A 68,017-nucleotide genomic window follows, 5' to 3' on the forward strand; every position below is an offset into this window, starting at 1 on the left:
TGCATCTCTTCCCTCGACTATCAAAAATGGACCTTTGCAAAAGGCATGGTGCACCCTGGAGCGATCACCTCTATTCTGTGCTGTTTCCTGCTGTGTCTCAGATTGAAATGTTCGGGCTAACTTGCTGGGAGATCTGTGGCTTAGAGAGCAAGACAAAAAAAAAAAGCATAAATGAATACAAACATTGCCAGCACTCGTTTCTTTTTATATCCTTTGACTTGCAGTGAGATTTATGTGCACTTTTCATTCCTCATAATCACACTTGTTTACTTTAACTAACAGTAAGTGGATAAATTAGTAGAGCGTCCAATCCTGCTGCTGACAGTCTGCACATGATGGATAATGTCTGTTATTAATACTGAGCACTTAGTGCAGACAGGGAGGAAATAAAAGGGTGTTCCTTTAAGAGGGGGAAGTAATATCTGCCAGTCTTTTTTATATATTTGATATAAGTTGTTTCCAAATTTGTCCTCGCTTTTCTTGTCACGACTGATTCAGACAGATCCAAAGGTCCAAACTTCATCCCTCCGCTGATAACTCTGTTGTGCATGCACAAACACAACCTGAAATCACCTCCACTAAAGCACACCCACAGCAAACAAATGCAGAACGCACACTCACCTACCACTTTATCACAATGAATGCATAAAGCAGCTCTCCAATCAAAAGCAAGTGTGACCCAGCAGTCATAAGGTGTGGCTATTAAAGTGGTCGATAAGGGTTTACTGAATGATAAGGCACACAAATGCTGAAAGTTATTAAACTAACACACTCAGTAGATACTGGGACATATTTTAGTAAAGAACTGAAGTGGCACAGCTGAAGAGAAACCAGTCACTAAAAGATGTGTGACTTTCATAAAGCAGGTTGTCTGCCTGGGTTCACTTTGCAGGCCTCTCCCTGAAAATAAAGAGAATGAGCCATAATGACACGTGCTCAGCAGCGCCTCTCAGTGGTCACTCAGGTGTACTGGATCTATTCTCAAATCTACGACGATAAAACTTCCGGCTGTGTAAAACATTCTTTAACTCTTTACAATTCGTTCCTTCAAGTTCATGGAAAACTCATCTTCAACTTGGAAAAATAATTGTAAACTTTGTCTTCGGTGGCTTTTTAAAAGCATTAGAGGAAATATATGCTTCACCTGCTGGAGGAAAAAAGGTAAAGCATTCAAATTTACACAACTATTATTTAGGGAAAATACCCTGAATGTGACTTTTTGGGAGGAATGTGTTCAAAAATTGATATATGCTGCAGCTTGCCAGTAGTAGGCTTAGGTGGACAGGGCATGCCATGTAAACTTTCTCTCCAATAAAAAAAAAAAAAAAAAAGAATTGTATTTCATCTATTTTCCAAACATCCGCGACACTAACTGAAGATTTTCTACAGGACATTTCTCCATATCCATCCTGATCAAAGATCTGATAGGTTCGTTTCCAGAGATGATGGATTAGCTGCTCATCTCCCTTTTACAAATGGGTTTAGTTAGCCAGGCACAACAGAAGAGTAATCTGCTGTAATTATCATTAATGAGTCGTAATTAAAGAGCGCGAGGACGTCGCGGGGGAACGTGAGCTGCGTCAGAGCAGAAGCGCGTCTGCAGCCGCCTCCATCAGCCCGGCGGTGCTGCGTTCAGGGGCTACTGGAAATATTAATATCTATGTTTCAACATCATCTAAGTTCTACACCGGGTATGTACTTTCATATTGATATTATTACTGATCTGGGGTATGATTTACTGTTCAAATACAATGTAATGCTAAATATTTGTATTGTCTTTACTTGCAGCTATCTCATGTGTTTGAGTTGGTGCAGAGGTGTGGCAGGTATGAGAACATCTGTAATCTGCCAGGTGGGGTTACACAGGTTTACTACACCTTTTTACAGTTTTTTATGCCAGTTTTGTATATGAAAATAGAACATTGCCTGGTTGTTACAAATTAGTGAATTTAGTACATTAGGAGTAATACATGGTAGTACATGTTGGAGAAACATCTCCTGCATCAAGAGTGGCTCAAAGTAGTCAAGATAATCTCTTTTTATAAAGCACTTTAAACCAATTTACTTACTGTGTGCATCAATATCCCCCCCCCCCCCCCCCCCCCCCCCTTTTCAATATTGAACGTTTGATCACTGTTGCACAATAATTTCTTCTCTTGAACCAGGTAAGTTGTGTATCCAAGACTGTAAGATTATACATTCACCTCAGGAAATCAAATACCAATGTGTACTTTTCTAATTTCATTAGAAAAGGTGTGTGGGATGGGGATTTGTGAATGAACAAACAAAAGCGGTGGATATAAAGCAAGAGTAAACAGAAAGAGAAATCTGAGTACGTGTGATGAGGTTGTGCTCTCGGTTTTTCCGGTTTGCCCCTGAACGCAGCACTCGGTCCAGATGCAGAGATGCTTGCAGCCTCACCGCGCGGCCACACCGGGACAACAAAAAGCAATGCGTAGGAAGCGGACAGCTCGACAGCTCCACACCGAGTGACCGATCATGGCCGGCCTGTGCCGGGACGCTGCTTCCATCAGTCCGGCGGCGGAGCAGCACCGCGGCGGCCGCCGGCGGGAGCCGTGCGCGGACAGCGGGGACGCGGCGCAGCCGCTGCGGGAGCTGCCGCGCTGGATGCGGCTGTACTTCTACGGTATGCACGGCGTGACTCTGGATGTCCTGCTCTCGTCGCTGCAGGGGGTTTTTAATCATCGCGACCCCAAGCTGGTGGGCTTCTCGTCTCCGTATCTGTGCGTCATGCATTCGCTGACCCACTTCGTGCTGGAGAAGGTCTACTCCCAGAAGAGGTGCTTCCGAGGCCGGCCCGTGGTCTTCCATCTGGTTTTCTATCCGTCCGTCTACATCGGGCTGCAGATCCTGATCGGGAACGTCAACACCCTGACCGAGCAGGTGCGGGTGGTGTCCGGGGCTCAGCTGGCAGTGCACTACATCCTGGCTCTGTATTTCTCCCAGGTGTTCCACAGACTGCTGTCAGGTCTGCAGTATCACCCCTCCCGGTCTGCAGACCTCCAGGGGAAAGTCGCCCCTCCACATGGCCTGCCGGGGGTTCTCCGCTTCTTCTTCTTTGGGATGCACGGCTTTCTGGACGAGGTGATGTTCACCTCCGTCTTCAACCTGGTGGAGAAGTCTGACCAGACCCTGAGCGGCCACACGTCCCTGTGGTCCTTCCTGATGTACGGCAGCTGCAGCTTCCTGGTGGAGAAGCTCTACCTGCACCTGCACTTCCGCCGGGGCTGGAGCGCCTCGAGGAGGCTCCCCATCTACATCTGCTTGGTCTACGCCTGGGAGTTCTCCTGGGGCCTGGCCCTCAGGCAGTTCGACGCCTGCTCCTGGGATTACTCGCACTATCCGCACAACTTCATGGGACTCGTCACCCTGCTGTACCTCCCCGGGTGGATCTGCCTGAGCCTCTACCAGGACGTGCTGTCCAACGTCCTGCTGAGAATCAAGTGCACCAAAGATGGAGATGATATGAATGGAAGACAGGCAGAGGTCAATGGACCTAAAAAAACACTATAATATATTATCAATCTAAGAAATCGCACTGAAAAACCACTGATTTTCCAGCTCCTTGTGGCTCATCGGGTTCTTTCTCTGGGGTCGTTTTACCTGCCTTCGCTCAGGATCAGCATTTTACCCACTTTTCACAAAAAATATTTACTGCAAAGTTTCTCTGAAGAGAAGAAGACATAATCCAGGTTCCACTGCATTCCACACAGATCGTCACTGATGATTCAGGGTCTTTTAAATGGCGAAACACAATTCAGTGGCGACTTCCCTGACCCCAGTTAATTTAAGTTTACCGACTGCCTTTTTTTAAATCTCATGCAAGATACAGTTGCAATATGAACTAAGTACAAGGTTGAATTCTTTTTTTATGGATTGCAGGTGGCATGCACTGTTGACTGAGCAGTTTGGATATGCAGTGGCATATTTTTACTGTAGCACATAGTTGCATGTTTAAATTACCACTGTTACTCCTATTTGTTTGCATGTGTACTTCTCACAGGCCATTAATTATTAAAAAAAAACCCTCAGAAATTACCCAAACATCCAACCAGACAGGAGTCGTCAGTTTTGTAACATCAGGATTGTCAGTACACACAAAAACAAATAATATATATAAATAATATATTAGACTAGACCAATGATGTATCAGAGTTCTATTAGATAAAGGGACAGAAGCAATCACTGACTTCAGATGTTTTGGGGGCTGCACGATATGAAACATCACGATACTATGATGTATTCTTGCTTCGCAATTCGCACTTTTGTATCACTGTGCTTCACACTCTTAATCTTCAATCCCATGCACATCTTCAGCGGTTAAACTGATTTCTCTTGATTTCCCCTTTTCTGCCTCTGACTTCTCACTGACCTTTGTAATGAAGTGAAATATGATCCGTCCATCCACAATCTAGTTCAGTAAGGTGATAGATCACACAAATGACGATGAATTTGCGGAATATCATGCAGCCCTACCTCCTACAGTCATGAAATCAAAATAATAGCATCTGAATTATGAAGTGGGTCAGATTCAGTGTTAAGACAAAGAAAGTTAACATCTGTATATATTACATTAACAAAACAAACTTGTTAAAATAATCCTCTGACCAAGTACTGCATGCCAACTAATAGAGTAGAGCTCAACCCAGTCTAGTATGTAGCAAAAGAAAAAAAAAACACACGTGAAGCACCAAGTCAGATTTTACTGTGAATTTTTCATGAACCAAACACTACTTAGCTGGAGTGCCTTCCTGTGGAAACCGAGTCAGCCGGACTCGAATAAACAACACCAAGTGTCCACAGAGCTCCTCCTTATCAGCCTGTGCTGCAATTATAGGTCACAGACGCATTTAGCCTCTTCGCTGGAGTTCCCAGCGCTTAACTACAGGACTGAAGGTCCGCGCTGTGAGGACAGGTGCAAAATGCTACAATCGTTTATCTACCAGACCGACTGCATTTTCAAAACGGTGGAGTTATTATTGGCACATATTTTGTCACCTTATTGATTGAGCCTTAACTTAAAGTCTTTCCACTGTGATGGAGGCGGGTGGTTTCTCTTCAACTCGGCAGCTATACTGATGTTCCTCCACATTTCCATTTTCTGCTACGTGTGGGAGGAACTTTTTGCGTCTTTGAGGAATCTTCATGGCTGAATAACTGTGTTTTAATCATATTTGTGTTGTTCACTTCTTAAAAACAGACCAAAACTAACTTTGAATGGCATGCTTTGTACCAGCTATAATTTTGATTAAATTACTTTTTTTTCCCTCTCAGACATGTCTGGCATTCCTTCATCTCTTTCCTTTGATACAGGCAAGCTCTTCAACTATTGTGTTCCACTTTGGCTTCACGAGTGCAGAACAAACCTGGGAAAATGCAGCATAACAAAAGAGCTTTACAGAAGAATTCAACGCAGTTTCTTGTTTTTGTGTGGGTATGTTATCTCATCGATTGTTATCAGCGGTCACAGCAGGTTCAGCACCGTCAGAGCAACATGTCGTGTGTAAAATGACTAAATTTGCTGAGAGGTCGATGCCGCTCCACTAGTTTCTTAATGCATGCGTGAGCACTGTAATTGTGACAACTTGCATGATTCAGCAAGACACTATTTGTGCAGCTTGTCTCAGTTTTTAACGACACCTTGGAGATGATGGTGACACACACACACACACACAGGGCGTTGTGTGAATACAGCAGTGGCCGAAGGGACCTGCTCGACACCGCGGTGGGAATACCAGACAGCCTCATTAACGCTCTCAATCACAATACAGTGTGACTGCTGCGTCAAACATCACTATATGTGAAAACAAGGAAAACTTCAGCACCACGTGTGCTTGAAGGAGACGACAAGATTCACAAAATGTTCTCTACGACACACGGATCATGTGAATACAGACTTTAAAAAAACACAGTCTGCAGTGAAAACAAATGATATGGTCAAATTTATAGCTTCAATTGGATAATAAAGGAAACATCCAACTTTTTAGCTGCTAAATACCCAACATCTGTGTTTGGATTGCAGTCATGACTGTTTCAGGTTTATTCCAAATGCAAAATTACTGCAACATCAAACTCACTTGGATCAGGCCACACACAGCACAGTCAGACCTTAATGGGACTGGAGAAGTGAAAAGACAAGACATTTCTCAACTTACATCCTGAAAATATCCACTAGTGAGTGTAGTCTGCAAAATTTGTTTCTTGTTCCACTGATGTTGGTAAAGGACTGCTTGGATTGCATGTTTTCTGCAGCCCTCAACATGCATGTTTTAGTGGTGCATTACTGCAGGCATCCAGTCTTCATTTATGGCCCTCAGTGTGGTTTTACTTCTCTTTCAGTTGACATATTTATCATTGAAAGTAATTATTAGTAGTATGTATGCAGTGACTGCAGTTAATGTCTGTGACTTTTCAGTCACTAATGTCATCCACAGGAATGGGCCGAACCCAAGCCAAAAGAAAATAGAAAGTATTGCTTATCCTAACTGAATGAATCACTGGAAAGGCTCCAAAACAGTTCTTGGATGTACCAGACGTGGAAGCATGTAATTCCTTCTTGGTATACCACCTTATTTACACATTTTTTCTCATTCACTGATAAGCAACAAGTGTCTTTATGTTAGCAATTGTAGCATTTGTCTCCAAACTGACTCTCTATCATGTGACTGAGCTGAGGCATCGTTTAGCTTCACCTCTGTTCATTCTGCAGCAGCCAATCAGGATGTCTGGAAGGAAAAAGGTCTGCAGACCTGACTGTTCCAATCAGGACTGTGAAGTGAGGTATGAAACACAGAGGGATGTTTGAACGTGTTCTTCGTTAACAAATAGTCGACAATAAAACCAGAGGAATCAGTCAAGGGATTATCAGTAAGGATATACACAGGATACTTGAAATCTAATTAGCTTTTGTTTCTGCTTTAAGATCTTGAACTTTCACAGTCAAGTCTTAATGAGACTCCTGAACACAACAGATCCCCTATTAATTAAAGCTGTGCGTTCCATACTATGAAGTGTGAAAATGTCTGCTAAATCAGTAAGTGTTTCAGCTTACTGAGCTGAGAAAAACTCCAACTAGACAACTTGAGTGGGTGTTTCAAGGAATAAAATGCATATTTTGTTCACCACTTACAATTCTGCAACATAAAAAATGACTTTGAAAGATGTTTTTTGATGCGCTCATTGTACAACAGTTCAGTTTCATTCAAATTTATTTATATAACACCAAAAACAATATTGCCCCATGTCAGCAGGGTACTTTAAAAGAGAAAGTCATCAGAGTCTCTCTATTACACCCTTGTTTTTTCCCCTTTTATTTTACATACGCAGTCAAATCATATGCAAATTATTGCCGGGAATAATGCAGTTGTAGGCCGAGCACAGTGACTGCCCTTCACAAATTCAGTCAGTCGTCGCTAGGCTTTATATACACTACATAGAACGGAAGACAGTGCTCACTGAACAGTTTCAGTTCAATCAACCTCACATGAGGAGGTTACTATTGCAACAGCACATCCTCAATAGGGTACAAAAAGTTTAAATTTAAAGGTTATTGTGGCACTATTTGGTCAGGACAACATTGGACTGTATGTGGCCCCTGGACTAAAATGTGCTTGACACCCCTACCCTACACAACTAGTAAACTAATAATCCTTCAGATTTTTAGATTATCTTGAGGAATACTTGCCTGCTGCTTATTGTCTAATGCGGCTTTAGTCAGAGAGTTTAATTTATAGTACGGCCCTTGCTTGTTGCTGAACTTCAGGGCCTTTGAGAGCTCTGTGAGCGTCCTCGGGCTGCAGCTCAGTCCCTTGTAGCACTGGCAGGTGAAACTCTTGCTTAAAGCCTTCAGCTCTGCCAGGCTGGGCCTTCCTAAAACCAGGTAGCGTTTCTGAACTCGCAGCACCCTGAAGCTGCCCGGGTCCAGGTGGAGGTAGTGACTGGACTTGTAGCTTTTCCGGACACAGCGGCCGTTGCCTCGGCACAGGTATTTGCTGCAGAGCTGCGCCGCCGCCGTGACGTTGGCGACGTAGGGGTTGAGGGTGGAGGTGAGGTAGGATGACAGGGCTTCACAGGAACTCTGGGGATTGAAGGAAAACACAAAGAAACTGATGAAATCTGTTAAAAAATTGTAAATATTTCTGCATGTTTAAAACATTGGCAAAAAATATCACAAAATAATGCCTGAAATGGCACACTTTAACAATATCCAAGTGTAAGGATGTCCATTAACTTCAATCATGCAGTAAAAGTCACCATCAACAAGCTAATTCTGGCTTCCTAGCTCTGGATTGACGGCTGCAGTTGCTTCTCCAGCCTCCGCAATCCGTCAGCAGCTCCTGTCAGCCGGCTGCTGATGTTGATGAGCAGCCTCCAGTACCTATCATCTCATTGGCCTCTTTGTCTCCGTCTGGCTGTCTCTCAGCAGTCCGGTGTGGGTCAGTGGTGTGATGTTACCTGGTCATCGTAGTCGGCGCTGGCGCCCCACAGCACTGCTCCAGCAGCTCCCACCGCTGCACTCTCCCCGATGGTGCTGATCAGATCCCCCTGCACACAAACAGACAGGTCACCGAAGTCTCTGTGCACACAAAACAACAGCAGGCAGTGACAGATAACACAAGAAGGCCATGCATGTATACTTTTCTGCAGAAATGCACAAGCTGTACAAGGTGAGAAGAGGATAACAGTTACATCCTCAGGTTGGTTTCCACCCGAGCAGGATGTAGTTACGTCAAAGAAACCGAACTCCACTTAAAACTGAACCTCTGGGCTGGAAACAAGTCCCTCCCTGGATATAAGAAGTAACCTAAGAGGTATCTAATCTAGTCAAGTGGGCAGTCACCCTCTAATTAGTTGCTGCATAAAGATGTTATCTCAAATATTGAATTTATTTATTTATTATTAGGTCTGCTCGGTGTTATCGTCATGCTGCATACATGCCATTTACTTGATTAAAAACTCCAAGCTGAGCTCATAAGGTTTATTTAAAGCAGGTTATGTTCATTCACACGCTGTCTATATGGATCCACCAAGCTGACGGGGTGGGAAATTATTTTTTCTCGAGAGGCCACTTAAAAATGAAGACTGCTATAGAGAGGCGAGCAATAAGTTAATCTCTTAATAGAAAGTTGTTTCTTGTTTTGACAAATGTTTGTTGTTGGTCTGCGTCCGTATTGAATTTCTCAGTTTTGCCCATTTCTTATTGATTCTCCTGTCTAGAAACAGTGATTCATATTGTGATCCTTGATAAGATCATCTCTCCATGAAATAAGGACACAGCTTCACCTTTGAATTCAGTTAGTAAGTACTTAGGTGCCCATATACGGGTAAAAAATACCATCGCAGGTATTTTGTTTTATTTTATTATACTCACTAAGGCTGCCAACAAGCCCAAATTTAATACCAGGCTGTCCTAATGTGTGGAAGGATGAACAGAGCTTCAACTGTATTACACATTACATTATTAGTGACCGCCATAGACAGGAAAAAGCATTATCTTTTAACAGCAACGATTACAAACATGACATAAAGTGAAATAAAGAGTGATCAAGAGTGTAGAATGTCAAATCAAACACATAGTTTGTGGAAAACATGTTGTGCTATTCAAGGATTAAGATATGAAATCACCATCATCAGTCACATATTAATAAAGACACATTAACGTGGAGAAGAATTGAGTTTAACTTTATATTGGTCCTCCACAAATTCTCATTCACCTTATACACCACCATCATCAAAGTCCAGACATCAAAACTTTACCATTCATTCCGCTCCAGAAACACTGGTATACCACTTTTGTCTGAATGTCTCATGTCCTTATTTGATTAGATTTTTGAATGAGGCGAGAAACAAATCCGCAGTCAAATCCCTCGTCTTTACCTGGCTCAGAAAGCGTCTGTTCTGATCAACAAAGACAGGACGAGTGTAAACATACACAGGTGCAGTCGCGCTCCATCTGGCAAGAGCAGATACTCTCAAAGCCTCCTGGACCCGGTTCCTCACCATCAGGGCAGCTTTGGGACTGTCTGCCAGAGACGCCTGGAACCGCACAAAGACAGTAATGAACCTGGGAGGAGAGATCTCATTCATGAGGGGAAGTCGTACCAACCTGCAGGTACACGGAGGGGAAGAGGGCCGTGCTGGAGTCCCACAGCCACAGCAGCTCGTCGTTCTGCCTCCTCACTTCCCTGGAGCACTGGCCCGTGTAGTGGGACTCCTGCCAGCCGTAGTTATAGCAGTTGGGAAACAGATAGAAGCCCCAAAGATAGTTGGGCCTCATGGTCCTGCCCACTGACAACATCCCTGACATGTAGCTTTTCGCTGCCTCCTACAAGATAAAAATGTAAAAGAAGAAAGTGAAGAATACAGTCATATTATAGTTTGGTTTATATTCTTCGTCACAGAGTTCGTTAAGACCTGGAACTGCTGCTTGGCGGCCTCTGTGGCCTCCTGCACTGTGAGGGAGCGGTTCGCCTGCAACGCGTGAGCCACCGACAAGGTCTGATACACTTTCTTTATGCCCCAGTTTCTGTCCCACAGGGGGCGCCATTCCTCCCAGTCTATTACAGCCAGGCCTCTGGTGGTCCTGCAGGGAATGAGGAAGGTAATTATAAAGGGAAATATCAGCATGACATGAGTCAGGAGGAATAATTGTTAAACAAACGTACGTGGAGGGGATGTAGAAGCTGATGTCCGCTCTGGCTTTGTTCACACTCGCTCTGAGGTTCCCTCTCTGAGGGATGCCACCGTAAAGCTTTCTTTTACTTCTGAGGTTGACATGAGGGTAAAAACCCAGTCTGTCTGTGTAGAACAGAGACAGAAACTGACCTGGAACCTGCAGACAAGTAAAATAAAGTGCACCGAAACCACAAGTGAGAAGGCTCCATGCATGTATTTTAAAGTGATGTTAGGTTTCTGTTTGAGCTTTAAAATTCAGAGACATCCAAATGACCCACAAATTGCAATTTATTGGCAAATGTTTGATTGTAATTTTACCTCCCTTACCTTAGCAGGTGTAGCCACTCCTTTAAAGACAGAGGTGTCCAGTGAAACGTTGTATCTGTTGCACACTAAATCGGGGATGTTCCAGGTGACGATGAAGGGGTGATGCTCAAACAGCGGCCCTGTGGTCTGGGGAAGAGGGGAAGCAGCAGGTCGTCTGGGCTGGCGGGACGCTGCAGCTTCGTTGCGTGTCGGCTGGACTTTTAGTAGTGATGCAAGGGAGGGTTTTGCAAGTGAAGACGCTGAGAAAAGTTTGGAATCGGAAGATGCTGGTAGATTAGAGAGGAGCTTGTTGGAGTAAGGAGTCTGAGGTGTGATAGGGTGAGGAGGAACCTTCTGAGGAGAACCAGAATATGAAAACATGTTTGATGACAGAGATCGGTATCTTTTATTTAAAGGTGGTGACCTCGATGCGGAGGGATGCAACAGGAGTTTGCAAGGGTGCACTTGCAAGAGTTTCAGGGGTTTGAACAGAAGGTGAGACGCAGGATGACAATCAGGATCTGTTGGGGCTTTTTTGTCAAACTGCTGGATGTCTGAGGAATCTGTTTTGGGGGTTACTGGGCCATTTCTGGGTAATGTTCGATTGAAGAATGCCGCAAAATATTCCGAGCCAGAAGATACTGAATTTAAAAGAGATGCAACCGACAGAGTTGAAACAGGAGATGGGGCCTCAGCAGGGGAAGAAAAGTGCAAGGGCTGTGCGGGGAGGGGGGATTTCAGCGTCGCAGGGGGAGTAAAAGAGGCTGCTGGCACTAAGGTTGTTGTGTTGGCGTCATCCAGAGGAAGTGATACCGATTTCGGTGTTCTCAGGGCAGCTAAAGCAAGAGCGGGCCAGAGAGAAACGGTGACAGTGGTCAAGAGAAAGAGAGGAAGAGTTGGGAGGATGGACTGGGTGAGAGAGAGGAGCAGCAGCAGGCAGTTTTTGCTCTTCAGGGTGACTGGAACCATTCTTTCACCTGGCTTGAGAAAGAGGAAGAAAAAACAACAAAGAAAAACAATCTCACAGTAAAGGACAGTAAAGGAACATCTGTAGGCCCACAGAGGGCATCAATCCTGGACAGCCCATCAACATGATCATTTACAGTGTGTGTGTTCAAACATCACCAAACACAGAGAGGTTACTTGACCATGGAAACTGCTCCATAATAACCAGATCACTGCTCTCTGCTGTAGGCAACAATAAAGAGGACAGGATTGCTGTGTGCTCACTTCAAATGTGCTTTTAAAGCTGCGTAATCCCTTATCTATGACAGTGATTTGGCAAAATGAGCTCACTGTTTTCCAACTCCTGTCTGACACAGCCACCGTGTGGTTGTCTTTATCAGTAACACCATGATACTAGAAGGTAACCTGTCATGGTAATTTAATCTTATCTTCAGGTGTATCTGGACTATATTTAAATTTTCCCAAACTGTGGTCCCTCCCAGCATGAATCCTATGAATAGGCAGTGAAGTCATTTCCCAAAAGGGATCGATAAAGTACACTTTCTTCTTATTCTTAAAAACTACAACTCAATCAGTTTGTTAATATGCACAACTATGAAACTGCCTGCAGAATCATTTCTAGTTTAGACTATTATTAACTCTAACGCACAAGCTACCTTAAAACTAGTCATTCACACATTCTTGACTATAAGTTCTTTGCATTACCCAAAAAAGAATAAAAAGTTCCTCATGAAAACAGATTTCTATGATGTACACATTGTCAAGTCAACATAAGACCATATTTATGATCCCAACCAGTCTAAACAAACAGAATGACACAATACCTTGACATGCCTTCAGCCCAGTTGTCACAGCTCAGGATTCCACGCAGAGTGAGGACACCCATCCAAAACAATGATGCTCATATAATGGAGGTGGGACAGGCGTCCAGAGGAGGCGTTACCCTGTGGGCATAGCTGTGCATCAAGATGCTCCAGGCTCCTGTTGTTGTCTCAGGAAGAAAAAAAAAAAACATCTTGTTTGGTTCAGTCTGTGCCAAGTTTGACTTGGAGCAAACAAAGAAGGCACACCTGCATGTGAGGTTATGAAGCATGCACCCTGAGTACAGGAAAACAAAAAGAGGGGAATTAAAATGAGTCGTGCTTTAGAATACAGAAATCACCTGGCGTTTAATAGCTTGATGAGTTGAATTTATATTTTCACCAATAGAGAAGTTAAATGGTTCTTTATAGAGAAAATACATTTCATGGCATGTTGATGCTACTAGTCAGCGACCAGAATCCATTAAATTCTCTCCCTCCGGCTTGGAGACAGACAAGTTTGACACCTAAGTGACAAGAAAACAGTTGTCTGGTATTATTGACAGTGCATCCATTTCTGCGACAGAGGAAAAAAAGTAACACAAACTGGGAAGTTTCCGGATAATATAACAAGAAAACCAAAATAAGAGCATGACTTGACTCTTTGTTTATAAGCACATTTAGATAAACTGGGCTGTTTACTCCCTATGGGCTGTTGTCTGCTCATTTGTCTGGTCAGGTGAGTTTAATGCGCCATTTGCTGGTGGTTACTTCACATATCACTGCCACAGTGTGAACACTGGGACTGTGACATTTGACCTAAGATGCCTTGAGGAGGGCTGACTCCATGTGGGCGGTCTACCACCAACCACATTATAAAATACAATATCTGAGACTAGATTAGATCAGATGTTTTCCACTTCTCCTTTGCCCAGTTTTTCACTTGGATTGGATTGTTTTTAACACCTACTCTCATCCTCAGTCTGCAACGTGCACGCTCTCAAACAGCAGACTCCAGGTATTGTTTGCACATGGATAAAACAAACAGAAGTTTTGCCAAAAGGAACTACCAGGCAGTATTCCTTGCATACTTATCCACTAATGATTTGAACAGCTGCATGAGATTCATTGTTTTCCTCTCAAACAACGAGGCTCTCAGCACTGAAACCTTCATTGTCAAGTTGGAAGAAAAAAACACACACACACACACGAATAACCACCTCAGTCACAGCCCCACCAGTCCTCTCCTCACCTCTCACCTCGATCACCATGTTCCTAGTTGAGTGGCAGGGTTTGAATGAAGCAGCACATGCTGAAATGCTTTGTAGTTTTTTTTTTAATGTTGTGGCATAAATATCTATTGATTTGTTTCAGAAGCCAGTGTGCCACATTCATGAAGACATAGCTGATGCAATACTGTCATCTTGTGGTTTGAATGAGTAAATGAATAAACACTGGAGGGTTAGTCATCTTTGTGTGGTAAGGATGGATGGATTTTAAGTATAAAATGCTTATTTTAACGAAAATGATGATTAAAAGGAATTGCACTTTGCACAAAATACATTGAATAAAACAGCAATTTTGCATCAGCTTATGCTACTAAATCCTCTTAAATGGAATCATCTATGACTTGTATTGCAGCAGTTATCTGTGAACCAAATGTTTGATGATCTGTTGATACCATCAAAACCATACAATCATATTAAAGAACTGTCAAGTGTTTCAAATAGAACATATCTTTGAAAAGGTGGGGAATGCCTCCACCCCCACCATGTGACAGTTCTACTGCTAAAAGAGCAAAATAAATCCAGTAAATTGAGCAGTAAAAGAGAAGAAAAACCTTGTTCATCTTTGACATGTTGAAACTTAACCACTGAGGCAATTGTGTAAACCATGAAACCACCGTTACAGGATGACAAATAGCAGGATTTAAAAAAAAGGCTGCTGGAAAATCTAGCATATGATGAGTTCAAAACATTTACAGGAATCCACTGTCAGCTAAGCAAGGTGAACTTAAAGTGGGCTGAGAACAAACTCACCGTCAATCATTTTTATCATCGCTGTTGACAGGCAGCTTAAGCACATTCATTTTAAAACAGTACCTTCCTGATGGCTGCTACTTTGGAATAAATATGAAACATTTCAGCAGCTTTTCTGCATGTATATTAGATTATAAATCCATCTTGGTCTAATCAGAGGCAGAATGTCACCCCGTGTGCCCGTTTAAGAGTTTCTGGTTGATGACCCTATCATGACATTTGCAAAATTTCATGTTGAACAGTTTGGAGAGATGCAGAAAGGCCAACTTCATTAAATATTCATCACAAAGCCTTAAGGGAATGTCTTCCTCCAGAATCCAAAATATAATATTCATGTTGTCCCCTCGTTCTCTCATAACCTCAATTCTTCTTTGGTCTTTAAAGTAGGTCAAATAAATGTTTTAAGGGTTGCCCTAGAAGGTTATTTACCGGTGCAAATAACCACTCAAAACACAAACAGCATTAACGTTACACTGCATCTGAATACTGCTGAATTTTATATTGTTTATGTAGCACTGTTAAACATCCACACATTTGTGATTATACGTAAATGCATTAATTATACAATGAAAATATGTCCCTGTTCAGGCTGGTACCACAGACATGCTATCAGCATTGCTAAAGAAGGTCACTTAGGTGTCTTACAAAAGCAGCAGAGTCTGCTCTCGGCTCGCTTCTCTTATGATACGGTGAGTAACTGCATACCAAACACTATTAGCTGTCAGTATCACTGAGATTCAGTGAATGGTGTGTCTGGAGTTTTAATTCTCGCAGAAATAAAATATGCAGAAGTCATTCCACTCATTATGTTTGAATCAAATGGAAAGCCACGACGGCTGTAGTTCTTCTTGGTTTTTGTGGTTATGTAGGCTTGTCGTAAAAAAATGTCATAGCCATTAAAAAGTTTATATGAAACTCATTAAAAATAAAGTCTTTTCAGCAGGTTTCTCTGATAAGAAGAGCAATTTGGCTCATATAGTGGTTTCAAACTAATCCAGAAATAATTTCTCTCAAGTCCAGATTTACCAATGATTCAAATTAAGACCCGTAAAACTATGTCGCTGTGGGTGTCCAGTTCAGTTCTATCTACATAATACCATTTCTTAAGTTCTTTTATGGCGCAAAATCATCATAGAAACTGAGACCAATAAGCAAATAAAGACATATTTGTCCCTCATATTTGTTAAAATGCTACTTAAATGTTTGACTGTTGCTCTGCACCTACAGTACACTCCTTTATTTCTATCAGAAATACTCTTTTTTTTTTCCTCTCTGACACTTTTGTTTTTCCCAGTCACTGATACTAAATACTTTATTCGTCTCACATTTAATCATTCCACTTATAAAAGTGGGATATTCTCTGGCACATTCTAAAGTGAGACAAGGTGGAGTACAGCTACGTTTCTTTAGGTGCTCCTGCACATGCCCGTCAAGTTTTTCCAGTTGGGTGAGTCCTTGTTGCACAGCAGAGGATTTAGGCTGAACCAGGTGGAAGTGCTTGTAAGTAGTCCTCAAGGAGAAGAGCAACAGAAAATACAGAGTGTATGTTCTGGCTGAGGTTCGTAAGACAAGCACAGAATATATTTAACAAAAGCAGAATTAGATTAATAAGTGAGAAATTTATATTTGTCCTGCATTAAAAGCCTGTCACACATGGTATTCTTGATATTCATTCATTTAACTGTAGAAAAAGCAGCTGAACCCCTTAGGGAAGCTTATGTAGATTGCTGTGTTTAGCTCATGTGCAGTATCTCTGACTTGTAACATGTAAACCGGCCATCTCAGTGAGCTACACAGGAACATTCGCAACTTCCACGTTGACTCCATGGGGAAGGACAGGTGGCTTTAATTAACTCACTGTTTGAGACACTCTTGCACATATGCATACATGCTATTTTAAATGCCTGTTATGAATGAAGGAAAAACCATAAAGCCTTGAAACTGAGATGAACACAAAGCATTGTGCAATATTGATGGCCAGCACAGATATACAGGACAAAATGTGTGTCAATGAAAATCTCAAAGAAATTCCTTCATTGTAAACTGATAGAGCGCTCAGATGCAATTTTAATGAACTGTGCCTCGATAATTCAGCATTCAGTTGCATTACATACCAATCTGACAGTCTGTGTTTACATCATTTTGCAGTTGAAGGCTTGTAAAGAGATTTAAATACATTCTGCACCTCAATGTCTTCCAAAATAGTGCAAATGCTTAAAACATTTCCAAGTCATCCTGCAGAGACTGGCCTACTTTTGGAGATGATATAACGCCATCTCATGCTTTGAAATGTGAAGAACTCATCCTAAAAAACATAATCATGAAACTTTTTTTTTTTAGCATAGTACACTGTTTTTGACCCTAAGTGAGCATATTGCACCAGCAGACAGACCCTTAGGTGCATTAGTAAAATATGTACAAGCTATGCACGCTGCCCTTGCTCAAGGTTCCTTTCTGTAGTCTAAAAATGCATGTTTAAATACCGAGCCTCTTGGGGGAGGATTATTATCAATGATGTGTAAATTTTGCAGTGTGTTGGGACAATCAAACATTGTTCTATTTGACAGGAACAATATGGGTGTATCCTGTTCTTATCTTTCTGTCAACGATTCCCTGGACAAAACAAAGAGAGACATACACTTCAAGTATGGGCTGTGTATCAAATCTCTTCTCTGTCATACCCCTGAGGCTATGTATAGGAACTGGAGCAGCCTTAATTTTACTTTGCTTTATTTATGTGCTATTTATAGTCGATTGCAGTGAAAGGAAATGGGTTCGCATGGTCCAAGAAACATTGCATTTCTCAGATTATGTTCCTCATCATGGAAAACTCAAGGCCTTGCTTGCAACTTTTAAGTGAAGCTTTTACATCTCTGACTTTAAATCTTTGGGAGTATGGGGGCCAATCATAATCAGCTTTATAAATCACTTTAAATACTCATTTCAGCTTTGCATTAATCCGTACTTCAATAACTCCTCTCTTGATGTCTTCTGTTTGTACCTTTATTCCTTATCTCCTCCCTTTCTGCACTCACACACATTCCTGTCATAAAAGCCACGGGCGGACAGGACCAAACCATCTCCATGGAGGCCGTCCTGTAAGAGGTGATTTTATTAAGAAGAATTTACTCACATGTATTCCACCAAGACGTGTTAACAACCAAAATATTACATGTGAAACAATATTTCTTTGCTGTGGCGTTGGTTTTGCCGAAGTGATTATGTGGGACAGAGTTGGGAAAAACGTCCTCCCCTATTCCCTAAAAGTGGACTCGTCCCGACACTGCCATGTTGGATGGAACTGGCTCCGGGCTCTCTGGCGGACGGACTTCCCGGGAAAGTTTTCGCCGTTTTCCGTCTTCGCTCAAGTCGCTCCGGTTTTGAACTTATTTTGAGGAGGAGGAGGACGTTGCATTACATTCCCAGACGTCGTGCATTTTCCCGTGGTCTTGTGGACCCCCAGGGACGGGATAGGAGCTAGCCGGTGTGCGGGGTCGGAGGCAGGCCACGGAGGACCGAGGAATTGTTTATGTCTCTTTTGGGATCATCTAACGAGTTACGAGTCGGTGCATTACTTTAAATCGTAAAGGATGAGTGGACATCCGCCACGGCGGCAGGCTAATAGCAGCTCCATGCTCCTGACACCGCAGGAGAACGACATCCTCTTCAACCACCTTGGCAGGAAATGCATCGTAAGTTTTTTTTTTCTCTCCTCATTAAATTGTTTTATGTTAGCAGGCTAAGAGGGGGGAAGCTAATACAGCTCACTTGAGACGGAGAGTTTTGGTGTGTAGTGTGTGTTTGTGGCCTCCATTGTTTTTTGTTTGAGGTTTGTGTTGACTGGGAAGACTGAACTTTGAGAGGTGGGTTTGTTTTGACAGCCGAGGCAGCACCGGGCAGAGCTGGCAGAGGGGCGACACTTGCGTCTCCGCTCAGGACGGGGGCATTTAGCTAAAAACTAGCAAGTTTAAATCAAACCCGGGGCCTGGATCTGTATTGGCTTTACATGAGAACTGAACACACTTGATAACATCAAGGAAATCCTGGAATTCCGCTGTCACTAGCCCCACCACGCCGATCCCAGCGTTGGCAGAGTGGGGTTAACAATCCGGGGTGTCGGGGCTGCTAAATCCATCAGCGCTTAAGCGCTGATTTTTGCACGGGCATTACATAATGTGGCTGAACCTTTTGGTTGTTTTCGGGAAGTGTGCACACTGAGAAGAATGTGCAGAGAAAGTCCTGCTAATGCACGACCTGCCAGTCACAGAATCCCGACTAAAAGGGCGGCGGAGGAACACCTCTGCAGCCAAAACCAACAATGCAATGTCACGACTCGATAGTGACAGATCGTCTGATATTATGTAACGTGTTTAGCATCCAGCTGACTCATCTGTATGCTCCCAGCTCGCACCACGTCTCACCAAAACATATGGAGGGGGGAAAAGGAAATGTTACATCAGACATCCCCAGTAAACACTGCATACACCAAATGTACCAACACTCGTTGTGTTTTGAGAACAATCTCAAGTTTCAAGTCAGGAATAGCCAGATGTTTGGGAAATGTTAAGATTTCCCACAATCCTGAAACGTCTGACTTCTCAAACCTTCATTTATTGTTCAATGAAGCATCATTGAACTGAACTGAACATATATGTATGTATTCATCATGTATGTGTTCATCTTCCTAAACCAAAGCTCCACCCTCTCATCACGATGACTCATTCTGGGTTTTGTGCCAATTAGAAGTAAATCACGTGCATTAGAGCAGGGATGTCAAACACATTTTAGTTCAGAGGCCACATACAGCTTAATTTCATGTTGAGTGGGCTAGACTCATAAAATAGTGCCATTACGTCTTTAAACTTTAATGATAACGTTTTTATTTGTTGTGGTGGATAGTATGCAATCTTACCATGAAACCCTATTTTAACAATACCCCACTGAGCAAAATACAGTGAAATATCCATAAAAACTGTTGCATTATGCATGCTTTTACAAACTCAGACAGAATAGCTTTAAGCTAATACTGGTTTACGAGCACCGGTCTCAGTGGTGTGTTGGGTCTGGTACTCTTAAGAAATTTGCTTTTTGAAAAAAATCACATTTCTTTGATATTTTCATAGTTAGTTTGGTGGCTTGGTGGGCCATGTTGGAGCCTTTTGTGGGTATGTTTGACACCACTTCTTTACAGTTTTGATGGTAAACAAAAGCAAACGTGAGCTCTTTTGTTTGGTTGAGCTTTTACTTTTTTTCATCATGATAAAGTCAATATACCCCCTATCAAAATGTTTCAGTTGTTGTCATCATATGCTGAAATGTATTTCCCCCGTATTTCCTTTGAGCAAAGTTCAGATTAGGTCAATGTAATAGAGTGGGGATAAAGATTAGGCTCACATGACCTTTGAAAAGACCGTTGCATCATGGCATTCAGTAGCCGTTATTAAAGAATAGTGTCCAGTCCTCTGTATTTTCTCATTTCAAACCCAGAGCAACTTCCCGAATTCCCCCCATAATGCTTCAGTAACACTCACTTCACTATAGTAGAACTCATGGGAAGATTCAGGACAATAGGATCAATAGATGTCTTACATTTCTGCTGTGGCTCACCCTCGTCCGAGGTTTGTAACTTTGCACCCAGATTATAAATGTCATTAAATGGAACAAAATTTGAGGCTGTAGAGTCAATGCAGAGAAAGTGATACCTCCAAGACAGTTATCCTCAAGATATTGCTCCTAAAGTGATTTTAAAAGTTTCATATTAATACCGTTTAGATTAATTTAACACAGCGTTTTCAATATAAATGTTGCCACCACTATTAAAGTTTGCCTGTGTTTTCCAATAAAGACAATGGCTGCTGCTCATAATGGAACATTTAGTCAATCCACAGTTGGCACTTGAACCTTAAGCCAATTTGTAGGCAACTCTAGGCCTCAAGTGCCGACGTCCTCCATGTTTTATGTCTCTCCCTGCTTCAGCACACCTCAGTTCGATGTTGACATCTTCATCAAGCTTGTAAAGAAGCCCAGTAACGAGCCCTCATTGCAATCAGGTGTGTTGCAACTGGGAGAGACCTGAAACCTGCAGGACAGCAGCACTCGATCCCCAGAGTTGCCCAACCCAGGCATAAACAGCCATGTGTTGTGGAGTGCTCACCAGATTGATGTGATTGTTGGTGTTTACCTAGAAGATTGATTTTGAATCAATGTATATCTTGGAGAAGTTGCTATGTCTTACTCATCTACCAGTTGTGCTTAGCCAAAGCCATTTTTTTGTCAAAACTCTGAAGTGAAAGCATCACGGAGCAACATTATATCACAGATCACGGACTCTGATCAGATCATAAACTGGGATTCAATTGCAGTCGTAGTCAGATAGTGCCAGTGTAATCAGATAAGAGTTTACATGAATTTTACAATAAATTTGAATCAAATCCACGTAATCTCAGAAAATGCCAACATTTTATAGAAAACACTTGTATTTGTTGCAAAACTGGCACTGGCCAAGACAGTACTTGAGATTGCTCTTTCAGTGTAACTTCTTTTATGATTCCTGTCAACAGGTGACTTCCTCATAGCAATCATTATTTCCTGTTATTGTTAACAGTAAAGGTGGCAGAAAGATCTCTCTTCCTTCTTTGTGTCAGTAATGCTGAACTTACCACATCGACCCAACCGGGCAGTTGGTATCTGAGGTTTCTTTCTGAGTGTGTGTGTGTTGGGAAAGGCCACGCGTCCCGTCCCGTGACACAGCCCACATGAGGTCATACAGTGAAAGGTCCCGCCCCCGTACGTGACCACACAGGTTCTCTCAAGGTGTGTCCCACCGGCTGTGTAACCTGTTAGAAATCCGGTGACGGCGCTCTTCAGGCATCCGGGGCCGGTCGTCGAGCAGCATGCGAGAAGAGACGCGGAATCGGGAACATTCCTGGCAGTCCTACGCTCCTGTGTGTTTGTGCACGTCTTTTCATGCAGTGAGAGACAAAATGTGGGAGTGTGTTTGTGAGACACAAGGAGAGACTGTGTGTGTGTGTCCTTCGCCAATCTAATTAAAATGCCTATCAATGATGTAGAGGTTCACTGATTGCACATTATGTAAGGTACTTATTATGCAGAAAAAGATGGAATCATTCTGTTATTTTTATTCTTCCTTATGCACAAACTTTGCTGCATGAGTGGAACAGCCTCAAAGCAGGAATATTTTGATGTTAGTTTCCTATTTCGTTTTCCTTTGTTTGTCCGAGTTGCCTGATTTTACTTCAGTGGGAGGATTTTGGCTCCATTATGAAAATATTGTCATCACATCGTCTTTGATTTCTTTGGTTACTGTCTGCTAAAAAGAGTCCAAAACCGTGACTTGCAATAAAAAGGAAATATATGTTTCAATGCAGAAGAAAATCTGACTGAATCCAGTTTAAACAAATGTCGATGTCGCTGTTAATCAAAAGAAAGTAATCCACCCGGAATGTCCAGTGTGTCAAACTCGCATAACTTCAAGCACCACATTCAGCCCAGTTTCACCTCAAGTGGGCCAGACTGGTAAAATAGTGCCTTAATAACCTTCTAATTTGAACTTTGAAGTGTCTCTTTATTGTCTCGCAGAGTACATGTGATGAAAATGTATTTTTGTAAAACCAATTAGTACAAAAAATTACTATAGTCTCAACATAAAGCCCAATTTTCATTTTATTTTCTGGTGCAAATTAGCGAAATATCTAAAAAAAAAAAAAACCCAACAAAAATAACATTACACATGTTTTTACAAACCCACTAGTTAATGTTTTACAACTTGTTTGGTGGTTTGGCATTGAAGCCTCTTGCGGGCTGATTTTGGCCCACATGCCTTATGTTTGACACCACTGTTGTCTGTAATATATTCAAGCAAAATCACATTTTGCCCAAAAATGTGATTTATTTCATTTATATATATTTTCATTCACTGTTTGGTGAGATACCTTTTGGTTGATGAATGTGCATATGTCTGAAATAAAATGTGCTTTCAGTGGTGAAGAACGACAGGCTTCTGCGAGGTTACTATATATTATCCATCCTAAGCTCGCTCCAAACGTTCCTGTTTCTACCTGCATGTTGAAATAATTTCATCAGTCATTGTACATTTCAGAGTCAAAGGTTTGAAAAATGCTGAGTGTAGTGTGAAAACAGTGACAAATTATTTTTTTAAAGCTATAAAGATGTTCAACATTTCATTAAGTATTTTTTTTTTGCAGACACAAGCGTTCATGTGTACACATAGTGGTCTTAGTCATTGCTATTCCTCGAGCTGCTTTCACTGTCAGCAACACCGTCTGAAACGGCAAAAGGTGGAAAGAGTCCAATTCGCGCTGAGTGTGTGTGTGTGTGTGTGTGTGTGTGTGTGTGTGCGCAGACTGCCTGATCAGCAGTCCCGTCCTGCAGGAAGTCCCGTGGTCGGCCTCCTCTGGAGATTTGTGCTGCAGAAGGGGAACATGACTCCACTTTTCCTTAACATCCTGCTTTTCTCCCCAATTTTCTCCTCTTCCTCTCTACTGTTTACTCCCATCATACGTCTTCTACACCATCTGTTCCTGTTTTTTTTTTTTTTTTCTGTCATTAATTTCTCTTGTGGATTTCAGCCAATCTTTCAGCCTGTTTTTCATCTCATCTGGCATATCTTTTCTCACTGTATAACACCTCTATCTCTCCTGCTTTGGCTTTTTATTTAATCTCGTCTCTTTCTCTCTCTCTCTCTCACACACACACACACACACACACACACACACACCCCACTGACTGATCTGATGGAGAGGTGTACGAATGCTTAACCTCTGCCGGGATGCGGTGACCAAATGATCTGAGGATGACATTCAAAGCAAAAGAGACATAATTGAGCACTACTGAAATGTCACAGCCCTTCTTAGCCACAAAGAGGCGAAGCACATCCTTTGTTGGGCTGAGTGGTCTTCTGAGATTTTGTCAATTCGCTGCAGCTTGAGCCTTTTAAGATGAAAGTGTAAGACGATAAAGAGAAACTCGCTTCATTGCGAAAACGCAATTTGACTTAAATGTCAGGGTTTGCACTTTGTATGTTTTTACTTTGTGTTTCTTGGTGGAAATTCAGGCATAAACATTTTTACAATGAATATTTCACATTGAAGAGAATGACTTAATTTTCTTCTTCTAACTATAGGAACCTGATCTATAATGTCATCTTTTTTTTTTTTTGCTAGTTCAGGCTGTTGCACAGTTTTTTAATCCATCTTTTGTTGTTGTCCTTTAAAATCTTGTGATTGCATAAGTAGAGGATTTTCCAGCCACAGGTGAATTTAAGACACCTCACCAAAAGTGACACTTTGTCTTCTTCTTAAATGGACTTTAAGAGTTCAGAAAAGGAGAAGGGCTTAACTGCTGAGTCTTAATGGTGATAACTGTGCAGGTGAGTGTGCAGACACTTTGTGCCGGGTTGACTCATTGACTCTTATGTCATTATAGATGTAATAGCTGATCACGTTTAAGAAGTGCGTGAGGAAGGGTTTGTTCGGGCTTGTGTTTTTGCTGGGTTTGTGGTGACACCACGCACACACATGTGCACACAAACACACTCAGAGCTCCACTTCCCTCCAGCCTTTGACCCTGTCAGGAGCAATCAGAGCTCCACGGGCAGATGAAACCATAGGGCCTCGAACCGAGAGACTCCATTACAGGCAAAAACAATGCATCTGACAGCACAGTTGATTCTTTTGCCATGGATTCACATATCTGAGCTCTTTAGCTAAACAATTAAGATGCACATAGATGTGCAGGAGAAGTCTTCATAAGATGTTGAAGTTCCTTTTGTCTCGACAACTGTCTCAGATTGGTGCCTATTAAACAGCTAATAGCTGCCATTTAGACGGTTTCAATCAAAAGAGTGGCGTGTTGTGTCAGCCAGCCGGTCCCTGCCATCATAATCACCCCCTGGTGTGGCGAGCAGCGCCTTCTGTCCAGGGTGTCGCTGGCACTGCTTTTAAAGAATCTCCACCTCAGCTGTCAGTGCGTGCGGAAGCGTCGGAGCTCCTGTGTTCAGGAGTGCAAAGTGAGTCGTGCAGGCCTCGCAAATCGGATCGCTTTCGGACTAATTTCGCCCCTTTCCAGTCTGGACCCGGATGTTTTTTTTTTTTTATTCATCTCCGTCGCCAGCTCCCAGGTAGCCCAGTGATTTCACTTGTTTCTATTAACAATTAGCGAGCACGCTCATTCACTCAGTTCATTCTTCGCTTCTGCATCTTTTTTTTTTTTCTGCTCTCTTTGATTTTGTCTTGGCTGTCTTTGGTGTGCCAGAATAGAAACAAGCACGAGACAAATGTGTGAAAACATAGCCAATAGCCAAAAAGTAAAAAGACAACCTTGATGCTACCCATTGGACTTTGGAATAGCAGCACACAAAACACTCCCTTTAGAGGCAGATGTAACATGAATAGTTTGAATGACCCATTAGTGACACAAAGCATTGCGATCTATAGCTATACACATGGGAGAAGGTGAAATTGTATCACAGTAACGCTGACATTTCTCACACTCATAAGTGGAAATGGCTATCTATTCCCTCAGACCCTAAACAACACATTTACACCTGATACACCTTCGTACTGTACGTTGTGTTCAAATACACAGTAATTCCTGGAATTATGTAAAGTTGAAAAAAATCCCAGAAGCCTCAGCAGGAATTTCCTCCCATCCTGCCTCTGCTTCCATGCAATGTGTGTTAATGACGGTGAACTCTGACCTGTCAGTGCGGCAGAAACCCCGCCGAAACATGTGGAAGCTGGTCTGGTCTCAGGACTTTTAGTGCGGTGCGGGTGTGTTTTTAACATGTCTGCAGTCCCCATCTTCAGAGAAATGTGTGTGTTCACCAGTAATTCATTTTTAAAAAAGAAAAAAGTGTGTTAATTGTTACAAGATGTGGCTGCATTTGCAGACTTCGCCACGGTGTAGCTCGTCTTCTCTAACTCAGTTTTTGTTTCTTCTTGATCGCCTGCTTTGTTTCACTGAAGAGGACTTGCGTCCTGCTGCCGTCAGATTTCTTGTAGAACACTTGTCAATGATTGACTTAGCAATAACTGCGGAGCTGCAGCTCCCCTGCCATTATGTCATTAAGGTGTTATGTGTTCGCGCTCCCCGTCAGTATTGTGTGGCACTTTGTGTTTAGTCAACACGAAGGTGTGCGTGCATTCTCCACCAATTCAACAGCCACTGACTTCTCGCCTCGCTCTTACTTTCAAGTTTGAGTTTGTCTGGTGAAAGGTTTAACTTGAGTGTGGAACAGAGCGCAGCATCGTGTGGCAGTAGTATCAGATTGGGTAAAGGGTGTGAAATCGTAGATCAGGAGCAGCATAGAGTGCATAATAACCCTTCAAATAAATGTTTTATTGAGATCTTTTCAGAAAATCCCAACAGGCCTGAAGGAAAATGAAGTTGGCATAACGTTGAAAAAAGAATGACTCTTCCTGTCAAACACAATGAAATGATGCCCATATTTTCTTATCAAATGTTGCATTGAAAAATATTCTTTAAAAATCTTTCTGGTGTTTCTCTTCAGCTCCTTAAGACGTATGATTTCTGAAACCTTAAGAAAACTTTTTTCTTTTCTTCCCAAATACTGTCCTTGAAGTATAGATTTGGTGCTAATAATCCTTTCCACTTTGCTGGATTAGACACTCTGGCAGGCCACTTTCTGCCCTTAAACCGTATGTTTGACAACCTGCTCTAAATGAATATGGTGAATTCTTCTAAAAGTGTTGAAAAGAAAACAAAAAACACATTGACACATTTCATTTAACACCATTTGCTGAGTCTGGCTCTGAAGCAAAGCGGCCGTCTGCTGCACGTGACAGCCACTCTGCTTCCCCCTACTGGTGTCATCAGCACAGGAAGTATGAGCCAATTTAATGTGTTATTGACTTGTCCAGAATTTTGTTTATGATCCTTAAAATAATTTATTTTTTTAACTTTGCTCATTGTTTGAGTCAATCCCATGTGGTTTTGTGGTCTGGACATATCTAACCCTTTTCCCCTGTCCCTCCCTGCAGTCGTTGTCCTCGGCCGTGGTCCAGGTGTTCACAGCAGACAGGAACTCCAGCTGGAACAAGCGATGCTGCGGGGTGGCCTGTCTGGTCAAAGACAACCCTCAGCGCTCCTACTTCATCAGGGTTCTTGACATCAAGGTAGGCACACACACACCGGGGAGCGACGCTTTATGTAGATCGACATCTTAGTGGTTCATCCACATCATAAATCCTACAAGACTGCAGTTAATGTGAGTGCTGGTTTACCTTAATTAAGTGTAAGAAGACATTATATGTTTTTATAGCTCTGAGCTATTGTTAAACACTTTCTTGCTCTCTCTCTCTCTCTCCCTCTCTCTCTCAGGATGGCAGGATGATGTTTGAACAGGAGCTCTACAACAACTTCAGCACCTCCACTCCTAGACCCTACTTCATCACGTTTGCTGGAGATGTAAGTTCTCCCTCTTCGCAACTTCTTGCATTTCTTTTCTTTTCTTTCAATGATTCAAGAAAGTTTACTTGCTAATTTGTTTGTCTTCAAATTAATGTAGTTCGAGAGTAGAGAAAGGATTATGAAGAACAATGTTGAAGTCAGTGATACATTAAAAAAACTCCTCTTGAGTTGTGTTCTCTATTAAGTAATCTGGCGCAATGAGGTCTCATTTCAAATGCCATTACAGGTGCAACAACCACAGCATATTTAATACTAAAAGATATTTTAAAAAACAGTTACGAGTCCCCATGAAGCTTGCAGAATTAGCTCTTTAGATTAAGATGTCCTGAAGGACGTGAATCAAAATTAAAACCGTCAAAACGTCTCTGCGTTGGCACATTGTACATTTCACTGGGTCATGAATCCGCAACCTCTTTTGTAAGGCGTGACTCTGTTCCTTCAATCAGACAAAGAGCTCCTGTCATTTCATAAGCACACTCACCGATTCATAATAGATCAATCGGGACGCTTTGTCCTTTCAGGATCCAGTTTGTAGGATTAGAATTTACCAGATTAAATGAGTTTCGGTTCACCATTTATGTACATGCTTGTGAAAACATGTCGACATTAGTCACAGTTCAGCAGTGAACACGACTCGGAGAAACTGTCTTTGGAATAATGATCTGAGACAAAACAGCTTCCAGGTTTGGATTCCACAATCCAACTACTTTTCCAGTCGAGTCGTAGCTCGGTGTCGTATCTAGAAGCCCCTTTGTTTTGGGAGCAAACATGTTGCTGCTGGACAGAGCAGCTCAGACTGAAGCAGACCATGAGGTATGCAGGGCTGCTGAGCGTTCTCTGTGGACACTTCAAGGACATCAGTCTGGAAAATCTGTCACGAAATGTTATTAAATGAGTTTGTTGATGACTCTCGAGTAGAGTAACGAATTGCATTTTGTGCTGCTCTGTGTTGACAGACGTGTCAAGTGGGTCTGAACTTCGCCCATGAAGAGGAATCGAAGCGTTTCCAGGGCCAGCTATCAGAGCTGCTGGGAAGAAGACAGAGGAAAACCGGTACCGGCTGCTAACACACCCAGAGACCTTAGCTACTGACTCACCCCGCGGACATGAAGCGGCACGATCAGGAATTGATTACCTTGTGTTTTGAAAGAACTGCTCAAAGAGTGCAGTCAGACGAAGCACAAGATACATCTGATTTCTGATCGCGTCAGTTTACGTCACCGACGGGTTACAGAGCTGGCCAAAAAAAAAAAAACAAAGGTCATAATTGATGTAGGAAGTACCGCATTGGTCTGAATATAAGAGGACGTCCTCCTTTTACAAGCTTCCTATAGCCGTCCATTTTCTTTCTTTTTTTTTTTCTCTTTTTTTTTTTTTTGCCTGGCTCTGTTACCCATCTCTGTTGTTCCTGTCCTGACTTACAGCAAATCTCCTCCTGTCCTGTCTTTCAAGAAATCTAGACCGAGACCTTCTGAATCTTTATATGAAAGCAAACGTCACTGAAACGATCCACTACAGCATTGCACCATGTCTTTTAGAAACGTTATGCCGACTGGCCCAATGGGGGTGCTGCAGTTTCAGGTCTGAAATGTGCAAAAGAAACTGATTTGCCTCAGAAGTCCAACATCTTCAGGGGTGGCTTGTAAAGACTTATTCTAATGGTTTCCAGAGGCGCTTTACTAGATTTTCACTTCAGTATGTTATTATTCTCTCTCGGCTTTTTTAAAACTGGATCATTACTTATTTTAGCTTCCAGGAGGCTAAAAAAAAAAGGTTTAATTCAACTTTAAAAAGTCTTGTCTTTCAGTTTTTAAGTTCAGGTGCTGACGTTGACTCAGTAAAGAAGTTAAATCAGGACTTTTACAAGTATTTCGAGTCAATCATCCATCTATCTAAATAAGTAAGGAATTTGAGAACTTTTGCTAACTCTGATGATTTGTGTGAGGCGACGCCTTGCAAGTTTTTTTTCTTCTTCTTCCTCAAACCTGCTTCAAAATAGTTGAACTTGTTCAGTCAGAAGTGGAACATCCTGCAGCTTTCCCCATGCACAAAGCAAAGTGCCGCGGAAGCGTTCAGAATGCGTGATACAAATGATTTGTGAGCAGCAGATTGAAAACAGGCACACTCCTTATTGCTCCTGGTGCCTCGACTTTTTCTCGTCATCATCTTCTTGATTGAAGCCGCCGGTCTCCTCCTTCTGCGGATCATTTCCTGACCTTTCCGATGGACCGCTCGCCGCCCTCTTTCCCTCTCAGCCCTCCGCATCGGCTGCCTAATCTCGTCGACAAGGCTTCTAAACTGGAAAACCGAAACGCTGAGTGTTTGGAAGTGTGTGGATATGTGTGTGTGTGTGTGTGTGTGTGTGTGTGTGTTTATAACCCTTACATTAGTAATTCTAACTTTACTGCATTAGTTCACTTCTGATGTTTTTATTCTTTGTATAATGAGACCATACAGACAGAAGGTTATGTGTACTGTCTTTTAGACTTGTCAGTGTATGTGCGGTGTATGTGTGTGTGCTTCCCGTCTGCTCAATACACTAACCGTTTGCTCGGCAACATTTCTTCTGAACAACGCTTCAGTCTGTGCAGCTCGCACACGATCCCGCCAAGTTCTTCCCTCACAACGCAAACCAACTCCTCCCTCCGTCCCTCTGCGCCCTGCCGCACTCCTCCTCTTCTCATTAACACACGCCGCCCGTCACTCACGCAGCGCAGACTTATAACAATGTTAATTTGTTTGTGTTCACAGAGAAGAGACGCGACCCTGTCAATGGTACGTTTTTCCCTCCACTGTTCTCTTCAAAAAGTATGACAAGTGTAAAACCAGAGTCAGACCCGCGCCTGATGGCACCGGCAAAACATCTCTCGCCATCTGCTCAGAACGTCAAGGAGGCGGAGTCCGGGGGATGATTCCTTTTCCCGGGCCGCGGTGGAAACTTAGCAGTCGACATGGCGTTTCGTATTTTGTGTGGAAAACACCAACAGTCCAGTGTACACAAAGAAAAGCTGTGAAGAGCTGAGCCAGCACGATCTTTCCTGTTCATATAAGAAAAAGAATGGAGTCGACTCATTTTCTGGACATCAGCTGGAAAAACATGGACGGCTTTTATGTGGAGTTATGTGAAGTCTGACCTCAGGAAATAGCTGCTGTTCATTATACTTCTTTTTTTTTTTTCTCTCATTTAGTTTTCTAGATAAGAACAAGATGTGGAAAATCCATAAATTTAGGGTTGAGAACGTCTAAAAAAAACTCCTCCTCTGGTGTGTGTAACTTTGGTTCTAGGCCAGAATGGTTGAAATCCAGTGGGACAGAAACTTGACTGCGTTGACATCCTGAGTCTGTGATTACATCTGGGATAATGTCATGTGACGGCGCCCTGCAGGGGAGCCCTTCGTGGCGTCATTCCGCCACTGATGAGTAAACAGATGGAGCGCTTTTGCGGCTATGTTGTGTTGTTTGGACTGGCCTGTTTGAGACGGCACAAGATAAACTCGTTTTAAACCGTCAAGAGGCCGTCTGTGTGTGTGTGTGTGCATGCAGCTGTGGAGAGGGTGTAACAACGCACATGACACGAGTGTTTAGCTGATGCTCATGGTTCTTGGTTCTTCTCCAGACAAATTTGTTATGCTGGAGTGTCTTCTCCCTGGCTCTTATCATCACTCTGTTCCTGTTTTTTTTTCTCACTCATTCTTTCGCTGCAGTCGTTCGTCATGTTTTTCAAACCCCGGAGATTATTGTGGGATTAAGGCATAGACGGGTTTTAATGGTTACGTAAAATCCTGCAGCACATCCAGAATAATTTGCCGGGATTAGATCCGCTTGCGTCGTTTTGCAGGGGAAGGGGAGGAGGTAGTAGTGGAGGTGGGCGGAGACACGATAACAGCAAACCAATCCAAGTTTGATAATCTGACAGTGGGGAGTAGAGGCGGAGGATGAGTAAACCGAGCGGGAGCTGGCTCTGCGCTTCTATGATGGCATTGCTGGACATTCGCCTTCCAGACCCAGACAGGAAGCATCCCGCCACCCCGATGAGGATGTTAATGCAGTGAATGAGGAGTCTGGTCATCAGCAAGTTGGCCTTGCGGAGGTTATTTTGTTTTGCTCCGGACAACTTGGAGACGGATCTTCGACTTCCAGGACAGCAGAACGACTTCCTCTGTTGGGCTTAAGCAGCGTCACTGCGTCCCTCATGTCCAGCCACCAGCCACAATGATGTTCTGCACCACCTTCCTCTCTGCGCCCTCCGAGGAAGTCAACTGCGAGCGTGGAGGAGGAGGAGGAGAAGGAGGAGCGACTCTGGGAGGCCCGGGGAGTTGCCTGTCGTCTCTGCACTGCCTGGTCCTCCCCCAGGATGAACTGTACCCGTCTCTCTCCGTCCCCACCGCTCGCCTCTCCATCTGCACGGAAGACCGCTCGCGCGGCCTGCTGGGCTCGGTGCTCCTGGACGTGGGCGTGGCCGCCTGCGGCGCCCGAGGCGGCAGATGCATTTGGGACAAGATGAGAAGGCGGCGCAGTCGGTCGGCCTCGCCCTCACCCAGCAAAACCCCGAAAAGCCCGTGTAGCGAGAGCGCTCGAGGTGTGTGTGTGTGCACCCGCTGAGATCGGCGCGCTGTTGTTTTTTTTGGAAATGTGCAGTCATGCGTTGAAGACCTCCTCATCTAATGGCCTCTTTCTCATCAACACTCTCAGCCCTCTGTGCAGCACGCCGGCTGGAGGAGTCATTAAATAACGGATTACATAATTTAAATAAACGACATTGCTGGCCCTGAAAATTCCCGTGCTTCTCTGTCCAGCTGCAGCAGGGTCACTTGTCATGGAATACAGCTCATTAAATACTTTTATCTGCAACTTGGAAATCGTTTTAGATTCCATGAGAACAAGTCATTTCTGTGTTTCAGGACCGAACCGTCACGTAAATTAACTGTGGTTCTGTCTTCTTATTTTCTCCCAGGACCGGCGTTGCCCATGGCCACTGTCGACATCAGAAACCCGGAGATCAACAGCATTCACCGTTTCCACAACTCCCAGGTGAACAACATCGTGCACTCTCCCTTCCCCAAGAGGGAGAAGAAGAACAAAGGGAAGAAGAAGAGGCTGACCAAGGCAGACATCGGCACGCCGAGCAACTTCCAGTGAGTCCCTGCAGGAAACTCTGACCGGAGCTGAGTTCTGAATGGGTTTGATCTTTTTCCTCAGTAGATTTCCCAGCATTTATTTCTGCTCTGCCTTAAGTTATTTTCTGATTTTACATAAACACTGTTATCATTCAGTTTCATGTAGAAACAGGACACAGTATCCTACAGAAGTGGTTCCAAACCTGACTGGGACAAACTTCGAGTAAAAATCAAACTATGAGACTTTCTTGAGTCCAGATCAGTCCTAAGAAACTTTGATTTGGAGATCAGAGGTCAGAAGAGATTTGTAGTCTTTCCTAGAAGCTATCTATGAGCCCCGGCAGGAAATGGTTCGGAATCTGACCTAATGGGCAGTAATCCAGCCTGACTTTGCTCCGAGTGCTGTCCTATGGAATATGTAGGGAGGATTAGTAACACAGAAAGATGTCACTGTGCTGAGGCTCATATCACAGCTGGGACATCCCAGTGAGAAACACAGATGTTCTCCCTGGATTTATAGTAAACGACTAATTGACCTTCATGTTATCTCCCTCTTAGTGTCAGTCTGTGAAGCATGATCTACAGCACACCAGTCCCTCTTAACACATCTGTTTTGACCTTTTTTTCCCCCCACAGGCACATTGGACATGTAGGATGGGATCCGAACACAGGCTTCGATGTAAGCAGCACAACACTCATATTAATATCTCTGCATGTTTCACAGTGTGTGACTTCTAGGCAGTTCTTTAACTGATCCATTTGCCAGTCAAGCAGCCCAGTGATTTAAAAAAAAAAAAAAGTAAGATGTGCTTTGTAATATAAAGCCGAGCTGCCCGGCCAAGTCATCAGCAGCGTTACACAAGGAGATTTCGGAGGGAGGAGAATCGACCTGCATCTGCATAATCCATGGACCCGTTCCCAAAAAACATCATCAGTAATTATGCCTGATTCTGGATGATGGCTATGAGATCATACAGGTCAGGGAGAGGGAAAAAAAAACAAGTTCAAATGATGTGAGTTTCCCAAATTAATGCTTTCAAGGACTTAGATTGATTTTAGAAGGTGACGTCAGTTGAGCAAAGCTCCCCCCCCCAATCTCAAACTCTCAGCCTGCTAAAGCTGAGCCACAAATGAGCGGATCCTCCAAAATGAAGGGATGAATTTTATTTTATAATCTTAATAGCTAAGCTTCCTCTGCTCTTTTCCATCCTTACCACAGGAGATAAAAATCAAATCTCCTCTTTGAAAAGTGAAAGTTAAAACTTCCTATGTTTAAAAGGATGATTGCTCTACTTTTTGCAGTCATAACTTCGGTCATGGTGGAAGCTAGAGAGATAGCTTTAAAATCCTCAAAGGATTTCAATATCTGTTTTGGAGAACATGTGACACGCTGGTGTCACACAGCCATGACACCACCAGGGGGCAGTGTCATGACTGCAATCCTGGCTTCTCTCTTTTATATAGATTTAGTCAGGATGTGTAATCACGGAAAGTGGCAGCTCACATTCGAGCCTTTCTTTTCTTTCCTTTCTGTGCTGTGCCTCTCACTCCGACTGGAGTCAACTCTTAACGTCTCACTCGCACAATGTGCAACCAGGCTGCAGCGCTGAGTCACACAACGTATAGAGCAGGGGATTGTGTGCGCGTGTGTGGGCAGGGATGAACTCATACTCTGCAAAAACTGCTTAATAAATGGGAAAAAAGCCGCCAGTGGAGGAGTTTGTTTGGACTACAAGATGTGGATTCTGAAAACAGCCTTTATGTTCATGTGGATTTGTGGCTGCAGCTGGAGGTTTAGTATATTAAAAAGAGTGTTTAAGGTTGTAAGATTGATATGGCTTGGCCTGGGCAGCCCATTTAAGAACAAACTGTATTGTTAGATTGTATTGTTTGATGTCTGAAATGTCAAGTCTCTGTCCGTTTCTCCTCAGCTGAACAACTTGGACCCGGAGCTGAAGAATCTGTTCGATATGTGCGGCATCTCTGAGGCCCAGCTGAAAGACAAGGAGACCTCCAAGGTCATCTACGACTTCATCGAGAAGAAGGGAGGCGTGGAAGCCGTCAAGAACGAGCTGCGGAGACAAGGTGGATCACCTCGCGAACGGCATTCAGCTTCCTGAGTGACGTCTTTTTTTTTTGCAGGGCTCTCATCTTGTTGCAAATGTGTTTAACGGGCCGGTTGTCAGTCAAAGACAATCTAACCAGTGTGGTGGTTTTATCCTCAGGTCCGCCCAGGTGGAGTGGTAGGTTTCCATGCATGACCTGCTGTGACCTCTGACTGCATGTAGAGCAAACCTATGAACTCCAGCTGTGTGAAGTCTTTGCAGTTACCTCTCTAGTGAAACCTTTGCTGTTTCGTTTTCGTTTTTTGTTTTTTTCTGCACTTGATCGTCTGAGACAGCTGGAGACGTATCGAAACCGATATTTATTCTGAAAACCTCATAACTCTCGTCGCAATCCTAACGTGCAGACCCGTAGTCTTCTGGTTGATCACATTTCAGGCTCTTTTGCATGCGACGTGATGCTTTTGATGTCAGTGAAGCAGATTGTCCTGACAGGAGATTGTAGATTCACTTTTGACTTTTCCGAATTAGGAATCTGCTTTTGAAGTCCCGTTTTTCTCAGTTCAGGCCTTTGTTGTTTATTTTTCAATCAGATTTCCTCTAACAACATTAACACAAGTTGCAGTTGAGAAGGCTGCCCCCTGTGGCGAAACTCTGTAATTGCATGGCTTGGCAGCAGCAAGAATTGGGGGATTTACAAGCATTTTGGAATGAGATGCAGTGAAATCTTGAGTGATCCTCCAGCTGTGCGTCCAGAGGAAACCGTCTGCGGACGTGAAGTGGAGGAAACGGAGACGAGGACGTTGATCCGTGTGAAGTCTGAACCATGTTTGTTGACTCTTGTTTGTCCTCTCGCCCCGCAGCTCCTCCTCCACCTCCATCCAGAAGCGGCCCTCCGCCGCCGCCGCCGCCGCCGCACCACGGCTCGGCCCCGCCTCCCCCTCCCCCCGCCCGCGGGCGAGGCATGCCGCCGCCGCCGCCCCCCTCCCGGGCGCCCGTCTCCGCGCCGCCGCCTCCCCCGCCGTCCCGGCCGGGCATGTCCGCACCCCCGCCTCCCCCGCCCAGCCGAGGCTCCCTCCCACTGCCGCCTCCGCCGGCGCACGCCTCCTTCCCAGTGGCGGCGGCACCGCCGCCACCCCCTCCGCCCCCCGCCGTCCCGTCCGGTTTCGGCGTGCCCGCCCCCCCTCCCCCTCCTCCCCCGCCGCCGGGGCCCCCGCCTCCCGCTCCCCCGCCCTTGGAGGCTAACGGAGGGGACGGCGGCCCGCCCTCGTCTGGGAAGTCGGCCCTTCTGAGCCAGATCCGGGAGGGGACGCAGCTGAAGAAGGTGGAGCAGAAGGACCGGCCGGTGTCCTCCACCGGGCGGGACGCGCTCCTCGACCAGATCCGACAGGGCATCCAGCTCAAACCTGTAAACACCCCACCGCCGCACCGTTCGTCTCTCCTCCGGCTGGGCAGACCGGCGGCGCTTTAACGGCTCCTCCTTGTCTTCGCAGAGGGAAGATAACACCGACGCGCCGGCGGCGCCGGCCCCCTCGGCGGGCATCGTGGGAGCGCTGATGGAGGTGATGCAAAAAAGGAGCCGAGCCATTCATTCTTCAGGTAAACACAAAGCAGGGACACGAATCAGCCACGTTACCCCGGTTTATTGAAGAATTGCTTCGTTTTAGCACATTGAAGTCTGATGAATAAATGAATTCAGTGACGTTCCTCTGAAATCGTCCTTTAAAGTAATGAAGGTCGTTGAACTCAAACAGGCTCAGTTTGAGGTGTAGAACTCTGGAGAGGCGTTTCTGGGTGATTTAATTAAAGGGTCGTCTGCCGTCTGAGGAGTTTAAATTGTTTGGAGAAGTCCAGCCAGCCTCCAGACATTATGTCATTTAAAGTCAGTCGCTATTTAAAGTCACTTTTTTTTTTTTTTTTTAAGCTGAACTTTCACCACTTCCTGATTGGTCTCAAACATCCTCCTTCGAGTAAGACAAGTCGAATTTTTTTCCTGCCGCTTTATTTCCCATGAATGTCTACTTCTTTTCGCAGATGAGGATGATGACGACGACGACGACGAGGACTTTGACGATGAAGACGAATGGGAGGATTAGCTCCGCCCTCCAGATCCCCCGGATGGTCATGACACTAAAACGATGTTCTTGTCTGTCTAAAAAAAAAAAAAACAAACAAACAAAAAAAATCTTTAATTTCAAAATTCTAAGTGTAAATGTTCTGTTTTTGCTGTATATTTTTGTTGCCTTTATGCTTTTTTTTTTAATTCTGTGCAATACCTCATTCTGTAAATGTTTGTCTTTTTTTTTTTTTTCATCTTCGGTTGTTGCTTCTTTCTCTTTGGTCTTCGCTCCGTCTCTCCGCCACCGATCGCTTCGTCTTTCCTTTTATCTGTAATTTGTGCTTCTGTTTTTGTTTTGTTTTTTTCCCCTTCCCTCCATCACCGTGTCTCTTTCTCCTCCACCCACGCCTCCCCCCCCCCCCCCCCCTCCTCCTTCTCCATCCACTCTGTTTATCACCTCCATCTGTCACTACTCGGCCATATTTCGTCTCCGCTGCCTCTCGTCACACATGTTGCCTCCCGTCTTCCCACTCCTCACGTTCACATGCAATTTCAAATCGTCTCTCCAGTGTTTTTTTGTTTTTTTGTTTTTTTTTTTTTGGTCGCGTGTGAGGGTCAGTGATCGAAGACAGAACAAGTTGCCACAACTCTTTAACTAATTGTGTTAATTGTGTCATCCTTGTTGGACAGGAGGTAAAATAATTAACTATTTTCATATCCTAATGCTCTGTAGTTTATTTTTACGTATTCAAATGACTCTAGTTTAGCACCCATATTTTCTTAAGGACAAAGAAGAAGAAGCGCTCTCTCTGGACTTCATTTGCTGTGGACTGTAAATTTGCTCCAGAATTTTTTGAGTCTCTTATATTTTTGCACAGATCAAGAGAGGAAGACTCGCTGCATGAATACAGGACATTTTGCAGGTCTGCGGCATTACGAAACACACACACACACACGCGCGCGCGCGCGCACACACACATGCTTTAAATAATGAGACAACACACTCGGGACTAAGCGTTTTTCACCATTAACGTTCAACACTACCATCTGTACACAAAAGCAGGTAATCCAGTGTTGCCCCTGTTTTTTTTTTTTTTTTTTTTGCTGAATTTCATTTTCATTTCACTGTCACACTACAGATTCAATTGATTTGTCCTTTTTTTGTTTGCTTTTCCTTTTTTTTTTTTTTTTTAAGCGACAAGCAGACTGTTAACAGAGGCCTGTTTGTTGGAATCAGGAATAAAGTCATTTTAGTTTCACACACCCGGATGCTCACAATGGGTCCATATGCTCAGTTACTGCACAGAAACAGCAGGGAGAAACTTTTTTTTTCTCTCTCTCTCTCTCTCTCTCTCTCTCTCTCTCTCTCTCCCTGTTGTGGAAATTAAAGCTGACATTATAGGGAATTATATATATATAATCATGGCATTTTTCAAAGGAGTATCAATGTGGTTTAAACTAATACATGTTGTATGATCTCAGACTGGGTGATATAATGCAAACAACTGTTTACACACACACACACACCTGTTGGCCATTTTATTAGGTACACTACTGCGCCGTAGTGGAAGATGTATCCGATACAGTTGAGCATTACTGCGGACTACAGTCTGAATAGTTTTAATAGATGTAGTCAAAACTGTATACCTTAATAAAGTGGCTGCTGACTGTTATGTAACATTTTCCTGAAATACTTTCCTTTTGGGAGGACATTGCTTTCAAAATCTTCCTGAAATTATGCATAAAAAAAAAAAATCAGTTTTTGTTGTGATAAATAAATGCAATGGCATGGTTTTTTTTTTTTTTTTCTAAAAACAGCAAAATAGGAAAATTCGTAGGCAATAGTAGACTTTGGTCATATCTTTGTTTTCCAAAAAGTCCAAAGTTACTAACCACGTCGATTCATTTTTTTCATCGTTAGATCGACTCTGTATTGTCAAACAATAGCTGATTTACTAAAATCTTATGTTAGCCGACATATCCTCTCTGATTCTGGGCTTTAGTAATGGTTAAGATAAGGATTAAGCATTTTAAGAATACCATTGGTAGAAAATTGAACTTTTCTTGAGTCTGTAAATCTAAAGCTAGCTGTACGCTCACAGGCTAAGAGAAAAGCTTCGGTAACTTTAAAAAATGGGGTTTATCCTCTCATAAGATTGTATTGGCTTGCTTTAAATATCTATTTTGAAAGGTAACAGAGCCATTAAGTGCTGCTTTTGTTCCTCTGGTAGCTGTTTGCTACACTGAAACTAAAAAAAAAAAAAAAAGTTTTTGACTTAAGAGTGCATTTTGTTTGTTTTAATCCTGAGAATAAGACATTTCTTCAACGCCTCTACTTGCATACACGTAGCTTTTTAGGCCTAAACTTTAGCAGTCTAGATGTTGGATATTAAATTTGCCATCATACCCAACACGGTGATTCTCTGTGACAAATATCCAAATGAGGAAATGTTCTCAAACGTGTAGAGAAGTCATTTCGTTTCCATCGTTTCTTCTGCTTACTGGTATCAGGCAGTCTTTGGGTTCCAGCCACAGTCTTAACTGCTTGGAAAGGACAAACTCGGCCATGTTTTTTGTTGGTTTTTTTTTGCTCATGTTAGCTTCTGTCAGTAACTCAGTGAAAAAGGTGTTATGGACGCCAATGGGCATGTAATGAACTCTCACATTGTACACTCCAATAAAAAGTCAATATTTACATACTTTCGGTATTTGGGTGTCTTTTGCCTGTTCAGTGTGTATTTTGAGCTTTCTGCATCTGTGACCCTGTTTAAACCCTTTGTGACTGAGACGGAGGAGTGAGGAAGTAAAAAAAAAAAAAAAAAAGATATTTTTAGAGCTGGCCACAACAATTCTATGCCCCGACCATTTATTTTTAGTTAATGTTCACATCAGCTGACCGTGTATCAGTTCACTCTGCTTAAGAGAGGGATTAGAGCAGGTATGGTACTTTCCACTACAATGTGAAACAACGATGGAACGGGGACGGTTTCTAAAGGAATAATGATGCAGTTATTCTTAACTTGGTTTATTTGGAAATTGGGAATACTGGTAAAAATGCATTGTTTGAAAATGGCGAATGCCGGGCCTGTCGGGAATTTATATATTCAAAATTAGCGCAGTAAATAGATGTAGTGTCTCCATCCGCTGCAGTGGACACCAAAGTAAACGGTCTGGATGTGGGATGCGTAGCTTGGTGTGAGCGGCATACATTAAACCTCTCCTACACAGCGTGTTCTGTGTGGACCGCGGACGCCTCTGTGCATCCTGCACGTGTGAATTCAGCATGAGGGGTAATGTGGCGGCCACCCTGAGTGCATTCACGAGCAGGAAGGAAATGAATCTGACTGAAGGATCCCGCCGCTGAGGGTCTGACGGATATGACAGAGTGCGGTGCTTGACTGGATGAGCTTTTAAACTTAGGACACTTAGCTGAAGGCACGCATTGTGCTTAACTGAGCTGCCGGACAGCCATGGAGCTGACTGCTGCTCAGCCGCTTACCAGACAGAGGAGCCGACCTCAGCCCGATCCTGACCGGCCTCTGATATCACTGCACCCTTCTGTGTAGAGTTTGTAAACTGTATCTCTGAGAATTTGGGATTAAAAGGACTGTAACTTTGTTTTCATTGAGCAAAATGTTGAATGAAAGCATCCATCTTGTTTTTTATTTATTTATTTATTTTTTTATTGTTCTAAGGGTTTGGATCAGATTTCAGTGATAAATGCCTCAAAGTGCTTTACACACACACACATAAATGGAGGCAGCTGCCATGCAGGGCGTCAGTCCATCCACTGGAAGCAGTTTGTGGTTTAGTATCTCGCTTCCGCCCCGAGAGACGGAGCCACAGCCGTCCCGGCACATCTCTATTGATAACGGCCACAATGAAACGTGTCCTTTTCCCCGCTGTTGCCACCACAAGGCCCCCGGACCGCGCGCGTCGTCTCCGAACAGCTGCGCCGGGGATTTAGGAGTCGGGGAACTCTTCCAAGACATATAAACAAATACAGGACCAGGATTAGTATGGCTGATACTAATAGCGCCCATCTCTCAGTCCCTCCAGGCCTCAGCCTTTTGCTTCAGCGCTTGCTTCCAGCTTTCTGTCAGATGTCATGAAGTTTATCAGAAACGTCGGCGTCTATCCCCCCCACCCCCCCACCATCACTCATCATTCATTGTGAATTGTTCAAACAAAATGCACAAACGTCCTGCTGCGACGCACGCTCAACGGGAGTGGGCGTCCTGCGAGCGTCTCCAACTGGGACTATGTATCAGCGGCGCTTGACCGGCGAGGCTGACTCACCGATAAACAAAACAGTGTCTATGCGTCCACACAGCAGCGTGACCCCCGTTCTTTTATCCGGTAACCGGAGGACAAGAAGAAAAACAGCCTGCAGACAGCGATGAGTGGTTTTTACCAACAGCAAATAAAAGGATATATTTAGAAATCAGCACATATAGTTCAACCAACAATGCATCGTATTTACAATTTTACAGAGCTTTTTTTTAAAAAAAAGAAAAAAAAAAAAAGAAAGAAGAATCGGTAAACAAATCAGCCAGCTTATTGGAAATTTTGAACAGCAACACTGTTAAATACTGGGAATAATAAGAAAAAGGACACAGTTAAAATGTAAAGCTATCATTTCCAGTGCAAGTTTCCATGTTTGCTGTATCTGATGAGTAAGGATTCCTGTTTGTCTTCTCGGATCACTCCCGTTTCCATCTTTCGTGTTTTATGTCCTTCATCGCTGTCGGTTGCTCCATCCTCATCACGATGCAGATTCAACCAATGGTATGGATCCTTTTTATTTATTTTTTTTAATTCCTGCAGGTATTATCGTAGATGATGGGGGATTTCCACCTGGAAAGTGACAGTGATTCATAAGTTTTAGTCCCTAACTGCACGCGAAAATGAATGACGTCTGTTTAAACTGTGCTGTGAAGCCCAAATATTGCCTGAATACATTCCCAAATCTCCCCGCTGTTGTTTCCAGATTGCCGTCGCCCCGCTGGCTGCTCAAGCTGGGGGTGCGTTGTTATTGTTGTCGGTTGCGTGCTGCGGTTAACGCGTTATATCTGTGTTTGTCAAAGCTGCAGTGAACACTTTCTATTAATACCTGCACTAAGTGGCAGGAATTTCACAGCTGAAGTAGGAGACCCCGCTATCTGAGGGCAGAGCTGATTTTCCACTCAAACAATGTAATGGACCACGCTAAAGCTGCAGGCGGGGTAAAAACCAATCTGTCTTTTCAGAGACAAATAAGCACTGAAGCCCAGGTTCAGATGTGTTTAATTTCCTCTGAAGTGGCACTCTGTTTGGTTGTCTTGTTAATTTTCCAGATCTGTAAGCACATCTGACATTTTTATGGCTCTGTTTTGGATTTTTTCGACATCCCTGCCTGGCTGTAAAAGCACAGCGACCGTACCGCCGTGCTGGCTGGAGACTGGTCCAGAGGCAGAACAGAGATGACTCAGACAGCTCTGACTCTGCGTCACCCTCATCGAAATTAAACTTCCTGCTTGTGCGAGTGGAAACAGTGCTTTACTCATGCCCCTGTGTTTCTGTCCTGTCTCTTTCGCAAGTTTTCTGACTCAAAGCTTTGTTTCAGAAGAGGACACTTTCATTTTGGCCACTTTTGGCAGACTCCAAGTTCAGCCTAAATCTGTTAGAGGATAAAAACACTAATATGACTCATAATGATGCTACAAAAAGAAAATTAAAGACTCATCGAAGCTTGGTTTACCCGTCTCAGGCTGCGGATGCTGCTGTTGCGGATCGACTCCATCAGCTGATCGTGAGCCGACCTCATGGGCGTGGACGGCCTGCTGCCCTCCTCCCCTCTCTTGTCCACCCCCACGGGCCTGAGGGCATTCTTCAGCTCCTTCAGGATGCTGCTCGTCTCATCTTTCCCTGCATTCTTGTCCTTCCCCTTCTTCCCCTTCTTGCCCTTTGTCTTTGTTGTCTTTTTGCTCCCCGCCTCGTGCGCCTTGATGACCTCCGCTATCATCCTGGTGGGCCGCTTCTTCTCCTGCTGCTGGGGAGGCGGCGGCGGAGGGGGAGGGGGAGGAGGGGGAGGGGGCGGCGGGGGCGCAGGGGGAGTCTGTTTTTTAGGCAGCTTGGGCGATGACCAAGGTGAGGCTCTGGGTGAGTTATATGGTGATGAAGAAGGGGTTCCTCTCTGCATACAGAAGATGGGGAACAATAAATAAATAGATTTAGGCAGAATTTCATTTTGAGGAGGTATCTCAAAACATTTGTCATCAACCCAAGCAAAGCTACAGACCAGCGCTGTGGTTCGAGGGTTGACGACTCCGTCTTGTTGGCCCTGCTGCTGCTGCTGCCGCTGCTCCTGCAGCCGCTTCTGCCGCTGGCGGTCCTGGTTCCTGGTGAGGATCCCCGTCATGCTCATCCTGGGACCGGGGAGGTTGAACTGGTAGCCCAGCTTTATTAAAGTGTAGTTCTCCCTCAAAATCTTCACCATCTCCATTTCGACCTGTTGACAGTTCATTGCAGATGACGAGTTTGCTGTCAGAACGCCACAGACGACTGCGAGCGAAGACAACAAGAACGTGGAGAAAGGAACCGACCTGTCCTCCACACATGTGTCGCTGGTTGTGGAACCGAAGTTCGGTCAGCGTGCTGTTTCCTGGAAGCGCCTGGACCATTGCCATCACGCCTTTCCCACTCACATAGTTGGACTCTATATTGAGGCTGACGATGGAGGAGTTCTGCCTCAGCATCTTGGCGATGGCTACGGCCACGTGGTCGTCGGCCTTCGTGTTTGCGAGGGTGAAGACCTTAACGTGTGTGTTGGACCTCAGAGCCTCAGCAAACTGGATGAGAGTTTCCTTTGAAGCAAACGAAATATTATTTCTCCAGAGGATCGAACAAAATTCTTAGCTAAGGAGATTTCAATCCCAGAACAATCCATTCAAAAGTTCGTCTAAAGGTCAGCATCCCTGAAGAGATTTTACACTTCTCTTAGATCAGTGTTTACCATGTTGACACAAGAGCTCACACCCAAGTTGTTACTCCATCGTATGCTAAAATTAGCCACGTCTGTCACTGAGTAAGCCACAAAATGTCTCAAATAGAAAGCAGCCCCCTCAACATATAAATCCTTAAGCTAAGCTAAAAGAGGACGCCTTGTTTTTGTCCAGCGTTCAGTTATCAGAATTGCTGGACCGCAGTCGCTCTTTGTTGCATAACCATGATACGTGGGTCTAAAAATAAGCTGGTATACAGTCAAAGAGAAGAACACTATAGACTTTTGTATCCGCTGCTGTTGATCTGTTCCTGGGCATTTTGCGAGAGATGTTTGTGAAGCGAGCGGGATTCTGACTGGTGAAGAACCTTGTGTGGTTTGTACCTGTGAGATGTCGTCGATGTTGTTCAGATTAACCTCTGTGAGTTCGGGGTCATTGCTCAGAGCGCGCTGCAGAACATCATCGACCACGGTTGGGTTTCCGCATGAGTCAGCAGGTGGAGGGGGAGGAGTCAGCCTCATAGGCTCCACCCTCTGGGGCTTGAGCAGCATCGGACTGCTGGCCTGTGAAGCCCGCTGCCCTGAAAACTTCAACGGTTCAGGTTCTGCTTTCGTGACTTGCTCTTCCTCCTCCTCCTCCTCCTCCTCCTCCTCTTCTTCCTCTTCTTCCTCCTCTTCCTCTTCATCCTCTTCTGTCACAGGCTCTGACTCTTCCTCGCTCTCCTCTTCCTCTTCTTTGTCCTCGTCCTCCTTCTCCTGTTCCTCGCTCCGTGTATCATACCTTTTCTGCTGTTTTTCGTTTTCATCGTCCTTTTCATCCTCCCCTTCACTGTTTCCTTCTGTACTGCTCTCCTCATCTGCTTCTTCTTCCTGCGTTTAAGTAGAGTAATTCAAAGTTTAAAGCACCTTTTCTTTTCAATCTATCAAATGTGAAAATTGAAATGCAGAATGACTATAGCGAAAAGAAAGCTTATTTGGTTTTATTTCATTGGGTTTTTTTCACATTGTACCCTATCGTCGACAGTAAAAAAAAAATGTATTTAGTTCTTACTGACCAGTCCGGAGCTTCTTCCGCCCATCTCATCCTCCAGCAGTCTACGAGTTTCATTTTCCCAGTACTTCATGAGGGACTCTCTGCTGAAGGTTCCCGTCGGTGTTTTATCTGTTTGGTCTCTCTGTCTGAGTCCGATTGGCACATTGTCGTCAGGATCGATGTCCACCAGCTCTTTTTCCAACTCGGCCAGCTCCTCGGGCGTGAGGGAAGCCAGAAGCTCGTCCTCATCGATATCCTCATACTTACTCAGCTCTCTGCGATACCCGAAACAACTCATGGTCAAAGGTTGATGAACGCAGACCGGTCAGAGCTTAAATATACAAAATGATCAGTTTTTGATTCGTAAATGACTTAAAGGCAGTCCGCAAATGAAGAAGACTGAAGATAAAGACTCCAACGAAAAAAACTGTCCATCAAGAGGCTGCTGGTTGTCCAATGGCAGAAGGCGGTCATTGGAAATTCTGGGTTCAGATGAAAAAATATTGAGAAACTCTTAGACTGATGAGCGTCCAGACCGGTCTGAACTGGATCCGTCCTGGCTTCCCAAGTTTATGTGAGGGAGCTGAGATGTGTGTGCGTCCCTGTCCTCTCCTCTCTAATCTCCACAGCTGCTGTGAAGGCCTTAAGAGAGGGATCAGAGGGGAACGTACCAACGTGTAGACCCCATGATGCAGCGTCTTTTTTTGGGAGGCCCCGCTCTGAGCAGCAGAGCTACAAAAAGCCTGTGAGCTCAGAGACCGTGTGTTCTGTCAGCGGCTCAGTCTGTCACCGCGACTTGAGTGCCTTTGTTCAGGGCTAAAAAAGACGGACCGGACCCAAGAGCCACACAGAACAAGACAAACAAAGAAAACGTATCATCATCAGCAAAAGAGTATCCTTCTCCTTCATAAATTTGCAAGTATAAATATAATGTCAATCTAGAAATGATTTAGCTCTGCATATAATGAATCATTTTTGTGGATTCCGGTGACTCCATAACATTTTATCCCAGTTTGGTGGTTTGAGTGAAACTTCTCAACAATTTCTGGACAGTGTACAATAAAACCCAATATGAGTGACGACCACATGCTACAACATTAGACGATCGGTGTAAAATTATACATGACATTTACGTCATGGAAAGACTGACGTTTTCTATAAAGATAGAGAAATATCTTAGATGGTTGACAAAATAGGTTGTGTACCTTGGTCCACGGAGACCAGACTTTTTTATTTACCCTTTTAAAGAATAATGATTCTTGGATTACCAAATAGAGAGTGTTGTGACAGTATGAGTACATACGAATGACAGCTTTTTTGTTTTTTGGCTCAGATGTTTCCCTTGTTTAAAATGTAATTGAAAATAAAAGGAAGAACAGTAGCTGAAATATGAATATTACTGAAGCATGTCTTGGACTACTGGGTGATATTATACATGGTATATATGTCTATGTGTATCTAGATATGTGTAATATTTGAATGAATTGAATCTGATATGAATATTGGATGTGTGATCTATCTGAAAAAAGAAAATTGGAACAAATAATATTAACATTTAGTAGCCATTTGGTAGTTTCCTGATTTTTATGACTCAGAGTGGTATTGAAGAAGAGACACTGTATGTTGTTTTGTAAATTTTCAACCATTTTTCCATTTGATTAGTGACTGACAGAGAGACATCGTTCACACCACCTTTTATTATAAAACAATATATTCCAACACATTCATATTATAAGTGAATTATAACAAAATTGCTTGAATGTTTTCTTATTGAATGTACAGTTTCCACTAGAATCAATTGAAAACATCGATCACAGGTGTTCTGTTACTGTGTTTCATGAGGATTGTTTCTGTCACGGGTAGCTATGGACATGATGAAAGTTTGGCGTACAGGTCGTACTCTCTGTAGCTCAGGTAGTTGGTGAGTCTGGGGGGAAAAGGAGCAGCAGCCATGGCTTCGGGGTCGTTCAGGATCCTGAGGCTCATCTGACCTCTGATCACCAGCCGGCACAGGTGCTGCAGAGAGCGAGGCTGGCCTGAGGACGCACAGGAACACATAAACTTAATTTTCTTAAACTCACATTGAAATCTGAAGCTATATGTTATTTTTATCTCTAGTCGGTCTCCAGCCTCTCGGCCAGCTGGGATATACACCGATCACATATGGAAGGTTAACGTCTGTCTGCTCATCCAGAGGAAGTTGGCAGTCTTAACTCAGTATGTCAGAAATGTCACCCCACTCCGGTCTCCTCTCCAGAATGCGTCTGAGGTTGGAACAGATGCTGACGTGGTTGACATAGTCCAGGAGCATCCTCACCACGCTGCCCACCACATGTGTCAGCCACGACACGGACACAAACTCACAGAACTAAGAGAGAAGACAGAAAAAGTTTTTTACTGCCCGAGTCCTGCTTTCGGCTTCACATATCAGGGGAACGATTCTGCGATCTCTCACTGAAATGACATCCGGTTGAGCGTAAATCTGGTAAGCCTGGTTGTGGAGGTCAGTCCAGGTACTGTCCAGATCTTCACTTTCACTATGGCAGCACTGAAAACACCTACTGGACACATAGAGACAGGTATGAAGATTAATATGTCAGGAATATGCTTCACCTGGCTAAATAGCATCTATTGGAAAACATCAAATGGATGAAACCAACATTGACTGGCGGTTCTCTAAGGGTGTGTTGTTCGCAGTAGCTATACGTGCTTGTGAGCGTGATATCCGCTGTTGAGCAGCAGTCGCAGCATGACTTGGTCTCTGAGGCAGTACTGCAGCGCCGTGGGGAACACCGTGTCGCTGATCACTCTGAAGTAACAGTTCACCTCTGCTCCGTAGGACAGCAGCAGCCTCACCAGCTCATACCTGCACGTGGACGGAGAGGTCGAAGGTTACCCTGCCGCTGCCACGCACGCTGTGAATCAGAAAGTGCAGGAGGGTAGACGGACGCCCCCACCTCTCAGCACGTACGGCCACCAGAATGCATCGCAGCGGGTCCAGATCAGGCTTCGCTCCCGCTGCGAGCAAAGTCTCCGAACAGGTCACATCACCGTTCGAAACAGCGAAGAACAGAGGGCTCTTCCTCATGTCCCCGTAGTTCTCTGTTGCAAGATTTTACAGCTAAGTTCAGTTTGAAATGAGTGAGTTTTTGAATGTTTGTTCTTTTATCCTATTGAGGATTATTTTTTTTTCTCACATTATGGAAATGAGCTCACAGAAATCCAACATTTAGCCGTCCCGATGAGACTGTATCATCATACTGAAGTCAAATGTATTCACCGACCCCGCACAAACACTTCAGACGCATATTTGTTTACAGTTGTTTTTGTGTCTGAGCGTGCATGCAGCACTTGTGAATTATTCATTCTCATTCGGACCAGAAGAAAGAAGTCAGTGTGCAACTGCGTGCGTACTGCCAACAGAAACACACCGATGCCCGAAGTGCTTCGGCTGCGGATCTGGACATGCGAATACACTCGTACCGGAGACGTGCGTCCCGAGCAGCGCGTTGACATCAAAGCCTCTCTGGATGAGGAGCCGCAGACAGTCGACCTGTCCCCCGTCCGCCGCCGAGTGGACGGGGTTCTGACCCGAGAGGCGGATGGCTCTCTTGGTGGTGATGGGGATGAGAGTCCTCAGCGCGCTGAGAGGGAGAGGAGCGCGGCGGGAAATCAACAGGAAGAGAGGGGGGCAACAGAAGCCGGGTGAAAACACAAAACAGAGCAGGGAGAAAAATGTTCATTAGAGTGTGTTTTGAGCTACAGTGTCATTTAGTGACAGAACTGAAAAACAGTGACAGACAAAAGGCTCTTTGTTGAGATGACTGCAGAGAGAAACACTGCAGAGCTCAGAGAGAGAGAGAGAGGGGGGAGAGGGAGACATGTTTAACCCGACGGTTTGTTCAATTTAGCTGGAGAGCAGGAGGAAAGGAATTTTAATTTGTCTGAGAAGTATGTTTTATTTCAAGAACTTATTTATCGGTTGAAACTGAGATGCGCTGAGCACGAAGGCTCGCTCACAGGATGTGTCCCTCGTACGCGGCCCGGTGGATGGGCAGCTGGTAGGCGTAGCTGGCCACGTTTGGATTGGCTCCATGCTGCAGGAGCAGCATGATGCAGTCCAGGTTTCCAGACCCCGACGCGTCATACAAGACTGTGTCTCCATTACTGGCCTGGGCGTTCACATCACCACCTAGTGGAGCGCAGAGGAAATACAACCGCACCTGCAGGTTGCCACATCATGCAGCAAATAGACGGAAGCCGTGAGATTTATTTCGGTCTTTTACCGTGTTGTATGAGTATGTCCAAAGCGTCCGTTTTTCCGTATTCGGCCGCGACCCCCAGGGGCGTGACCCCGTGACCATCTCGGGCCGTGACTTTGGCTCCATGTCGGAGCAGCAGCATGAGAATGGCCGGACAGCCCACCTGAGGGAAAACACAAGGAGCAAGTGAACACTGAAGCAGACACTTCCGGTCTTAATGTCGAATCTTACTGACTGTCAGTCACCTTCGCAGCTTCGTGAGTGGCCGTCCACTTAGTGAGACACACCTGCTCCACGAAGGCCCCGCCCATGATGAGGGATAACGCCATGTCATAGGAGCTCTGTCTCACCGCTGCAGAGGTGGAGAAGATACAAGACGAGGTGAAACTCTGCTCTAGTTGACAAAGTGATGTGTCAGCAGGCTGCGTCGTGCTACCGAGGAGCAGAGGGGACTCGTTCCTGCTGTTGGTGTTGTGCGGCGAGGCTCCGTGTTGCAGCAGCAGCCCGACGTTCTCCACCCGGGCGGCCTCCACCGCCAGGATCAGAGCCGTGTCCCCGTCCTGCGTCTGCTCCTCCAGCGTCAGATCTGTGGACGCCGTCACCGCTACAACGTCAGAGAGAAAGTTGCAGGGTTCAACACGAAGCTGTTGTGATTTTAAGTCACTTTGAACTGGATGTTTTTCTTTTTTGTTATCAGACTCCAGCGTCTCACCCTGCAGCACCACACGCAGGACCTCTGGCTGTGGCTGTACGGCCGCGGCGTGCAGAGGCATCCAGCCCCTGCTGTCACTCTCTGTCAACGCTGACACGCAACCTGACAGCTCCCGCAGCGCTTCCACATCACCTGTAGAGGTGTGACCGAGATACACAGAGGGAGCCGTGTGCAATATTCATGAACGGCTGTGAGCTCATGCACGTCTGCGTATAAGAAAACAGCCAACAATTAGCCTACAACTACAACTGCTTCCACAGTTCCCCATGCAAAATTGCTCAATATTGCAAGTGACCTTTCGCCTTCACACCACATGCAAAACATCATGCATGAGAGTTTTACCTTGATAAATGGCTGACATTAGCCTCATAAAGTCTTCACTGTTTGACTCTTTCCTGACGGACATAGAGAGGTTTTCATGGAAGAGCTCCATTGTGGCGGTTTTAGTTCAGTTTCCTTCCAGCTGATTCATTCATGATTTCCTGTGTTCCTCTAACTCACAGTGACTTTGACATCAACATTTCATACCTGTTTGATTGGAGTAAACATGGCAGCTTGTAGGCATCCTGAAAGCTCTCCCGGATGGCGAACTCCATCAATTCTTCATTTATGCCCTCCTGGTCAAGGTCATCCATTCCTGCATGCAGGGAGAGAGAGAGAGCGTGTTGCTGTTGGTAAACAAAAATCTATTCGAAAAACAAGTGGTGAAGTGACATTCGGTCATGCCAAAGCCACTTGTTTGTAGCCGGTGTGTTCACGCCGCGAGCATGCAGGAGTCTGCAGACAGGGTGTCAGCGCTCATGCCGAAAATAGGATCCTACATGAGTTCATTAGAGTAAACTCTAATGATCTAAGGACGAGCCACAGAAATATTGTTAGTCGCATTAGTCTGCCTCACCTGTTGATCTGAATGAGTCCCTTTGAGCTCTGCCTACTGTGTGTGTGTTTTCGTTTTGCGGGGTTCGAAGCAGTCTGGGTTATATTTAGATGTGACCTGCTTTAGATGACCTGGGTCAGCTCAGAGTGTGTCTCACACATTTTCTCTGCAGTTAGCAGACTGCTCCTTCCATGCCTGCTGCACTCTTCATTTCATCTTGTCATTATTGACATATATATAGGATTTAAAGTGAACATATTTCTGTTGTTATTGTGCTGTTAAGTGAAAATTGAATCTGCATTTCCACTTTATCATTCATCTCTTTCCTGTATATTCAGTTTATCCTTAGTGACTGATATTGATTCAGTAATGGAGATCAATTATAGATAATGGGTCCACTTTATCAGCATGTATCATCAATAGATTAAGCAACTAACCGCTGCTGCAAGTCTGCAGTCAAACAGAATCATGAAATAAAATGTGAAAATGCATTTATTAACCAACTGTGATCCTTTTAAATAAAACAGCATGACTGAATATGCAGCAAAAATATATAACAATCCTCATTTTTACTTTCCAAACAACAGCTTGGGGAATAACCTTGACATATCCCGGGCGAAACATCCCCGCAAGAGAACAAGCACCCACTTTCTCCTGACGAGCAAATTGATACGTGGGAGTTTATGGAAGTCTCAGACAGCGTCAGTGTGTGACATAATGACTCAGCCTGTAGGCGGCCTCTCCACCACGTCAAAAGACTTCAGCAGTTTGAAGTGAAAGCAGACTGCCGGCCCATCCTCAAGTTTCACTACACGCTGTGGACACTACACACTCATGTACAAACCCACACAGAGATGAGCTCTGTCTCTGGGCTGACAACACTGAATTTCATGCACTGGATTTGAGAAACCTTGGATTTCTGCTCCATATGAGGAAGAAAGTAAGTAGGATTTCTTGCGTATGTATTTAATCTGCATGTGTAGGATATGTTTCCTGTAGTAGAATTCCCATGTGCTTAGTGATAGTGTGTTATAGTTTTATTGATGTGCTGTAGAATTTCTGTTAAAAAAAAATAATAATCAAAACAGATCATAAATGAAATGCAGATTATTTCATTCTGATATTCTCAGAGAAAAGTTCAAGTCTGTTGAATAGACTGTGTAAAAAATAAGGAGTCTACTTTCCTTTAGAGCTGGATTAAGAGATCTACAGATATTGTATTTACTATTTCTGATGCATTCTTCAGAAAGAGCATGAATGATACTGAAAACAGTAAGCAACAATCCTTTTTTTAACTTATTAGTTAATAGATGTAGTTGCCTGGTGTCTAAAACATCAACATAATGCAAATTAAAAACTGCAAACAGGAGGTTCCAAGAAGCTTTTCTGTTTGCTCAAATAGTCAAAATGTGGTTTTCTAAGTTTTGTGAGGATGCGATCATCGAGCGACTGGCTGCAGCTTCAGCTCAGTGGAGACAAAACATGATATTCAGCCTTTTATTTAGCAGCCTTTATGTGAGGAACCCTCAACCTTACCACAGGGGAGGGGGGCGGGGGGGATTCTGCTGCCCTTCACAAAAAACAGCCACAGTCCCTCTAGGAAAGCCTTTGTGGGTATGAGTACTGTGCAGCTTCCTGCCATGAGCTTATAAACGAATTCATCTAAATCACATTTATGTTGACTTAACCAGGAAACCACTCTCAGGGAAAAAAAAAAAAAAAAGAAAAGAAAAAAAGGCAGCTGTAGTAACTTCATTGTCACTATTCGATCAGATCGCTTAAGATCGGATGCGATGTGCGGATGCTGTCTGATGCTCTGCTGTTGTGTCTTCAGATCTTGAAAGCACCTTGTCTCCTCTTGAGTCTGGTAACAAGTCTGAATCTCTGCTCGGGAAAATTTGGAGCACCGATAACTGATGATGTGACAAAGCTGACAATACTGGTGAGATTCATGCAGGCTGGGCGGACGCCACATTTACAGCATAATTTCATATTATTGCCTGAATTTATGTCCTCTAGGATATTAAATCTTTCTGTGTCTGTTATTCGGTCCACTTCAGAAGCAGAATATCCCTTCTGATTATGAGATTCCTATCAGCTACATTCCTAAAGAAGTGGTACGTATGAAGCAATGTGTAGAAACGATGAAGATGTTTCATTTCTTATGAGGCTGCCTGTTTTTGCATCCTCAGGGGGGCTCGTGCTGGGTGGTGTTGAACATCTATCCTTTGGAGCAAAGCCTTCGGAATCTGGCCAACATGTTTGGCGCCATCTCCTCCAACAAAGAAAACATCATCGTCTTCATTGCCATGGTCAAGAGTTTACGCTTCACTTTTGACCACGAGGAGCTGGTGAGCGATCGGCCATAAGGTCAGGTCATGTGTGTTATGGAGTATTTTACATTGATTTGCACCTTTTGACCCTCCAGGAAACAGCGATGCAAGTTTTCCAGTGTCACTATCAAGAAGGAAGCCTGCTGTCCGGCCTGTACTTCGACTACATCAAAGACATCTTACACACTGCAACTCAAGGAACATCCGGCTTCTCGTGCAAGCCACCGCCATGCCTTAATTCTCAACATACACCAGGTACGTCTTTAATGTCCTTTTAAAAAGAAAATCTCTTAAAAACTAAAGCTACTTTGATCGATGCCAAATATTGAGTTAAGGTAAAGGAAAAGGCTGTGGACAGGAATCCGATATGTAATATACACATAATTAAAGTAACGACACAATCAAATGCATTTAAAGCCAGTTTTTTATTTTATAAGTGTTATGCCACTTGATATCATAAAAGGGAGTAGAAGTGAGAGGTATTGATTGGGGTAACTGATCTGTGCCTGCAGACGAGCGCAAAGGCGATAAAGGGGGAAGGGCTTCCTCGATATCGCGTTTCTCAAGTGTAACTGTTGTCAGTAACGCTTTCGATCACTTCCTCCTTGCAGGGGGTCAAGAAGACAATCGCAGATTCAGCTGGTCGAAGAGAGCTCCCTTGCTTTTGGCGCTCATCCCCTTCACAGCTTGTGTTGTTCTCATAGTGTGTCTTGTAAGTATGCAAGCTGTTAATTTTTTTGTTCCTCATACTCCAGAGATTATGAAAAACTTACCCAGACCAATTCCCTTTTAGCATTATTTATTCATAAAATAAAGCCATTGTCAGATTGGGCATTTAATTTGATGATTTAGATACGCAAAAGCCCAACAAATTCCAGAATTCGCCACAAATAACTGATTCCTGCAGTCATCAGTTCTGTTGCATTTAGGAGCTACACAGCTGTGGGGAGTTTTCGAGCTCATTTAAAAGCTGCTTTTTGCCTGCCTGTCATGAGAACATAACGCCAACATTATTAGATTACAAGCAATTATTAAAAACACTTTTATATACTGATACCACAAATAATTGATTGACCTCTTTGCAACAATGAAAAATGTTAATAGTAACAATATAATGCCCTCTGTACACCATGAACTGCTTTTTACGATATCCGACATGCGAAGTGCCCCCTCCCCAAAAAGAATCTTGGCGCTAAATCTCCCTCAACTGCTTTGACTCCTGTTCCTGTCGATCTCTGTGTCTCTGTGGTTCGGTCGAATAAAGCCTGCTTGGTAATGCACCCTCATCTCAACGACCACTTCCAGGAAGACCATTCTTGTAAACTCAACAACAACTCATCAAATATTTAGCGGTACTTTAAAGCTATGTTAATGTGAAGAAGAGTTAATATCGGTCATTCTGCGTTTCGGATCAAAAGCACGGCGGGGAAACAGCGCATCTGCTTCTCTAATTTTGTTTTTTTCTTTTTCTTCATTTCTTTATTTTTAGGTCAACTCTAGAAGGCGTTTACCAGTGTGCAACACTGAAAATAGCCAAATGGCGACTACTGACATGATCCCAACTGTGTCTGTCTCCATCCCACTTCAAACACTCGCCCACGCCGCTGACACTCAGCCAGCGGGGGAGGAGATCGCCCAACATGAAAGTGGATGAAGCATGATTAATGAAGAAGGAGAAATTGGACAGCAGTGTAACGACTCACTCTCCAGGTTGCTCTGCCGTTGGCAGCAGCCTGCTGGATGCAAGAGTGTGGTCTGACACTCTTCTTGTGAGTGCGCAGACCACTGCTACTGTATGAGAGTATACTCACCTGCTGTGCGAAGGCAGGAGCTTTACCAAATTCCCCAGGCACTCCTTTGGAACTCTCCGTGCACAAGTTGGTTATCCGACACGGTGGCTGGTGAAATACGCGCATCTCTGTCTCTTGGCTTCTTGGCTGCTGTTGAGCAGTGTTTGGCTGGGCTGTTTTGAAAAGACAGAGTCCAAGTTTTTCAATGTCACGGTGTCTGTTCAGGGTGTTGTTTTGCTTCGGTCTGAAGCTGCAATCGCAAATATCACTGGAGCCACCAATGAAAATGATATTCCAGCTTGTGAAGGACTTTTTTTTTATTATTATTCTTATTATTATCATTTGGAATTGGAACTGCAGCCAGCAGCTTGTTGGCTGCGTCCCCGTGTTTATAGAAACTGCCCTTTCGCTGCTGTATAGAGTCACACAACTTTCAGGATACGCAAACCCGACCTGCACAATGCATCAGCGATCACCGACAGAGAGTCACATCCCCGAAGGTAGCTGGATTTAATGCAGCTTGTCTTGTACTTGTTGTTGACATTATTATGATCTGTGATCTGTCGCTCATTGTGAACATGCTTGTCACAAACAACACACTGAGCGCTTCAACAAGCGTCCCACTTTTGTGTATCAAAGATCCGACCAGATGGCCGATAGCCATCGCCGGAGGCACTTTGAATCCAGTCATTGTGTTTCAAAGCTGTCGCCCAGTGATCTATAGCTGCTGCTCGGCCACACTGAGTGAGTTAGAGTTTTTAATGCCTCATTCACTGAGTCAATCACGTTCAGTCATGAGAACATGACTCTCCCCGAGTGTGAGCGCTCTTGTGCTGCATGTGTCAGGGCAGGGGAAGCGAGAGACGGGGCAGACAGGAGGAGGGAAAGTGAAGGAGATAGGGATGGGTAGATGGACGGACGGATGAGCTCAGTGAGAAGCATAAGGAGGGTTTGTTCTCGTCCACAAAAGGACTGGCCGTAGGCTGGAGGAAATGCCAGTTACAAACAGGACCGATGTCGACAGATCCCTATGAATCAACAGGCAAAGAATCTTTCCAGACCGCAGGCTATGAAGCCTTGTCCACAGAGGCTGGTTAGTATTTCAATAACAATTTTCTGTTTTTTAATTATTTCCTTCCAAGACACACCAATTAAATATACATATACCTTCTATTGAAAAGTTTTCCTCTTGCTGACCAGGACTAAAAATGTAAATGTTCCTTAATATCTTTAATTGTGAACAAGTTGTATGATTTTCCTTTTTTGTATTTTGTAAAACTGTGTATTTACTTTGTTTGTGAGATGTTTAAGTTATTTTGTTACAAGTTATAATGAGCATTTCCTTCCTTTGTGATGTAAATGAGAAATTATTCAAGTTCAACTTGTGAATGTACAGGGGCTAAACCAAATGCTGTGAACACAATGAAAACATATAAAGGCTCCCCTGAAACTAAATATCCAATAAAAATGACACCAAGTTGAACGGTCACATCAATATAGAGACCATTTCTGTATTTATGTTGTGTGACTGTTGTAACTTGTTATCCTTTCTCCTTCCTGACTGAACAGTTTTTAAGACATTAAGCCATGTAGTTAGTGTAACTAAACCCAAATCTGTACATTTTACCTCATGTCGGTGTGAAGATTCGCATAAAACTGTGCTGATTGTTTCAGGCATTATATGATAATTATTACACAGTCACCACAATTCACATTAATATCAACTTTATTATAATTTTAAGCAATATTTTTTCATGTGCTGCAAGTCACTCTGTCTGCGTTGGACGTGCAGTATATTAGTACAAAAATGTGTAAAAGTATTTTGAACCAAATGGCAAAATTATAGTCCGTATTTCAACCTAAACTTGAACTAGCTCAACAACTCCAAGCAAAAATTGTAATTTCTTTTGTGACAGAGCATTCAGGGTATTTCTATTGCACTGATTAAACCATTTTGTCACTTTGTCTGCGTGCATCCTGGTGTCTGTTTGGCTGCTTCCTTTTTGCAGTGGTTGCCACAACAAGTCACTGTTACTTCAGCCGCAGACTTGGCCAGTTTCCAGCTGCAAGCAGGATTCAAACCATTATGGGGAGCAGCAGGTCCCCCGCATATTTAGTAAATGATCTAAGCTGCAGTAGTTATTTCCCAAAGGAATTAACAATATTTTTCTTTATTGAGACATTAACAGGCCAGCAGTTGCCCTTTAAGGTGAAGTAGTGACTTTGCAGATATTTCAATATGGGTCTATTAACATTTCTCGACATTGTGTTGAATTGCACAGATGAAACTACAACAGTTCATCTCATTTGAATGTTTTGGTGACAATAAAATTCTTAAAAAGTGTTGAAGTTTTTAGATTTTTTTTTTTTTTTTTACCTTTTTCTTTTCAACCGCTGTTGGACAATTGACCGCAATTTTATGACAAGAAGAAAATTAGGAAACACTGCAAGACAGAAATGTGCTTTCTAGAGAGGTCACTGATGAACTTTGTCTCTTCGGTTGTCTTTTGTGCATTGCATGGATGAGAAGAGCGATGAGATGCCCAAATGTACTTATTCAAAATACCTTGTGTTTCTTGTTTATGTATCTTTAGAAATATGTGCCAGTAAATATAGATTTACCCGTGGACAGTGGGTGTGTGTAATGCAACATTTTTTGAACACCTAGTTCTATAAGATTCTTGAGAATTTCCTTTCTTTTGTTCAAAGTGTGAGCAGAATTATCTGCAGCTCAATGTGACAAAGACCAAGGAGCTGGTGGAGGACCTGAGGAGGAACAGGTTGTCCATGACCCCCCATTTTCATCCGGGCGGCCAGTGTGCACATAATAGAGGAGTAAAAGTATAAGGACACTGTGCAGGAGTATTCCTTCCTGTGGTCGTTAGACTGTTTAACTTCTCCTTGTAGTGTTTGTTGTGTTTTACTGTCAATCCATTCATTCTATACGTATTCATTCTTCATCAAACCTTCTGCATTTTAACATTTATTTTACTCAGTGCTGTATTAATGAATGATTGGCTACTTTAACATTCTATTCTATCTAGACAACGTTCTGTGTTGGAAAGTACTGTAAATAGTTTCACTCTGGAATTAAAAAAAAGCTTTTCTGTTTATTGCAGCTCTACATCTCTCCTAGAACAGTTTTTTTTAATTGTTATCATTATTTTATAATAATGATGATCTGATTTTATTTCAGTGAATGAGTGTTTCAATTCTCTAAAACTTTGCTGCAACCTCTCAACATGTTCAATATCTATTAAAGCTAAGTTTTAAGATGCTTTTATTTGTTTATTTTTGTCTGCTTAGTGCACTTCTTTGGACCATTCCTCAGACTATCGGAGCGTCCTGAATAAAGTTTGGAGAGACGTTCTGACACCTCAGGTATGCAGCTAAGCCAACTATCCCAACACAGCTGGTGTTTCAGATTAATTGGTTTCCGTGTTAATTATTGACTGACTTCCTGTAGGTGCTCAAACAGCAGATGGTAGAATAAAGTTCACACACGGAACGACACTTCGAAACTTTATTATAAAGACGGCCAGACTATGTCCACCAGGACATCTACAGATTTATATAGAGTTTTAACATCTGCTGTAACAAGCAGCAACGACAGAAGCTAAAGGAAGTCAGTCACCAGTTGACAGAGACACTAGTTAATCCAATACACCGAAGACAGTCGAAAGAAAATATAAAGAAACACGGCCCATCTGTCGCAGTGAGCGGATTGTTGGCTGGGAATCGCCGCTAAACGCAAATGTATCGACGGCTGTTGTGTTATTTGTGAGCCAAGTACGGCGGATAGCTCATTAGCAATCTGTAATGAGGGCTGTTCATCAGGTTTGATTCCCGTCCTCCTCCCTGGTGCTCCCGTCAACGTGTTTTGAGCTCTGCAGCGCCCCCTGCTGGATTGGTTGGCTATACACGGTTGAATTTAGTTTCTAGGCATCGTTCTGGGATCTGTTACGAATCATAAACTAGTAATCAGTGAGTATGTATTATTCGTAACTTCACTAGTTATTACAAATTAAAAATCATTTGTGACTTTTTCCATTATTTCAGGAAAAAAGAACAAATGACTTTGTCATTTTAGTGTGTCTGTGACTGTGACACATTGAACAGTGTGCTTGTCTAACTTCTAATCAAATTCAATACAACTAATTCAGTATAGGCGCTATGGATTATTTATCATTGTTGATTAGAGTGTTATTCATTATTGATTGCGCACAACCACTTCAGCATCTCGCTGTATTGATGTGTTGTTGTCACGAGGAATACAACGAACTTTTATAGACAGTTTTCTAAAAAAATCAAATTTTAAAAGATTGCATTACTGATGGTGTATTTGTATTTTTATGGGAATTTAAAATAAATGATTGAAGTTCTATGTCATAAGAATACGTGTTGTGTTGTTCAGTACGTTGCTATGACAACAGAAGTTCGATAATACATTTGTTCAGTATTTTTTTTTATCTTGCTGTGGTTTTGGGATGTTTTTGGAACCAAATGACACTACAAATCTTCATTTCAACATGTGAGCAATGAGAAGCTATGCAAATTAGATGACGTCATTTAGGACGGTCCTGACTAAGGAATTTGCAACAATGTATCATTTTAAAGGACATCACCATCAAATTTGACTTGGATATGCACAATGGGCTGCTATGCAAATTACATGATGACGTCATTTAGAACTTTCCTGACTGACGAGTTTGCAACAATGTATCGGTTTTAAATGACTTCATCATCTAGACATACAAATACACAGCTATTAAAATAGTCATCACACTGAACACTTGACACCGGATGTAAATGTAATTGGTCAATCCTGGCACGTGGACAGATGTGATAGAAAACTACAACTCAAAAAAAAAAATCAACAGATGACTTTTATCGAAATCGGATGCATCTCGGGCTCTTTTGAAACCAACATTGTCGCCCCCTGCTGGAATTTCCCGGCATTACAGCTTTACTGCACTTCCGCATTGGCTTCATTTTTCAGCAGCCCGCAGCGTGAAGTCCGCGCGACCGCCAACCCAGCAGCATGACAGGATGATTAAATATACAGTGAAGGATGAATTCACACCATTGATGGTATTTTTTTTAATTAAAACTTTAAAAGGGTATTCTACCCAAAATATTACTTATCATAATTACTTGGTTTCTGAGACTTGCATTTGAAGAAATTATGTAATCCACATACTTATTATTATTAATTATTAGTGGGATTTTTGTCATCTCTAAATCTCAGGATAGTTTAAAAGGTTGGGAAAAGGAGATAAACAAGGACGGCTCTGGAAACACGTTTATATTCATTATAAACAACAAGAAATAAAAGCAAAACACACAAACAGAAGTGAATTAGTTTGAAGATGCCGTGAAATTTGTGACTTAAGACCTCCAGAGGGACACAGAGAAAAACGCTGATATATGTCTTACACATCTATCCAACAAACTGAATATTTCACTGAGACAAAATATATTTTATTGTTCGTATTCTATGCCAGAATCCCCCCTTGTGAAGCGAGTGAGAAACAACTGAGAATTACATATTGCAACAACACATCATCAGTTTGGTTGTATATATAATAAAAGCTGAGAATATTTATTTCTACTATAATGTTTCTTGTACATCATATTATCTTTTGGGAGACGGCTGTGTCATTTCTGGTAACTTTAAGACAAAAATCTCGCTGTGGTATTAATAATTTTGGGATTAAGTGTAGATGCAATTCTTCCTTATATGTTTTTTTCCTTTGGAAAGAAAAATAATTTCAATTTCAACGAAACAGGTCCTAATTCACAAGTTTTGTTATACATGATCATATCTGTAGAATAAACCTTGATGTGAGTGCATCACCAAAAGACACACTACATAAACAAAGTGGTGGTCAGAAGCGCCCCCTACTGGTGAAGATTAAACACTGCAACTACACAAAATTCAGTCTCCACAACAGTATGTTCATTTGTCTGTGTTGAGAATTCCCGAATAAATACTGTGAAGTTATAATAATCGACAGAGGGGGGATTTAAAATATAAACTAAACATCTAAAGATGACATGAGATAACATGAGGTGAGGAATGTCAAGTTCACCATGGAATCATTTTTGACATAATGTGTATGCAAAGGATAATATGAACTGAGCTGGTTGTTAAACAGTGAAATAAACCCAGACAGGATTGACTGAATCATTCCACTCTGTGTTTGATTTCTTCCCATAAAATACAGCTCACTTTACATTATTTCATGCATTACACAGCTGCTCAAGGGGTGAAATGACTTATTTAAGACCTGATTTTGGTTAAAATGCAGTGTTATTCCATCTATAAACTGCCTCTGGTCTGGAAAAGCAGACCTCAGATTGCAGTGACCAACTGCTAAAAGATTAATGATAGATATAGGAAGTATTTATTTTAATGTGTAGTGTAAGACGCTACTCAAGGTGCCAACAGTGGGAGTGAGGGATGAGATTAAGAGCACTGGCCAGCTACATCTATAGATGAGTTAGAGACATCACTCAATATTTTCATCTCTCTTTCCATTAGGACTGCAGTTATGCTTTGACTGCTTCTCTCACTGCTCTAAAGGCCAGACTTAGTGAAGCTCTGGCTCGAGTGGATTTAATAGATTAAATAAGAGCTGACTACACTTCTATATGGGTAAAACAGAAATGCTAAATTCAATATTTTATATAGGTATATAGTTAGACTGCTTCCCTAAATAGCAGAAAAGTGTGTATTTCATGTCTGTGGTTTTTCCCACTGCTGTTTACTTACGTTGTTAGTCAGCTGCCGTTGTGGCCTTCGCATTTCCGTTGTGGGTTTTGCTATGTGGCTTTGACCCTTCTGGGCCACCGTCCTGCAATGATATCAACCAGCGAGGGAAACACTCTGAAAAAGAAGGCAGATGAGTCAGAGGACAACTGAAATAAGTCCTATTTGTCATATAAATATACAAACACACAGGGAAAAAAAATAAGGAATGTGTAAAACTACATGAAAACCAGTAAAAAGTTTTCTTTCTGCAGTGACATTTTTTGACCAGCAGGTGGAGCCAGAGGCAGAAGTGAGAACTACAAACTGCTCACATTGGATTCCTTATTAAATTGAGGCTTTTTGAATTTCCTCTTCTCACAGGACAGTGTCTATAGGGTAAAAATTTTACATCACATTCTAGCAAAATGGCTGCTCATTTCCTCCATATTTTCAAAATTAAGATGACCTTCGGTGGAACGCTTCCTCTATTTTTTTCTCTACAACTGGAAATGTAACGCCATGTTTTGCACAATCTTGATTTCAAAACTACTCCTGACTGAGATGCATCTTAAAATGTAAACCTACTGAAGAACCAATGTTATTACTGAACGAAGAAGTCATTGATTAGAGGTTTGATAATTCTACTTCATAATCTCAGTATAATTGCAGTAAAATTACAATAAATTTGGCATTATTTATTTTGAGTTATTAAGAGATCAAACGAAGACATGAGTGAAAATGACCCCCATGGATCAAGTTGGAGAAATCTTGGCATATATTCAGCTGAGCACAGAGTGAAGTATGACCCCAACATATTGTTATTGACCTTGATTGGCATTGAGTATGTAATTCTAGGGTGATGAATTCAAATCTTGCTGAGTTTTGAACTCACTTCTATGCAAAAGTTGTAGGATGGAATCTAAAACAACCATTTCTATTATTCCTCTTAGTGAGCTTATAAATAAACAACTGCTCTACTGACCGAGCCACTGCCGCCCCCTGTACTTGCAAATGTCACAGAAAATATGCAAAATTGGCTGCCGGTCAGGATCTTATCAGCAGATTTCAGAAGATTTTCCAAACTGACCATAAAGGATTTGCATCGTGTTTCAAAGAACTAATGTTATTGTAAAGAAAAAAAGTATGCAATATCCAGCAATATCCTCTTCTCTTGTAGAAATGGAAGCTTTAAAAGAGGCTTAAAATCTGCATAAACAAATACTGTTCATAAAAAGGGCATCAAACAGTCATATTTCAATTGTTAGAAATTTGAAAATTTCAGTGACTCTTCCACAATATTAAACATCTAACATTTACCCATTTGCAAAATTATAGTTCCCAAGATGTTAAAAAGCACACTATTTGCTAGTATTGTGAAATTTTTATAAACTATGAAACTAAGTTGTGCTGATTCCACAATTAAAAATGACTCTTATATTTTAATCTCAGGCTAATCAGCTGAGCCAGGTTTCCCACATGTTTTCCCCCTTAATGTTCTATCCCCTCTCTTTCAGAAAACAGTTTCTACTGGAGGAAGTTGTGGAATGTTGTGTACATAATTTGTGTTGGATGTATTGTTTCATTGGACTTGTTTTGTTGCTATATAGCGATGTAAATGTAGAAATGCTTCATATGCATGATCGCTTTCCTTGCAGAGGCCTTGTGCATCCCAGTTTTGTGCTAAGTCATTCTTAAGCGTGTTTATAGTTTAATCTGTCCTCCTGTGTTTCATGTTTGAGATATCCTATGATATTGCAACCATAAACTGTAAAAAGAGATATCGATGATGAATAATCTACTCAATGTTGTTTTCAAAGATCAGTGTTGATGTAATCTCAAATAAGAACAACTTTCTGGTTATTTTTTGGGGGGAAAAAATGCTTCAATCCAGTCGAATTAAAGAGTTAATGAAAAAAAAAATTATTGCTGATTGAGTTTGAAAAACTACTGATCTACTGGGATCCTCTCACACAACTTTAAGGATGTGTGAATTGTGTAAATTCCACAGTCGGCTGACCATGTCCGCCCCTGTCTGACCACAGCGACCATCTTCTGGTGGAGGCTTCCAGCTTTAACACTCCCAAAGATGAAATCATCGTCTTCTTTATTTCAGTTCCCTGAATTCCAAAGTCCTTCACAGACACCATCCCAGTGCAGCCTCTCCAGACTGTCACGCAGATTGTGAACGCTTCATCTGCAGCAGCTGTGTGTGTGTGTGTGTGAGAGAGAGACAGAGAGAGAGAGAGAGAGAGAGAGAGTGTTTTGTGGTGCGTTCAGGTGCTTTTGGGTTCATTCGCTCCGTCATTTATCGGACTTTGTCCGGACATGAACCTCCTCTCGGCACGGAGCTCTCTCTCTCGCTCTCTCTCTCTCTCTCTCTCTCTCTCTCTCTCGCTCTCTCTCTCTCTCTCTCTCTCTCTCTCTCTCTCTCCCCGCGGTATTTTTCCATTCAACTTCCCGGAACGAGCTCCCCCTCTCTCTTGATCTTTTGCAAATCCTCCCAGGAAGTCTCCATATTGGGCGTCCGGAGCTGCGCCTCCTGCGTCCTTTCCTGGAAGCCCCGCCCGGCGCGCTGCTGCGGGCCTTAAAAACAGCGCACCCCTCCGCGCGCTCACTCCGCCTTCAGTCGACGCTCACCTGAAACTAAAGTTCAACAACTTCTCACCTTTTGGCCTTATTTCGCCCTCAACATGTCCCAGATTCACCCAGGCCTGAAGCGGGTCTTCACCATCTTCAACATCTTCTTCGCGGTGAGTTTTTAAAACGAGATGTATTATTAGTTTGCGAAAAGAAAAACAACGCGTTTTTTTCCCCCCTTCTGCGTTGTATTCAGTCCCACGCTATAAATATAGTTTCAAAGTATGTGCATTTAATTTAAAGTCATAAAACTGATCGGGTTTTATCGGATTCTGAGCGTTTTCCGGTGATGTGCACCGTCACGATGAGAGGCCTTGGAAACAAACTGCGTCAAAGCTTTCTCCTTTCTTCCTGCTCAGAATTTTCTCTTTTTTCCCCCCTCCCACTGCTTTGTTGTTTACAGTGATCCGGTTATGCAACTTAAGAGCCCCCCCCCCAAAAAAAAAAACAATTATCACAGACTTATACACCTAACTTTGTGTCTTGATTGTTTTCTGTTACTTTGTATCCATCCGAGATCCATAAACGAGCTAAATTAGAAGCAGCTGCACAATAAAAGGTGTCAGGTTACAGAGCCAGGGATGTCTTCTGTACAGTTCAACTTCCTGAGGTTTTCTTTTCTCTCTCAACAACTCACTAAAGACACTCAAATGTTGACACATCAAACAGTCTAATATAATATTTGTTGTTGTTGCAGATTATCGGGGGCCTGATCATCGGCCTGGCCCTGATCGCTCAGATTGTCACCAATGTTGAAGGACAGTCCGTGAGTAAACTTTTTGAAATAAGCTCGCATAAACTTTACGAATCTTTTCAAATTCTAATGTGGGTTAAATCGACTTGTTCACAGATGGAAGATCGCACCGTGGGCCTCATCGCCCTCTATGTCTTCGGCGCCATCACCATGGTGGTGGCTGGCCTGGGGGCCTACGGCGCCTGCAAAGAGAAGAAGGCCGCCCTGATCGCGGTGAGTTCAAGGTCCCGGGAATCTCTGAGGGTCAAGTTTGACATGAGAGATGCACAATGGCCACACTGTGTGTTTGCGTTTGCATGTCACCTGTTAATGTTTGACTCTCTGTCTGCAGTTTCTGGTCTGTATGGTCATCGGCAGCTTGGTGATGCTGCGCGTCGCCATCCCCACCGCCATCGCCCGCCCTGAGGTAACCTCGCTCTGCGTTGTTGTTCTGCGTGATTTGTTGTGCACCTGCGTTATGTGCTGTGATAACATTGTGGTTTCTTTATCGTGCAGCTGGAGGATCTCCTGGAATCTAAGTTCCAGAGGTTTGTCCCGTTGACCGAGGCTCCAGAGGAAGTGAAGAACATGGCCAACACCCTGCAGTCTCAGGTGAGCCAGTTCTGCTGCATTTCTTCGGGAGGGGGGAGGGGCGGATCAGCCTCTGATAGGCGGAAAGCACCGACAGGTGTCATTATAGCCGATCTGAAGCAGCCAGAGGTTTAATTTCCTGCTTCAGCTCGGTCGGCAGGCTTGAAAAATCTAGTTGATATTGTTAAACCTGGATAAAAACAAACCACTGAACACAGTGAGGTTATGGAGTGGGGGGATTTCCTTGTTGACTTCATAAACGACTGACGGTGACTCCTTTGTTTGCAGATGCACTGCTGCGGTCTCTTCAGCTACGAGGACTGGAGGCAGGACATCCCGGAGTCGTGCGAGTGCGACCCCGCGCAGTCGGAGAGCGAGAGCGAATGCCGCAAAGTGGATTACAGCGTGAGTTCTTTTAACCCGCAGCCTCGTTAAAAGTTCAGCCGATTTTACTCGACTCACGTCTTTTCCACTCATTCCTCCTCCAGGCTCTGATGCTGTCCAAGACCATCTACTCGAGGGTCAGTGAACGCACCGTTTTCCTCTCCGCCGGTTCGGATTCGAGTCGTCTGTTTTTAACATTTTGATGTTCTTTGGTTTTCAGCCGTGCTTCCCCATCCTCATGAAGTACATCCTGATGGTGGCCGACATCACGCTGGGCGTCGTCCTCACGCTCGCCGTCTTCGCCGTGAGTCTCCCCCCCCACCGCTTTGCTCCGTCCGCCGACAGTATCCCGTTTAAAAGTCTCTAACCCGTCCCTCGCTCTTTTCCTTCCTCCCACAGCTGCTGGGTTTGACGCTCTCCTCCATCATGATCCACCAGATGCGCTACCCCGACCGCCCCCCCGTCCTCCTCACCGTCCCCGCCGTCTTCGGCATGCCGCCCCCCAAGTACCAGGAGCTGCACAACACCCCGCCTTACTGAGCTGAGCCTTCACCACCACTGTCCAAACTCGGACCCTTCCAGTAGCTTCGTCTTGTTTGGCCAGCTTTTCTCGTTCACTCTTACATCTGAAATCTGCTTAAAGTTGAAAAACGTTCACGTGAAATCTTCTTCCAAGACGATCACAAAGTTTGTGGGTTTCAAATCCTCGTCACATTGAGTATGGTACACTCAAAAAAAAATCTATTAGAGGTTTTAAAACCTCCTGGTGAAGTCAGGTTGACTTAAAAATTAGAAAATGTGTAAAAAAATGTATTTGCTGAAGGGACTAGAAGTTAGTTACGTATTTTTGACTTGCAATGTAAGACAGAAATAAAACTTTCTGAAGTGCTGCCGCTGTGTTTGAATTCCTGAAAGCACCTTACTATGGAGATGTGGCGGAGCTCACCCATTCCAGGTTTTTGGTTTATTAAAATGTGGGGGGGGAAAAAAGTGTTTTTCTTTGTTACAATAACCTTTGTATTTTTTTAAAAAAAATCCTATTAAAATCTGTTATTCAGAAGATGCGTGTGTCCAGTTGTGTGGGTCCCAAACTTTGGTTTGAGACCCTTCCAGAGGTCACAATGAAATCTCTTACTTTAAAGGTCTTGCTTTTCACCGATTTTAATTTTCTGTTGTAATTGTTTGGTTTTGTGGAAGACATTCTCATCACGATTGAGACAAAATTGAATTTTTTTTGGTCCAGGTTGACAAATCATCCAGATGAAACAAATTGAAACAGGCCAACACAATGCTTCTCCAGTTTGACAAAAGTTTGAAGTCAAAAACATCACAAAATTAAATCAACCGAAATATTTCATCACATCAATTTAGTATTTTGGAAACTCTGAACTGTGTAATTCACAAAAATACTTCAGTTTCATTTTCTTTTTCTAAAATGCTTTATTTCAAAAACAAAAACACCAAAAACATTTGGATCTGCAGCATAAATTAAAATGTTCAGAAAACCAAGACACAAAATCAAAAAAGATTAAAACTGGGTCAATTTTACAAATTCCTTTATTTACCTCAAAAAAATGTTTTCGGCACCAACTGAAGATTTAGGAGTTTTCTGAATTTCCATGAAAGCAAACCGTTAGAATGACTGAAGTTTGAATTTAAATGTTGGAACTGTAAATCAGCAGGGTTTTTTTTTTCTTTCAATACATCTTAGATTACTTGACTTTTCAGGCTGGTTGTAAATTTCTAAGTTAACATGTTAGTCATTTTCAACAATTATGTCTTCTTCTCTCTTTCATAAAAAGCTCACACTGTTGCTACTGCAGGTCAACAAAGCCGCATGTGTGTGTTTAAGGTAGTAATCATCCCGGAATCATTCAAAGTAAGAAGAAAAACTGCGTGCAGAGTCTCTTGGCGCCCATTTGTGTTTCTGAAAAGCGATTTATTCTCTTTTATTTATGAGAAAAAAAAACACAAACAGCTGCAGTCAAAGTGCTAAAAACGTGATTAAATCACTGAACACAGAACTTTATTTCGGAGGGATTAAATGGATGTCTTCCCATGCTCCTTTGCGGTGGCGCCGGACAAACGCAGGATTATTGTTTGTACAAAGCGGCCGATCAGAGAAGTGTGGCTTGTGGGTGTTTATGTTGTCATGGCGACGCTCCGGTTAGCCGGAGGAGCAGCAGCCGCCGCTGGGCGTGGCCTGAGGCTCGTCGTCTACGATCTGCACGCCCCTCCGGCTGGACGCCGACTGGCTGCTTCCGTTTCCCTTCAGCCGCTCGTCGGCCTGAGCGGTCTCCATCATCCCTTTAGAGACAGAACACGAAAACCGCACTTTCAGTGGCTTCGAGCAAGTTTTCTGCTTTCATTTGAAATCGGTGAGCAAAGATGGAGTGCAACATGTTTAATTTAA

General features: G+C 43.3%; 8 protein-coding genes across 11 annotated transcripts in view; 4 read left to right on the top strand and 4 right to left on the bottom strand.

Annotated features, from left to right (window-relative positions):
- The first annotated feature begins 2,299 nt into the window (after positions 1-2,299).
- Positions 2,300-4,715, top strand: tmem229a (transmembrane protein 229A). The gene has a single exon (XM_030113998.1). The coding sequence runs from the start codon at positions 2,500-2,502 to the stop codon at positions 3,532-3,534; it is 1,035 nt and encodes a 344-aa protein (XP_029969858.1). The 5' UTR covers positions 2,300-2,499; the 3' UTR covers positions 3,535-4,715.
- Positions 4,716-7,298: 2,583 nt separating this feature from the next.
- On the bottom strand, positions 7,299-11,447 carry LOC115404342 (hyaluronidase-1-like). The gene is made up of 7 exons (XM_030113631.1): positions 11,023-11,447; positions 10,686-10,852; positions 10,435-10,603; positions 10,127-10,345; positions 9,898-10,056; positions 8,476-8,565; positions 7,299-8,098 (listed from the first exon to the last, which is right to left on the bottom strand). The coding sequence occupies exons 1-7, from the start codon at positions 11,380-11,382 to the stop codon at positions 7,673-7,675; spliced, it is 1,590 nt and encodes a 529-aa protein (XP_029969491.1). The 5' UTR covers positions 11,383-11,447; the 3' UTR covers positions 7,299-7,672.
- A 6,648-nt stretch (positions 11,448-18,095) lies between these two features.
- waslb (WASP like actin nucleation promoting factor b) lies at positions 18,096-38,815 on the top strand. 3 transcript variants are annotated; one of them, XM_030113464.1, is made up of 11 exons: positions 18,096-18,498; positions 26,848-26,982; positions 27,188-27,274; positions 28,234-28,330; positions 30,029-30,052; positions 32,232-32,412; positions 33,031-33,073; positions 34,326-34,479; positions 35,321-35,865; positions 35,951-36,056; positions 36,492-38,815. In XM_030113464.1, exons 1-11 carry the CDS (start codon positions 18,397-18,399, stop codon positions 36,551-36,553), a joined length of 1,536 nt encoding a protein of 511 aa, XP_029969324.1. In that variant the 5' UTR covers positions 18,096-18,396; the 3' UTR covers positions 36,554-38,815. The 3 variants fall into 3 exon arrangements, with proteins under 3 accessions (XP_029969324.1, XP_029969325.1, XP_029969326.1); XM_030113465.1 differs by lacking the exon at positions 30,029-30,052; XM_030113466.1 differs by lacking the exons at positions 18,096-18,498; positions 26,848-26,982; positions 27,188-27,274; positions 28,234-28,330; positions 30,029-30,052 and adding an exon at positions 31,008-31,856.
- A 1,412-nt stretch (positions 38,816-40,227) lies between these two features.
- On the bottom strand, positions 40,228-44,829 carry lmod2b (leiomodin 2 (cardiac) b). 2 transcript variants are annotated; one of them, XR_003933309.1, is made up of 7 exons: positions 44,554-44,829; positions 43,883-44,368; positions 43,101-43,361; positions 42,797-43,006; positions 42,257-42,691; positions 40,816-41,373; positions 40,228-40,496 (listed from the first exon to the last, which is right to left on the bottom strand). XR_003933309.1 is itself a non-coding variant. In XM_030113463.1 (6 exons), the coding sequence occupies exons 1-6, from the start codon at positions 44,827-44,829 to the stop codon at positions 41,347-41,349; spliced, it is 1,695 nt and encodes a 564-aa protein (XP_029969323.1). In that variant the 3' UTR covers positions 40,737-41,346. The 2 variants fall into 2 exon arrangements, 1 of the variants encoding a protein (XP_029969323.1); XM_030113463.1 differs by lacking the exon at positions 40,228-40,496 and having other exon boundaries at positions 40,737-41,373.
- Positions 44,830-46,378: 1,549 nt separating this feature from the next.
- On the bottom strand, positions 46,379-50,140 carry asb15b (ankyrin repeat and SOCS box containing 15b). Its single transcript, XM_030113628.1, has 13 exons — positions 50,034-50,140; positions 49,848-49,900; positions 49,506-49,637; positions 49,230-49,397; positions 49,039-49,145; positions 48,818-48,956; positions 48,552-48,723; positions 48,015-48,175; positions 47,489-47,633; positions 47,242-47,397; positions 46,987-47,089; positions 46,746-46,899; positions 46,379-46,567 (listed from the first exon to the last, which is right to left on the bottom strand). Exons 1-13 carry the CDS (start codon positions 50,138-50,140, stop codon positions 46,395-46,397), a joined length of 1,770 nt encoding a protein of 589 aa, XP_029969488.1. The 3' UTR covers positions 46,379-46,394.
- A 1,014-nt stretch (positions 50,141-51,154) lies between these two features.
- On the top strand, positions 51,155-54,949 carry LOC115404173 (uncharacterized). Its single transcript, XM_030113399.1, has 7 exons — positions 51,155-51,322; positions 52,217-52,324; positions 52,443-52,499; positions 52,575-52,733; positions 52,811-52,970; positions 53,327-53,427; positions 54,205-54,949. The coding sequence occupies exons 1-7, from the start codon at positions 51,311-51,313 to the stop codon at positions 54,367-54,369; spliced, it is 762 nt and encodes a 253-aa protein (XP_029969259.1). The 5' UTR covers positions 51,155-51,310; the 3' UTR covers positions 54,370-54,949.
- Positions 54,950-63,854: 8,905 nt separating this feature from the next.
- Positions 63,855-66,664, top strand: LOC115404172 (tetraspanin-33-like). The gene is made up of 9 exons (XM_030113398.1): positions 63,855-64,009; positions 64,594-64,662; positions 64,747-64,863; positions 64,982-65,056; positions 65,146-65,241; positions 65,509-65,625; positions 65,709-65,741; positions 65,825-65,908; positions 66,004-66,664. The coding sequence occupies exons 1-9, from the start codon at positions 63,950-63,952 to the stop codon at positions 66,142-66,144; spliced, it is 792 nt and encodes a 263-aa protein (XP_029969258.1). The 5' UTR covers positions 63,855-63,949; the 3' UTR covers positions 66,145-66,664.
- A 576-nt stretch (positions 66,665-67,240) lies between these two features.
- The window catches only part of rab21 (RAB21, member RAS oncogene family), a 4,291-nt gene continuing 3,514 nt past the window's right edge, over positions 67,241-68,017 (bottom strand). Inside the window, exon 8 of the mRNA XM_030113400.1 lies at positions 67,241-67,911. Within this exon, the coding sequence (XP_029969260.1) occupies positions 67,772-67,911 (140 nt within the window). The 3' untranslated portion in view covers positions 67,241-67,771. The remainder of the gene's footprint in view (positions 67,912-68,017) is intronic.

Source organism: Salarias fasciatus, chromosome 17, assembly GCF_902148845.1.
Source record: "Salarias fasciatus chromosome 17, fSalaFa1.1, whole genome shotgun sequence".
Lineage (NCBI taxonomy): Eukaryota > Metazoa > Chordata > Actinopteri > Blenniiformes > Blenniidae > Salarias > Salarias fasciatus.

What these genes read in the sequence shown, in the direction of transcription:
- lmod2b (XM_030113463.1), bottom strand. Translation starts at nt 44,829, where the DNA reads ATGAGTTGTTTCGGGTATCGCAGAGAGCTGAGTAAGTATGAGGATATC. An exon ending in ACATCGACGACATCTCACAG is followed by an intron (nt 43,362 to 43,882) that starts GTACAAACCACA and finishes TTTGCTTCAAAG; the next exon opens with GAAACTCTCATCCAGTTTGC. An exon ending in GCATCCGCAGCCTGAGACGG is followed by an intron (nt 41,374 to 42,256) that starts GTAAACCAAGCT and finishes GTCACTTTCCAG; the next exon opens with GTGGAAATCCCCCATCATCT.
- waslb (XM_030113464.1), top strand. Translation starts at nt 18,397, where the DNA reads ATGAGTGGACATCCGCCACGGCGGCAGGCTAATAGCAGCTCCATGCTC. An exon ending in ATCCGAACACAGGCTTCGAT is followed by an intron (nt 33,074 to 34,325) that starts GTAAGCAGCACA and finishes GTTTCTCCTCAG; the next exon opens with CTGAACAACTTGGACCCGGA. An exon ending in GAACGAGCTGCGGAGACAAG is followed by an intron (nt 34,480 to 35,320) that starts GTGGATCACCTC and finishes CTCGCCCCGCAG; the next exon opens with CTCCTCCTCCACCTCCATCC.
- LOC115404173 (XM_030113399.1), top strand. An exon ending in TAATTCTCAACATACACCAG is followed by an intron (nt 52,971 to 53,326) that starts GTACGTCTTTAA and finishes TCCTCCTTGCAG; the next exon opens with GGGGTCAAGAAGACAATCGC. An exon ending in TTGTTCTCATAGTGTGTCTT is followed by an intron (nt 53,428 to 54,204) that starts GTAAGTATGCAA and finishes CTTTATTTTTAG; the next exon opens with GTCAACTCTAGAAGGCGTTT.
- LOC115404342 (XM_030113631.1), bottom strand. Translation starts at nt 11,382, where the DNA reads ATGTTTTCATATTCTGGTTCTCCTCAGAAGGTTCCTCCTCACCCTATC. An exon ending in TCCCCTCCGTGTACCTGCAG is followed by an intron (nt 10,057 to 10,126) that starts GTTGGTACGACT and finishes GTGCGGTTCCAG; the next exon opens with GCGTCTCTGGCAGACAGTCC. An exon ending in ACAGACGCTTTCTGAGCCAG is followed by an intron (nt 8,566 to 9,897) that starts GTAAAGACGAGG and finishes GTTTGTGTGCAG; the next exon opens with GGGGATCTGATCAGCACCAT.
- tmem229a (XM_030113998.1), top strand. Translation starts at nt 2,500, where the DNA reads ATGGCCGGCCTGTGCCGGGACGCTGCTTCCATCAGTCCGGCGGCGGAG.
- LOC115404172 (XM_030113398.1), top strand. Translation starts at nt 63,950, where the DNA reads ATGTCCCAGATTCACCCAGGCCTGAAGCGGGTCTTCACCATCTTCAAC. An exon ending in CCAATGTTGAAGGACAGTCC is followed by an intron (nt 64,663 to 64,746) that starts GTGAGTAAACTT and finishes ACTTGTTCACAG; the next exon opens with ATGGAAGATCGCACCGTGGG. An exon ending in AGAAGGCCGCCCTGATCGCG is followed by an intron (nt 64,864 to 64,981) that starts GTGAGTTCAAGG and finishes CTCTGTCTGCAG; the next exon opens with TTTCTGGTCTGTATGGTCAT.
- asb15b (XM_030113628.1), bottom strand. Translation starts at nt 50,140, where the DNA reads ATGGATGACCTTGACCAGGAGGGCATAAATGAAGAATTGATGGAGTTC. An exon ending in CTCAACCGGATGTCATTTCA is followed by an intron (nt 46,900 to 46,986) that starts GTGAGAGATCGC and finishes CTTCTCTCTTAG; the next exon opens with TTCTGTGAGTTTGTGTCCGT. An exon ending in TGACATTTCTGACATACTGA is followed by an intron (nt 46,568 to 46,745) that starts GTTAAGACTGCC and finishes GTGCGTCCTCAG; the next exon opens with GCCAGCCTCGCTCTCTGCAG.